The 72,089-nt window shown below is 47.3% G+C and overlaps 6 protein-coding genes and 1 pseudogene across 7 annotated transcripts; 1 reads left to right on the top strand and 6 right to left on the bottom strand.

Annotated features, from left to right (window-relative positions):
- Positions 1-29,203: 29,203 nt before the first annotated feature.
- Positions 29,204-34,728, bottom strand: tspan34b (tetraspanin 34b; the record flags this gene model as incomplete). Its single annotated transcript, XM_079233857.1, has 7 exons — positions 29,204-29,672; positions 30,709-30,801; positions 30,945-31,082; positions 31,161-31,268; positions 31,361-31,435; positions 32,454-32,669; positions 34,672-34,728. The coding sequence occupies 7 exons, from the start codon at positions 34,726-34,728 to the stop codon at positions 29,613-29,615; spliced, it is 747 nt and encodes a 248-aa protein (XP_079089983.1). The 3' UTR covers positions 29,204-29,612.
- LOC306749763 lies at positions 33,409-33,785 on the bottom strand (annotated as a pseudogene). The gene is made up of 2 exons: positions 33,593-33,785; positions 33,409-33,513 (listed from the first exon to the last, which is right to left on the bottom strand). The product of its transcript is annotated as an uncharacterized misc_RNA (transcript).
- Positions 34,729-40,816: 6,088 nt separating the features above from the next.
- Positions 40,817-46,965, bottom strand: znf653 (zinc finger protein 653; the record flags this gene model as incomplete). The annotated part of the gene is made up of 10 exons (XM_079233345.1): positions 40,817-40,994; positions 41,183-41,282; positions 41,354-41,468; positions 41,556-41,673; positions 42,480-42,564; positions 43,736-43,901; positions 44,006-44,532; positions 44,655-44,978; positions 46,432-46,472; positions 46,670-46,965. 10 exons carry the CDS (start codon positions 46,963-46,965, stop codon positions 40,817-40,819), a joined length of 1,950 nt encoding a protein of 649 aa, XP_079089471.1.
- A 387-nt stretch (positions 46,966-47,352) lies between these two features.
- Positions 47,353-50,703, top strand: swsap1 (SWIM-type zinc finger 7 associated protein 1; the record flags this gene model as incomplete). Its single annotated transcript, XM_079232747.1, has 2 exons — positions 47,353-47,619; positions 48,373-50,703. 2 exons carry the CDS (start codon positions 47,353-47,355, stop codon positions 48,892-48,894), a joined length of 789 nt encoding a protein of 262 aa, XP_079088873.1. The 3' UTR covers positions 48,895-50,703.
- Positions 50,704-51,082: 379 nt separating this feature from the next.
- On the bottom strand, positions 51,083-54,726 carry epor (erythropoietin receptor; the record flags this gene model as incomplete). Its single annotated transcript, XM_079233350.1, has 7 exons — positions 51,083-51,907; positions 52,046-52,133; positions 52,283-52,370; positions 52,483-52,788; positions 53,687-53,853; positions 54,309-54,444; positions 54,624-54,726. The coding sequence occupies 7 exons, from the start codon at positions 54,724-54,726 to the stop codon at positions 51,173-51,175; spliced, it is 1,623 nt and encodes a 540-aa protein (XP_079089476.1). The 3' UTR covers positions 51,083-51,172.
- A 1,376-nt stretch (positions 54,727-56,102) lies between these two features.
- rab3db (RAB3D, member RAS oncogene family, b) lies at positions 56,103-62,908 on the bottom strand (the record flags this gene model as incomplete). Its single annotated transcript, XM_079233808.1, has 4 exons — positions 56,103-57,585; positions 57,685-57,809; positions 58,031-58,149; positions 62,672-62,908. 4 exons carry the CDS (start codon positions 62,906-62,908, stop codon positions 57,398-57,400), a joined length of 669 nt encoding a protein of 222 aa, XP_079089934.1. The 3' UTR covers positions 56,103-57,397.
- Positions 62,909-68,458: 5,550 nt separating this feature from the next.
- tmem205 (transmembrane protein 205) lies at positions 68,459-69,507 on the bottom strand (the record flags this gene model as incomplete). The annotated part of the gene is made up of 3 exons (XM_079233354.1): positions 68,459-68,761; positions 68,854-69,017; positions 69,408-69,507. The coding sequence occupies 3 exons, from the start codon at positions 69,505-69,507 to the stop codon at positions 68,459-68,461; spliced, it is 567 nt and encodes a 188-aa protein (XP_079089480.1).
- Positions 69,508-72,089: the final 2,582 nt, after the last annotated feature.

Genomic DNA, 72,089 nt, shown 5'->3' with positions numbered 1-72,089 from the left:
CGATGCAGAGACCAGGCAGACGGAGGACGCTGCGGTGAGGCTTCTCCAGCACACGGACGCAGAGACCCGGCAGACGGAGGACGCTGCTGCGATGCGGCTTCTCGAGCACAAAGTGGCACACAAGCTCAGAGAACCGGCAGACGGAGGACGCTGCTGCGATGCGGCTTCTCGAGCACACGGTGGCAACGGACGCAGAGACCAGGCCGACGGAGGTCTCTGAGCTTGATGCAGACGGTGCAGAGACGGAGGATGCTGCGATGAGGCTTCTCGAGCACATGGTGGCACACCAGGCAGACGGAGGACGCTGCTACCATGAGGCCTCTTGAGCACAAAGTGGCACACGGACGCAGAGACCCGGCAGACAGAGGACGCTGCGATGAGGCTTCTCCAGCACACAGATGCAGAGACCCGGAGGACGGTGCTGCGATGAGGCTTCTCGAGCACACGGTGGCACACCGACGCAGAGACCTGGCAGACAGAGAACGCTGCTACGATGAGGCTTCTTGAGCACACCATGCCACACGGACGCAGAGACCCGGCAGACGGAGGACGCTGCTGCGATGAGGCTTCTTGAGCACACCATGCCACACGGACGCAGAGACCAGGCAGACGGAGGACGCTGCGATGAGGCTTCTCCAGCACACGGACGCAGAGACCAGGCCGACGGAGGACGGTGCTGCGATGAGGCTTCTCGAGCACACGGTGGCACACAGGCTCAGAGACCAGGCAGACGGAGGTCTTTGAGCTTGATGCAGACGGTGCAGAGACGGAGGACGCTGAGGTTTCTCGAGCACACGGTGGCACACCGACGCAGAGACCTGGCAGACAGAGGACGCTGCTACGATGAGGCTTCTTGAGCACACCATGCCACACGGACGCAGAGACCAGGCAGACGGAGGACGCTGCGATGAGGCTTCTCCAGCACACGGACGCAGAGACAAGGCCGACGGAGGACGGTGCTGCGATGAGGCTTCTCGAGCGCACGGTGGCACACGGGCTCAGAGACCAGGCAGATGGAGGACGCTGCGATGAGGCTTCTCCAGCACACGGTGCACATGGTAGCACACAGACTCAGAGACCAGGCCGATGGAGGACATACGCTGGGCCAGGTCTCTGAGCTTGATGCAGACGGTGCAGAGACGGAGGACGCTGAGGTTTCTCGAGCACACGGTGCACATGGTGGCACATTAGGCAGACGGAGGACGCTGCTACCATGAGGCCTCTTGAGCACAAAGTGGCACACGGACGCAGAGACCCGGCAGACGGAGGACGCTGCTGAAAGACGGAGGACATACGCTGCGCCAGGTCTCTGAGCTTGATGCAGGCGGTGCAGAGACGGAGGACGCTGAGGCTTCTCGAGCACACCGATGCAGAGACCAGGCAGACGGAGGACGCTGCGGTGAGGCTTCTCCAGCACACGGACGCAGAGACCCGGCAGACGGAGGATGCTGCTGCGATGCGGCTTCTCGAGCACAAAGTGGCACACAAGCTCAGAGACCCGGCAGACGGAGGACGCTGCTGCGATGCGGCTTCTCGAGCACACGGTGGCAACGGACGCAGAGACCAGGCCGACGGAGGTCTCTGAGCTTGATGCAGACGGTGCAGAGACGGAGGATGCTGCGATGAGGCTTCTCGAGCACATGGTGGCACACCAGGCAGACGGAGGACGCTGCTACCATGAGGCCTCTTGAGCACAAAGTGGCACACGGACGCAGAGACCCGGCAGACAGAGGACGCTGCGATGAGGCTTCTCCAGCACACAGATGCAGAGACCCGGAGGACGGTGCTGCCATGAGGCTTCTCGAGCACACGGTGGCACGCCGACGCAGAGACCTGGCAGACAGAGAACGCTGCTACGATGAGGCTTCTTGAGCACACCATGCCACACGGACGCAGAGACCCGGCAGACGGAGGACGCTGCTGCGATGAGGCTTCTTGAGCACACCATGCCACACGGACGCAGAGACCAGGCAGACGGAGGACGCTGCGATGAGGCTTCTCCAGCACACGGATGCAGAGACCAGGCCGACGGAGGACGGTGCTGCGATGAGGCTTCTCGAGCACACGGTGGCACACAGGCTCAGAGACCAGGCAGACGGAGGTCTTTGAGCTTGATGCAGACGGTGCAGAGACGGAGGACGCTGAGGTTTCTCGAGCACACGGTGGCACACCGACGCAGAGACCTGGCAGACAGAGGACGCTGCTACGATGAGGCTTCTTGAGCACACCATGCCACACGGACGCAGAGACCAGGCAGACGGAGGACGCTGCGATGAGGCTTCTCCAGCACACGGACGCAGAGACAAGGCCGACGGAGGACGGTGCTGCGATGAGGCTTCTCGAGCGCACGGTGGCACACGGGCTCAGAGACCAGGCAGATGGAGGACGCTGCGATGAGGCTTCTCCAGCACACGGTGCACATGGTAGCACACAGACTCAGAGACCAGGCCGATGGAGGACATACGCTGGGCCAGGTCTCTGAGCTTGATGCAGACGGTGCAGAGACGGAGGACGCTGAGGTTTCTCGAGCACACGGTGCACATGGTGGCACATTAGGCAGACGGAGGACGCTGCTACCATGAGGCCTCTTGAGCACAAAGTGGCACACGGACGCAGAGACCCGGCAGACGGAGGACGCTGCTGAAAGACGGAGGACATACGCTGCGCCAGGTCTCTGAGCTTGATGCAGGCGGTGCAGAGACGGAGGACGCTGAGGCTTCTCGAGCACACCGATGCAGAGACCAGACACCCCACAACCTCAACACCAGACATATGATGCTGCTGCCTTTAATGTTTGTAGGATCCATTTTTTGAGCAACATGAATGATCTGAATATACAAAATGGAGTCTATGTTGTTGTCTTTTGAGCATCGTGTTGGGGATTCTCATTTGTTTTAGGTGTTATCATTTGCAAAGCTGGGAAAAACATATATGGTGTTGCTATAAGCAGCAAAACAATCATTTGTCTCGTGATCGTTGCTGTGCTCCAGCACACACTGAGACTTCTTCATGCTCTCGTTTCTCGGTATGAATTCAGACTGCGATCTGAAGAGCCTCATGGTCTCGTTCTTGTCCTTCTCCGTGACGGAGAGAGGCTGGCTAAACTCTTCGTCTCTCGCCTGCTGAATGGAAACCCCCATGACTCAGCTGTGTAGTGACGTCTACTCGTGCTTCCTCGTATCAAGCCAGGTTATTTGCACTCACATGTGAAGAAGGACTGCCTCCTCTCCGCCCTTCTCCTGGTGGCTGATGTTCTCTATTTGTATTACTGCTGTGTTTCTCTCTCCGTCGTGTCACATCCCGTACTTACCTGTGAAGGTGAATCCGCCTCCGCGTCTTTGGAACAAGATTCAACATGAAACCTGATCAACAACTGGAACATACAGACACAAAGTGTGTAAAAGAATCCGCTTGATGTCGAATGAATCGTTCGGTACACTTCAAATCTCTGTACAGTCGACCTCAGACACTGAAGACATGATTTCACCTCCTCGTCACCAAAAGAGAGCGAGGAGGAAGCCGAAGCGCTCCACAAAGCCACACAAGGCCACACATGCACCGATGCACCTTTGATATACGATGTAACGATTTCTCTGCTCTCGATGATGAATAAACATTGTGAAACATTTGTTTACTTTGTGTCATTATTTTATTCATCATTTAAGTTATTACAAGTCAGAAGTGGTCCAGTACTGCAGAGCAAAAGACGTCTTTTGCAATAAACTTATGAATTCCTGGGGACACAAACTAAAAAGTCAAACATGTACTTCACCCTGCCGAATATGAAAGCAATGGACGAAACAAAGCCCAGAAACTAAGATGTCTGATTGCTGAGTATTATTCCACGGATCACGTACAGAGCGGAAGCTGTCAATGTTTGGTGGGGAATCTTGGTCTGAAGACACAGAGGTGGACTGTACACACTATTGTTCATTATTAGTTCACTCTCTGTTGGCCTACTTCTCTTCAGACACGCGCCTAAACGTGCACTCCTCCCACCTCTCACGCTGCTCTTCTTGAGACTGACAGCACCAGACTGCAAGTTATACAAGCAGGCAGAGACTCATCGCTGTGATGCAGCCTTGAGCTGGAGAGCACACAAAGCCTCACATACGTTCATGTGGGATTTAATAACTACCACACAATGAAGCAATGAGTCTAATGATGTGGTTACCATAATAATCATGAATGTGGTGTAACATACAGACAGAGGCTTCGTTGTGGGTTTGGTGTCATTTTAATGTTTTTATGCAGTCATGATGAAATAAAGTACATTGTGAGATCTTGACATCGCGATATAAATTGGTATCAGCCAAACATTTATATGTTACAACGCAGTCATCATAAACATCATGTTCAACTTGTTAGATCTTACAAGTGAACAGTGTTGGGGAGTAACTGGTTACATGAACCAGAGTTGGGGAATTAAGTTACAAAATAAATGTAATTGTTATTAGTTATTGAGAAAAAATATGTAATTTCAGTTATTTAACAAAATATTGGCGGTCTGAATATATTGTGTATGTATGTATTACATTTCAAAAGAAACTTTTCCAACCCTGCAAGGGAACTACATGCACATTTTTGGCAAAGCTTTAGAAACGTTTATGTTTAGACGACCTACAAAAATACAATATTTAAAATGTAATTGGTAAATCATTTATTTATTAAATTGTTCTGTCATATTTATGTAGTCTGTCTGCCCTCTAGTGAGCAATAGGAAGAATTAAAACAAATTGAATCATGATCTGTTCAGCACTAATGCAGAAATGTGAACGTTTCTTGTTGTAGTCTTCCTGCTGTTAAATCTTCTTGTTCCTCAGTACATTTTTGTATCTTCAATGTACAATATTTCTTTCAATAAGATACATATTGCGTGGAAAAAGTGAAATTACTCCACTCACAAACTTATACCTAAAACACTCAACAAACACGTTAGACAGTTTTTATGGAACTGTACAATCCCAAGGGTGTCAATGGAAAAACTAACATGGGATTATAGTCTAGGAGGCTTTCGACTGCCCAATTTAAAAAAAAAAATATATATATATATATACTTATATATATATATATATATATATATATATATATATATATATATATATATATATATATATATATATATATATATATATATTATTTAGCGGGCCAGATGCGATATATTTCGTCACTTTTTGAGGTGATGCTGTCCCCGCTTGGATACAAATTGCACTTCATCCTCTGAAAGAAGAAACGTCCAGTGATTTTATTTATAAATGGAACTCCAAAAACATTTCAAAAATACACTACTTTTGGTATGAAAACAGAGCACCAGTATCTAATTTACAACAATAAAGATTTTAAAGAATGAACCATTTTGATGGACACTACTTATGGATATTATTAGGATGCAAATACAGGTAAAATAATACACACCAGGCTGTGACAGTCGCCCCTGTGGACAGATGAGCTGCTACTGTGTGGGTGACTGTGTTGTGTGAGACTGTGTTGTGTTTGTCTAATGTATGGACCACCCTCCAAGACAAATTCTTTGTATGTGTAACATACCTAGCAAATAAATGGTCTGATTCTGATTGATTCTGATTCTGAATACACAAACTACTGTTAGTGAAGCCAGAAAGTATCTTTACTTCACCTGCTTCTCTCAGCCAAATCCAATGAAACAGACTGTTTCTTACATTATTATATAAAGAATATACTTCATTCATACACATGTGCTTATGTTGGAATGGGTTAATATTCAGTAGCCAGTCATCAAGATTGAACCTGAGGCAACATGCCACTAAAACACACTTTAAACACACTTCAAACATATGCCATCAGGTGTTCGTAACACAGCAGTTTCACATGTATGTTTGTTCTTACATAAAGGAAAAGGAGCATAAGGCAAAGACTGATACGTACCTTCACCACAGCTGGGATCAAGTCATAGTCACGAGGACGAGAGGTAGAACACCAGAACACACGCATGACCAGAACATGTCAACATGAGACGGGACGATGAAGTCATGCTTCATGTGGGAGAAGAGCTCATGGTCCAGTTGAGTCGGTCGACAGCAGCACGGTGTTTCTTCACATGAAGATGCAGAGTCATCCTCCTGCTGTCCCACATCTCTGAAGAGTGAAGAGTCTCATCAAGAAACGCCTTCTGACATCCCAAACAGACATGGCATATGATTTTACTATGTAATAAACAACTGTATCACATTCTGGTGTTCTCTGATTTAACAGTGATGGAGAAATACTTCAGTAAAATCTCATTAAATTATATTAATACCACCACATGGTGTAAATACTCTTTAACAAGAACAAGTCCTGCAGTCAAATTAAATGACTCAAGTAAAGTATTAAAGCTTAGCATCAAAACAAACCTTAAGTATAATTACTCATACTCGTTTTAATATGCTGCATGTAGTTTAATATATAATAACACACCATCAGTTATTAGGTAGGTATATGTTGTATGATAACCTTATTCTGGTATGAACTAATACTACTATAAACTACTACATGAACCTTGAAGTAACGTTACTCAGCACGTGCACGTGTATGCACGTTCACGTGATTCAAATGAAGATTAAACAACACTGAAGAAACACGACTAACTTTACAGCTTTCAAGTGAACAAGAACATGTCAACACTAATTCTCACTACGTTTCAGGTCATTGTTATTCATTTGAAGGACTGACTGGTTGACGTAGCGTCCACACACCGAAGAGCTGCAGAAAATACGTGTTGTTTACACTCGTTTCCGGGTTGTGAGTGAAGCAGGAAGAGAGGGGAGAGGAGCGAGAGGAGGGGGAGAAACTCAAAACGGCTCCACTGTTGCCGACCCCTGTCTAACCAAACAGACACAGCTCCTCTCTTGGGCTCAAGTTATCTTGGTGCATCTCTGGTCTCTCGTTGTTCCTCCTGCATCGCTCCTTTCCGTAATTTAATGGAGTTTCTTCTTGTTGTGATAGTGGGCGAGCTGTAACCAGCATGCATTTCGGTCATTTTATAAATGTACAATTATTCGTGTTTCAAATTGTTTATGTGTCACAAACTGTTGTCGTGGTGTTTTACCCTCTTAAATAGTGTTAGTTATGGGTTATTAATTGTTGTTATAAACTATGAATAAAAAATGTTGACCATGACACAGACTTACTGCTGCCCATGCACATACTTATAACACCTGCCAACTGAACCACAAAGGATAGGCGCTGGAGACTACGCGCACCACGATGAAGCTTTTCGAGCCCGCGCGATGTTCACACACAAGGCCCCCCCCACCCCCCCAAAAAAATGAGGCAGACGCAAGACTCCCCCGGCATCCGAGCCCGCTGAGGACACGATGGCAACGGGCTCAGAGACAAGGCGGAGGACGCCGCGATGAGGTGCCCCGAGCACGACGAGGCCGGTGCGAAGCCCGCCCGAGCCCTGTGCCTCAGAGAAGTGCTCAGAAGTGTCCCCGAGCTGAACAGCCAACTGCTCCCCGGCCGCCCTACAGGGCAGCCCACTGCTCCCCAACCAACGATGGGTCATATAATAAAAAAGATTGCCGAACCACTTGTATGCAGCCTGGGATTGTCAGGCTGCAACGGGCTCTGCAGCGGAGGACGCCTCTACGATGAGGATTCTCAAACACACTTGTGAGCTTGTGAGAAAACATAATATTAACACTGGTCGACTTTCTAAGTCTAAGGGTGATAGACCAGGCCTGACAATCCCAGGCTGCATACAACTAACAAGTGGATTCTTAAACACACTTGTGAGCTTCTTGAGAAAACATAATACTAACACTGGTTGACTTTCTAAGTCTAAGGGTGATAGACCAGGCCTGACAATCCCAGGCTGCATACAACTAACAAGTGGTTGATCTCTCACCATGACAGCCAAGGACAACTTCCAGGTCGTTGTAGGAGGCCGGATCTCCTCCGCCTGCTCTGACTACGAGGTGATGGATCTCCTGGGGTCTGGCAGCTATGGAGAAGTCACCCGATGCCAGAAATTAGCCACCGATGAAACGGTGGCTGTAAAAATCATCCGCGGTTTTCAGGGCATTGAGGAGGCAAAGAAAGAGGTATAGATATTCTGTCTATTGTCATTCCTCTTTTATGGTAATTCAAAAACCCATTGCATTCGCATCTAATCTTGTTCTAACATGGCATACAACAGGCGGAGATCCTCAAACTGATGAAAGCGCTCAACTCCGACAAGTATAACATTGTCGTTTGGAACGACTCCTTTACCTACAAGGGCCGTTATTGTCTGGAGTTCGAGAAGCTGGACATAAATCTGCACCAGCTCCTGCAGATGCGCCGACCTCTGTCCCTGGAGTTGAAGGAGATCCGCCCCATACTGCAACAGGTTGGCTTTTGTAATACAAAAGTTGTAAAACAAATTGCATTGTCTAAAACAATGGATAAAAGCTGTGATTTGTCTCTGAAATACATATATTCCCAGATGCAATTTCTATTAAAATACATCTTTAAGTTAAATCCCTAAAACAACAAATAAAGATAGTGTCTCTTCTTGGTCAATAACACATGTTTTATCATAGTTTTGTTGATGAAATTAACAATGCAGTACTGACAATATCTATTGTTGTTCATGATTTCAGTTGGCCACTGCTCTGAAGTTCCTCAAGAGGACAGGGATTGTTCATGCGGACTTAAAGCCTGACAATATAATGATGGTGGACCATTTACGGCAGCCTTTAAGGGTCAAAGTCATCGACTTTGGCTTAGCATTTCAAAATCCAGAGAAGTGGACGGGTAGGAAGCTTCAGACCCGGTGGTACAGGTAAAGAACTGACAGCACATCCGAAGCGATATCAAATACATAAAATCCTGCCTGCTGACATGTCAAGTTCTCAGTCAGGCTGACTTTTTACTGAGTCTTTATGACCACAGTGACGTGTTTGTGTTTCTCCTGCTTGTCTAAAGGTCTCCAGAGGTCCTGCTGGGAGCTCCCTTCGACGAGGCGATCGACGTGTGGTCTCTTGGCTGCGTCGCTGCAGAGATGTTAACGGGCATCCCTTTGTTCCCCGGCACCGACGAGCATGATATGGTCAGTGTTACACTTAAAACCCACACGGCAATGTCAACTTCAGCCATACTGTCTTTGTATTTGTTTATGGAAGTCGCACATTGTTTCAGCAATTCTCTTGAGCAACCATAAAAAATGTACCATGAAGTATGACTCAACATTGTGTTGTGCCCACAGGTCAGGCACATTTCATACACGGTCGGGAAACCACCAGACCGTCTTCTCGATGCCGGAATGCGTACAGCACAGTATTTCAGTGCAACACGCACCGGACTGGGAACCCAGCTGTGGCAATTGACGGTAACATTATATTTACATAGCCGAGTTTATACATTTATGTGTCAATGCATTCAGAAGAAGCTAGCTAACTCAAACATTTCTTCTCTTTAGTTTGCAGTTGAAGTAAGAAAACTGACCGGCAGACCTCGCACGATTACCAGCCTGAAGGATCTGGCGAAGGTAGGATGTCTCTTTTGGAAAAGAGGCTTTTATGATTATAATGTCAGAAGGCATGAACAAGTTCTGACTGTTTTGTTTTATCCTGATCCTCCACAAGGGATCTCATAAATTATCCGGAGAAGATGCCGAGGCTGATAGTCCTAACCGAGCCAATTTTGTGGATTGCCTCACAAGGATGCTGCTGGTGGATCCGGCTCAAAGAACAACACCAAGCCAAATTCTGGAGCATCCCTACTTGAAAATGAGTCACCTTGACGCTCAGTAAGTGTGTGTTTGGATGCTGTGTGTATTATCTCCGCGCTGATTTGGGTAGTTAAAGTTGTTTGACTCTTCGATTGGTTGTTTTTCAGTGGAAAATCGTGCACAGAGCTGATGGCAATCTGCCAGATCCGGAGCTCTAAGGATGGCGAGGATGTGGCTCAGAGGACCTCCAACCACCCTGAAGAGGAGACAACACTGAAACGAAAGAGGGCTGATGAGGAAGAGGTCCCAAATAAGAGGAGGAGGGTCGGTGAAGAGACCTTCACAAGGAAAAGAAAGAGGGCTGATGAGGAAGAGGTTCCAAATAAGAGGAGGAGGGTCGATGAAGAGACCTTCACAAGGAAAAGAAAGAGGGCTGATGAGGAAGAGGTCCCAAATAAGAGGAGGAGGCGGGGTGATAAACCTTGATGGTCTGGTTAGGTTTACCTGTCATCTGACATGTTTTGATATAACCAGACACATCCCTCCTCGTTTTTATGCAGTGATGATGAAACAAAGTCGGGACAACATTGTGAGATCTTGACATGTATCACACCCCGTACTTACCTGTGAAGGTGAATCTGACTCTGCGTCTTTGGAACAAGATTCCCCATGAAACACGATCAACTACTCAAACATACAGACACAAATTGTGCAAAAGAATCCGCTTGATGTTGAATGAACCGATGCACCTTTGACATACGATGTAACGATTTCTCTGCTCTTGATGATGAATAAACATTATGAAACATTTGATTACTTTGTGTCATTATTTTATTCATCATTTAAGTTATTACAAGTCAGAAGTGGTCCAGTACTGCAGAGCAAAAGACGCCTTTTGCAATAAACTTGAAACTGAAATCTTAAGTAAACAAACTAAAAAGTAAAACATGGACTTCACCCTGCCGAATATGAAAGCAACGGACGGAAGAAAACCCAGACATCATTTTAATGTTTTTATGCCGTCATGATGAAAGAAAGTCGGGACGTCATTGTGAGATCTTGACATTGCAATATAAATTAGTATAAGCCAAATAATACTTTGAAAACAGTTGTCCATCACATTTACATGAAAGTCCAACAAACCCTGAATGGAGGTGAAGTGTTCTGTGTTTCAGTAGACTTGGTGTCTCTGTGAAAATGTCCCAGACTGAAGAACTCCATTCTAGTGCAGAATCCACCTCGGCTTCTTCTGAACAAGATTCACAACCAAATGTCAACAGCAACACTACAGCACAGATACAGTGAGTGTACACAAGCAGTCAGAATATTCCACCGTAAACTCCAAGTCAGGAACGGTAACGTGATTTGCACTGAAACATACATTATTATATAAAGAATATACTTCATTCATACACATGTGTTTATGTTAAAATGGGTTAACAGTCATTAAGATTGAACCTCAGCAGGAGAAGCAACATGACACTAAAACACACTTCAAACATATGCCATCAGGTGTTAGTAACAAAGCAGTTTCACATGTATGTTTGTTTTTCAAAGACTGATACGCACCTTCACCACAGCTGGGCTCAAGTCATAGTCACGAGGACGAGAGGTAGAACACCAGAACACACGCATGACCAGAACATGTCAACATGAGACGGGACGATGAAGTCATGCTTCATGTGGGAGAAGAGCTCATGGTCCAGTTGAGTCGGTCGACAGCAGCACGGTGTTTCTTCACATGAAGATGCAGAGTCATCCTCCTGCTGTCCCACATCTCTGAAGAGTGAAGAGTCTCATCAAGAAACGCCTTCTGACATCCCAAACAGACATGGCATATGATTTTACTATGTAATAAACAACTGTATCACATTCTGGTGTTCTCTGATTTAACAGTGATGGAGAAATACTTCAGTAAAATCTCATTAAATTATATTAATACCACCACATGGTGTAAATACTCTTTAACAAGAACAAGTCCTGCAGTCAAATTAAATGACTCAAGTAAAGTATTAAAGCTTAGCATCAAAACAAACCTTAAGTATAATTACTCATACTCGTTTTAATATGCTGCATGTAGTTTAATATATAATAACACACCATCAGTTATTAGGTAGGTATATGTTGTATGATAACCTTATTCTGGTATGAACTAATACTACTATAAACTACTACATGAACCTTGAAGTAACGTTACTCAGCACGTGCACGTGTATGCACGTTCACGTGATTCAAATGAAGATTAAACAACACTGAAGAAACACGACTAACTTTACAGCTTTCAAGTGAACAAGAACATGTCAACACTAATTCTCACTACGTTTCAGGTCATTGTTATTCATTTGAAGGACTGACTGGTTGACGTAGCGTCCACACACCGAAGAGCTGCAGAAAATACGTGTTGTTTACACTCGTTTCCGGGTTGTGAGTGAAGCAGGAAGAGAGGGGAGAGGAGCGAGAGGAGGGGGAGAAACTCAAAACGGCTCCACTGTTGCCGACCCCTGTCTAACCAAACAGACACAGCTCCTCTCTTGGGCTCAAGTTATCTTAGTGCATCTCTGGTCTCTCGTTGTTCCTCCTGCATCGCTCCTTTCCGTAATTTAATGGAGAGCCGGAGTTTCTTCGTGTTGTGAGAGTGGGCGAGCTGTACCCAGCATGCATTTCGGTAATTTTATAAATGTCCAATTATTAGTAATACAAAATGTTTATGTGTCACAAACTGTTGTGTCGTGGTGTTTAACCCTGATAACGAGTGTTAGTTATGGGCTATTCATTGTTGTTATAAACCATGAAGAAAAAAAATGGATACCATGACACAGGGCTACTGCTGCCGAGTATAAGACCTGTCGACTTAATCGCAGAGGACTCGCGCTGGAGACTATGCGCAAGATGAAGCTGTTCGAACCCGAGGTGTTCACACACACGAGGCTCCTCGAGACAGGCAGACCGAGGACGTTGCGATGAGGCTTCTCCAGCACACGGAGGACGCTGAGGACCCTGCGATGAGGACCCAAGCTCAGAGACCAGGCAGACCAGGCAGACCAGGCAGACGGAGAACGCTGCTGCGATGAGGCTTCTCGAGGACATACGCTGCGCCAGGTCTCTGAGCTTGGTGCAGGCGGTGCAGAGACAGAGGACGCTGAGGTTTCTCGAGCACACCGATGCAGAGACCAGGCCGACGGAGGGCGCTACGATGAGGCTTCTCCAGCACAAAGTGGCACACAGGCTCAGAGACCAGGCAGACCGAGGACGCTGCTGCGATGAGGCTTCTTGAGCACACCATGCCACATGGACGCAGAGACCAGGCAGACCGAGGACGCTGCGATGAGGCCTCCCGTGCACACAATGTCACACGGAAGCAGAGACCAGGCAGACGGGGGACGGTGCTGCGATGAGGCTTCTCTAACACAAAGTGGCACACGAGCTCAGAGACCCGGCAGACGGAGGACGCTGCTGCGATGAGGCTTCTCGAGCGCACGGTGTCACACGGGCTCAGAGATCAGGCCGACGGAGGTCTCTGAGCTTGATGCAGACGGTGCAGAGACGGAGGATGCTGCGATGAGGCTTCTCGAGCACATGGTGGCACACCAGGCAGACGGAGGACGCTGCCACCATGAGGCCTCTTGAGCACAAAGTGACACACGGACGCAGAGACCCGGCAGACAGAGGACGCTGCGATGAGGCTTCTCCAGCACACTGCCTGGTCTCTGCATCGGTGTGCTCGAGAAGCCTCAGCGTCCTCCGTCTCTGCACCGCCTGCATCAAGCTCAGAGACCTGGCGCAGCGTATGTCCTCCGTCCTGCGTGTGCTGGAGAAGCCTCATCGCAGCGTCCGCTGAGGTTTCTCGAGCACACGGTGGCACACCGTTGCAGAGACCTGGCAGACAGAGGACGCTGCTACGATGAGGCTTCTTGAGCACACCATGCCACACGGACGCAGAGACCCGGCAGACGGAGGACGCTGCTGCGATGAGGCTTCTTGAGCACACCATGCCACACGGACGCAGAGACCAGGCAGACGGAGGACGCTGCGATGAGGCTTCTCCAGCACACGGACGCAGAGACCAGGCTGACGGAGGACGGTGCTGCGATGAGGCTTCTCGAGCGCACGGTGGCACACGGGCTCGGAGACCAGGCAGATAGAGGACGCTGCGATGAGGCTTCTCCAGCACACGCAGGACGGAGGACATACGCTGCGCCAGGTCTCTGAGCTTGATGCAGGCGGTGCAGAGACGGAGGACGCTGAGGCTTCTCGAGCACACCGATGCAGAGACCAGGCAGACGGAGGACGCTGCTGCGATGAGGCTTCTCGAGCACAAAGTGGCACACGAGCTCAGAGACCCGGCAGACGGAGGACGCTGCTGCGATGCGGCTTCTCGAGCACACGGTGGCAACGGACGCAGAGACAAGGCCAACGGAGGACGCTACGATGAGGCTTCTCCAGCACAAAGTGGCACACAGGCTCAGAGACCAGGCAGACCGAGGACGCTGCTGCGATGAGGCTTCTCGAGCGCACGGTGTCACACGGGCTCAGAGATCAGGCCGACGGAGGTCTCTGAGCTTGATGCAGACGGTGCAGAGACGGAGGATGCTGCGATGAGGCTTCTCGAGCACATGGTGGCACACCAGGCAGACGGAGGACGCTGCCACCATGAGGCCTCTTGAGCACAAAGTGACACACGGACGCAGAGACCCGGCAGACAGAGGACGCTGCGATGAGGCTTCTCCAGCACACGGATGCAGAGACCAGGCCGACGGAGGACGGTGCTGCGATGAGGCTTCTCGAGCACACGGTGGCACACAGGCTCAGAGACCAGGCAGACGGAGGTCTTTGAGCTTGATGCAGACGGTGCAGAGACGGAGGACGCTGAGGTTTCTCGAGCACACGGTGGCACACCGACGCAGAGACCTGGCAGACAGAGGACGCTGCTACGATGAGGCTTCTTGAGCACACCATGCCACACGGACGCAGAGACCAGGCAGACGGAGGACGCTGCGATGAGGCTTCTCCAGCACACGGACGCAGAGACAAGGCCGACGGAGGACGGTGCTGCGATGAGGCTTCTCGAGCGCACGGTGGCACACGGGCTCAGAGACCAGGCAGATGGAGGACGCTGCGATGAGGCTTCTCCAGCACACGGTGCACATGGTAGCACACAGACTCAGAGACCAGGCCGATGGAGGACATACGCTGGGCCAGGTCTCTGAGCTTGATGCAGGCGGTGCAGAGACGGAGGACGCTGAGGCTTCTCGAGCACACCGATGCAGAGACCAGGCAGACGGAGGACGCTGCGGTGAGGCTTCTCCAGCACACGGACGCAGAGACCCGGCAGACGGAGGACGCTGCTGCGATGCGGCTTCTCGAGCACAAAGTGGCACACAAGCTCAGAGACCCGGCAGACGGAGGACGCTGCTGCGATGCGGCTTCTCGAGCACACGGTGGCAACGGACGCAGAGACCAGGCCGACGGAGGTCTCTGAGCTTGATGCAGACGGTGCAGAGACGGAGGATGCTGCGATGAGGCTTCTCGAGCACATGGTGGCACACCAGGCAGACGGAGGACGCTGCTACCATGAGGCCTCTTGAGCACAAAGTGGCACACGGACGCAGAGACCCGGCAGACAGAGGACGCTGCGATGAGGCTTCTCCAGCACACGGATGCAGAGACCAGGCCGACGGAGGACGGTGCTGCGATGAGGCTTCTCGAGCACACGGTGGCACACAGGCTCAGAGACCAGGCAGACGGAGGTCTTTGAGCTTGATGCAGACGGTGCAGAGACGGAGGACGCTGAGGTTTCTCGAGCACACGGTGGCACACCGACGCAGAGACCTGGCAGACAGAGGACGCTGCTACGATGAGGCTTCTTGAGCACACCATGCCACACGGACGCAGAGACCCGGCAGACGGAGGACGCTGCTGCGATGAGGCTTCTTGAGCACACCATGCCACACGGACGCAGAGACCAGGCAGACGGAGGACGCTGCGATGAGGCTTCTCCAGCACACGGACGCAGAGACCAGGCCGACGGAGGACGGTGCTGCGATGAGGCTTCTCGAGCGCACAGTGGCACACAAGCTCAGAGACCCGGCAGACGGAGGACGCTGCTGCGATGCGGCTTCTCGAGCACACGGTGGCAACGGACGCAGAGACCAGGCCGACGGAGGTCTCTGAGCTTGATGCAGACGGTGCAGAGACGGAGGATGCTGCGATGAGGCTTCTCGAGCACATGGTGGCACACCAGGCAGACGGAGGACGCTGCTACCATGAGGCCTCTTGAGCACAAAGTGGCACACGGACACAGAGACCCGGCAGACAGAGGACGCTGCGATGAGGCTTCTCCAGCACACGGATGCAGAGACCCGGAGGACGGTGCTGCGATGAGGCTTCTCCAGCACACGGTGCACATGGTAGCACACAGACTCAGAGACCAGGCCGACGGAGGACATACGCTGGGCCAGGTCTCTGAGCTTCTCCAGCACACGGACGCAGAGACCCGGCAGACGGAGGACGCTGCGATGAGGCTTCTCCAGCACACGGATGCAGAGACCCGGAGGACGGTGCTGCGATGAGGCTTCTCGAGCACACGGTGGCACACGGACGCAGAGACAAGGCAGACAGAGGACGCTGCGATGAGGCTTCTCCAGCACACGGTGCACACGGTGGCACACAGACTCAGAGACCAGGCCGACGGAGGACGCTGCTGAAAGACGGAGGACATACGCTGGGCCAGGTCTCTGAGCCTGATGCAGACGGTGCAGAGACGGAGGACGCTGAGGTTTCTCGAGCACACGGTGGAAACGGACGCAGAGACCAGGCCGACGGAGGACACTGCTACGATGAGCCTGGTGCAGACAGTGCAGAGACGGAGGACGCGTGCTGCACCTTCTGAGCGCTTCTCTGTGATTGGGTGCAAAGTTTAGCCCCTCCCACTGGACTCCTCCCATCTCTATTTTGATTGGCTAGACTATCCATAAATATCTGCAAACAGAACTTAGTTCAGTTAGATCATCTGTATCTTTGGTGGAGCTCCAGTCGGATCCTGGAAACATTTGGAAGATCTCATCCTCTGAAACTCTCCCTCAGTCTCGATCCTTCATCCAGCGAATACGCGTAAAAGCTTGTCAATGGATGAAGTGAAGAGAGTGATCATTGCTGTGCTCCAGCACACACTGCGGTGTCTTCATGCTCACGTTTCTCGGTATGAGTTGAGGCTGCGATCTGAAGAGCCTCATGGTCTCGTTGTTGTCCTTCTCCGTGACGGAGAGAGGCTGGCTATAGTCTTCATCTCTCATCTGCTGAATGGGAACCCCCCTGACTCAGCTGTGTAGACGATGCATGATTCTGTACTCCCACATGAAGAAGGACTGCCTCCTCTCTGCCCTTCTCCTGGTGGCGGATGTTCTCTATTTGTATCGGAGTACAATGAGACCACGTCGATGCCCGTTTCAATATCTCTATCATCTACCGCCCGGGAAGTAAGAACATCAAGCCTGACGCCCTCTCTCGTCACTTTTCCTCGGATGAGGTAGACCCTGCCCTTAACACGATTGCTCCACCCGCCTGCGTCCTAGGAGTCCTTACCTGGGAGATTGAGTCTAACGGCAGCCAATCCATCCTCCTCGAGTCGTCACCTGGCCTGGATAGAGTATGCACACAACAACCATCCCTCCTTCCCTCTTCGATGCCTCCATTGGCTTCCAACCTCTGTTTGATAACCAATGATTTCCGTCCCGTCTGTCCAGAGCTCGGAGAGTCTGGAGAGAGACTCGTGCCGCTCTACCTCGGTCTTCCGAACAGAACAAGCGTCTGGCTGACCGACATCGCACACCTGCCCCAACCTATCTCCCCGGCCAACGGGTCTGCACCCGGACCTTGTTGTTTTTTACTGTTCTCATCCTTTCAATAAAATGCTTGTTTAAGAAATAACTCTACTCTCCTGTAGCTGCATCTGGGTCCGTGAATGCACCACATCATAACACTACTGCAGCAACGCACCTTTCCGACTACGACCGGCGCTTTCTCGATACTTAATGAATAAAAAAATACTTGTTTTCTTTGTGTCATTATTTGTGTGAAAGTTCACATCCTTGGAAACTCTCCCTCAGTCCTGATCCTTCATGCAGCGAATACGTTCATGAGGCTTCTCGAGCGCACGGTGTCACACGGGCTCAGAGATCAGGCCGACGGAGGTCTCTGAGCTTGATGCAGACGGTGCAGAGACGGAGGATGCTGCGATGAGGCTTCTCGAGCACATGGTGGCACACCAGGCAGACGGAGGACGCTGCCACCATGAGGCCTCTTGAGCACAAAGTGACACACGGACGCAGAGACCCGGCAGACAGAGGACGCTGCGATGAGGCTTCTCCAGCACACGGATGCAGAGACCAGGCCGACGGAGGACGGTGCTGCGATGAGGCTTCTCGAGCACACGGTGGCACACAGGCTCAGAGACCAGGCAGACGGAGGTCTTTGAGCTTGATGCAGACGGTGCAGAGACGGAGGACGCTGAGGTTTCTCGAGCACACGGTGGCACACCGACGCAGAGACCTGGCAGACAGAGGACGCTGCTACGATGAGGCTTCTTGAGCACACCATGCCACACGGACGCAGAGACCAGGCAGACGGAGGACGCTGCGATGAGGCTTCTCCAGCACACGGACGCAGAGACAAGGCCGACGGAGGACGGTGCTGCGATGAGGCTTCTCGAGCGCACGGTGGCACACGGGCTCAGAGACCAGGCAGATGGAGGACGCTGCGATGAGGCTTCTCCAGCACACGGTGCACATGGTAGCACACAGACTCAGAGACCAGGCCGATGGAGGACATACGCTGGGCCAGGTCTCTGAGCTTGATGCAGACGGTGCAGAGACGGAGGACGCTGAGGTTTCTCGAGCACACGGTGCACATGGTGGCACATTAGGCAGACGGAGGACGCTGCTACCATGAGGCCTCTTGAGCACAAAGTGGCACACGGACGCAGAGACCCGGCAGACGGAGGACGCTGCTGAAAGACGGAGGACATACGCTGCGCCAGGTCTCTGAGCTTGATGCAGGCGGTGCAGAGACGGAGGACGCTGAGGCTTCTCGAGCACACCGATGCAGAGACCAGGCAGACGGAGGACGCTGCGGTGAGGCTTCTCCAGCACACGGACGCAGAGACCCGGCAGACGGAGGACGCTGCTGCGATGCGGCTTCTCGAGCACAAAGTGGCACACAAGCTCAGAGACCCGGCAGACGGAGGACGCTGCTGCGATGCGGCTTCTCGAGCACACGGTGGCAACGGACGCAGAGACCAGGCCGACGGAGGTCTCTGAGCTTGATGCAGACGGTGCAGAGACGGAGGATGCTGCGATGAGGCTTCTCGAGCACATGGTGGCACACCAGGCAGACGGAGGACGCTGCTACCATGAGGCCTCTTGAGCACAAAGTGGCACACGGACGCAGAGACCCGGCAGACAGAGGACGCTGCGATGAGGCTTCTCCAGCACACGGATGCAGAGACCAGGCCGACGGAGGACGGTGCTGCGATGAGGCTTCTCGAGCACACGGTGGCACACAGGCTCAGAGACCAGGCAGACGGAGGTCTTTGAGCTTGATGCAGACGGTGCAGAGACGGAAGACGCTGAGGTTTCTCGAGCACACGGTGGCACACCGACGCAGAGACCTGGCAGACAGAGGACGCTGCTACGATGAGGCTTCTTGAGCACACCATGCCACACGGACGCAGAGACCCGGCAGACGGAGGACGCTGCTGCGATGAGGCTTCTCGAGCACACGGTGGCACACAGGCTCAGAGACCAGGCAGACGGAGGTCTTTGAGCTTGATGCAGACGGTGCAGAGACGGAGGACGCTGAGGTTTCTCGAGCACACGGTGGCACACCGACGCAGAGACCTGGCAGACAGAGGACGCTGCTACGATGAGGCTTCTTGAGCACACCATGCCACACGGACGCAGAGACCCGGCAGACGGAGGACGCTGCTGCGATGAGGCTTCTTGAGCACACCATGCCACACGGACGCAGAGACCAGGCAGACGGAGGACGCTGCGATGAGGCTTCTCCAGCACACGGACGCAGAGACCAGGCCGACGGAGGACGGTGCTGCGATGAGGCTTCTCGAGCGCACAGTGGCACACAAGCTCAGAGACCCGGCAGACGGAGGACGCTGCTGCGATGCGGCTTCTCGAGCACACGGTGGCAACGGACGCAGAGACCAGGCCGACGGAGGTCTCTGAGCTTGATGCAGACGGTGCAGAGACGGAGGATGCTGCGATGAGGCTTCTCGAGCACATGGTGGCACACCAGGCAGACGGAGGACGCTGCTACCATGAGGCCTCTTGAGCACAAAGTGGCACACGGACGCAGAGACCCGGCAGACAGAGGACGCTGCGATGAGGCTTCTCCAGCACACAGATGCAGAGACCCGGAGGACGGTGCTGCGATGAGGCTTCTCGAGCACACGGTGGCACACCGACGCAGAGACCTGGCAGACAGAGAACGCTGCTACGATGAGGCTTCTTGAGCACACCATGCCACACGGACGCAGAGACCCGGCAGACGGAGGACGCTGCTGCGATGAGGCTTCTTGAGCACACCATGCCACACGGACGCAGAGACCAGGCAGACGGAGGACGCTGCGATGAGGCTTCTCCAGCACACGGACGCAGAGACCAGGCCGACGGAGGACGGTGCTGCGATGAGGCTTCTCGAGCGCACGGTGGCACACGGGCTCAGAGACCAGGCAGATGGAGGACGCTGCGATGAGGCTTCTCCAGCACACGGTGCACATGGTAGCACACAGACTCAGAGACCAGGCCGACGGAGGACATACGCTGGGCCAGGTCTCTGAGCTTCTCCAGCACACGGACGCAGAGACCCGGCAGACGGAGGACGCTGCTGCGATGCGGCTTCTCGAGCACACGGTGGCAACGGACGCAGAGACCAGGCCGACAGAGGTCTCTGAGCTTGATGCAGACGGTGCAGAGACGGAGGATGCTGCGATGAGGCTTCTCGAGCACATGGTGGCACACCAGGCAGACGGAGGACGCTGCTACCATGAGGCCTCTTGAGCACAAAGTGGCACACGGACACAGAGACCCGGCAGACAGAGGACGCTGCGATGAGGCTTCTCCAGCACACGGATGCAGAGACCCGGAGGACGGTGCTGCGATGAGGCTTCTCCAGCACACGGTGCACATGGTAGCACACAGACTCAGAGACCAGGCCGACGGAGGACATACGCTGGGCCAGGTCTCTGAGCTTCTCCAGCACACGGACGCAGAGACCCGGCAGACGGAGGACGCTGCGATGAGGCTTCTCCAGCACACGGATGCAGAGACCCGGAGGACGGTGCTGCGATGAGGCTTCTCGAGCACACGGTGGCACACGGACGCAGAGACAAGGCAGACAGAGGACGCTGCGATGAGGCTTCTCCAGCACACGGTGCACACGGTGGCACACAGACTCAGAGACCAGGCCGACGGAGGACGCTGCTGAAAGACGGAGGACATACGCTGGGCCAGGTCTCTGAGCCTGATGCAGACGGTGCAGAGACGGAGGACGCTGAGGTTTCTCGAGCACACGGTGGAAACGGACGCAGAGACCAGGCCGACGGAGGACACTGCTACGATGAGCCTGGTGCAGACAGTGCAGAGACGGAGGACGCGTGCTGCACCTTCTGAGCGCTTCTCTGTGATTGGGTGCAAAGTTTAGCCCCTCCCACTGGACTCCTCCCATCTCTATTTTGATTGGCTAGACTATCCATAAATATCTGCAAACAGAACTTAGTTCAGTTAGATCATCTGTATCTTTGGTGGAGCTCCAGTCGGATCCTGGAAACATTTGGAAGATCTCATCCTCTGAAACTCTCCCTCAGTCTCGATCCTTCATCCAGCGAATACGCGTAAAAGCTTGTCAATGGATGAAGTGAAGAGAGTGATCATTGCTGTGCTCCAGCACACACTGCGGTGTCTTCATGCTCACGTTTCTCGGTATGAGTTGAGGCTGCGATCTGAAGAGCCTCATGGTCTCGTTGTTGTCCTTCTCCGTGACGGAGAGAGGCTGGCTATAGTCTTCATCTCTCATCTGCTGAATGGGAACCCCCCTGACTCAGCTGTGTAGACGACGCATGATTCTGTACTCCCACATGAAGAAGGACTGCCTCCTCTCTGCCCTTCTCCTGGTGGCGGATGTTCTCTATTTGTATCGGAGTACAATGAGACCACGTCGATGCCCGTTTCAATATCTCTATCATCTACCGCCCGGGAAGTAAGAACATCAAGCCTGACGCCCTCTCTCGTCACTTTTCCTCGGATGAGGTAGACCCTGCCCTTAACACGATTGCTCCACCCGCCTGCGTCCTAGGAGTCCTTACCTGGGAGATTGAGTCTAACGGCAGCCAATCCATCCTCCTCGAGTCGTCACCTGGCCTGGATAGAGTATGCACACAACAACCATCCCTCCACGCCAACGGGCCTTTCACCCTTCGATGCCTCCATTGGCTTCCAACCTCTGTTTGATAACCAATGATTTCCGTCCCGTCTGTCCAGAGCTCGGAGAGTCTGGAGAGAGACTCGTGCCGCTCTACCTCGGTCTTCCGAACAGAACAAGCGTCTGGCTGACCGACATCGCACACCTGCCCCAACCTATCTCCCCGGCCAACGGGTCTGCACCCGGACCTTGTTGTTTTTTACTGTTCTCATCCTTTCAATAAAATGCTTGTTTAAGAAATAACTCTACTCTCCTGTAGCTGCATCTGGGTCCGTGAATGCACCACATCATAACACTACTGCAGCAACGCACCTTTCCGACTACGACCGGCGCTTTCTCGATACTTAATGAATAAAAAAATACTTGTTTTCTTTGTGTCATTATTTGTGTGAAAGTTCACATCCTTGGAAACTCTCCCTCAGTCCTGATCCTTCATGCAGCGAATACGTTCATCAATGGATGTCCGCAACTGGAACTTGGTGCGTAACAGGAGACGCTTGATGTTGAATGAAGGGACCATACGCTTCAAGTCTCTGTTCTGTCTCTACAGACTCAGATGATCTCACTTCCTCGTTGTTGAAAGAGCGCACGGAGGAAGTCAAAGCACTCCCCAAAGCCACGAAAGCGCCGCTATACTGCAGCAACGCACGTTTCCGACTACGACCGTCTCTTTCTCGACATTTAATTATTGAATAAAGAAATACTTGTAGACACATGATTGTTGAGAGTTATTGCACGGATCACGTATAGAGAGCTGTCAATGTTTGGTGGTGAATCTTTGTCTGAAGATACATTCATGTTCCCCAGGAGTGAACTCTCTGCTGGCTACTTCAAGCTCCTAAACGTGCACTCCTCCACCTCTCACGCCCAGTCTACAAGTTACAAGTAGCCAGAACTTCGTCGCTGTGATGCAGCCTTGAGCTAGAGAGCACACACACTCACACACGTTCATGTGCTCAGACCACACTGGCGCTATGGGCGGGCCTTGGGGGGCCGGGCCCGCCCTCGGACTCGCCCTGGACAGACAAGCCTGTCAGTCACTTATCACACGTAAAAAAAAAAAAAAGCGCAACTCTGGCCGTTTCTCAATACCCAAGTATACAAGTACGGACTTGTGAACTTTTGGAGTCTGTCTTTGAGAGTCTGGAAGACAGGAGAACGCAGGACGGTCTTTCTGCAATTGGAACAGCAGCTGACTTGATGACGTCACCACCTCAGCTGTTGTTGTCATGAGTTACTCTGATTCTTCACTGTAAAGTATTTTTACAGTCAAACAAAATATGACGGAGGATCCTGTCCGGGAGGTCTTCAACTCCCACCTCCGGAAGAACTTCTCACAAATCCCGAGGGAGGCTGGGGACATGGAACCCGAGTGGACCATGTTCAAAGCCTCTATTGTGGACGCGGCTGCTCGGAGCTGTGGCCGGAAGGTCATCGGTGCCTGTCGTGGCGGCAACCCGAGAACCCGGTGGTGGACACCGGGGTTGAGGGAAGCCGTCAAACTGAAGAAGGAGGCCTTTCGGGCCTGGCTGGCCCAGGGGTCTCCTGAAGCAGCTGACGGGTACCGGCAGGCCAGAAGGGCTGCAGCTGCGATGGTCGCGGATGCTAAAACTCGGGCATGAGAGGAGTTCGGGGAGGCCATGGAGAAGGACTTTCGGTTGGCCTCAAGGAAGTTCTGGCAAACCATCCGACGGCTCAGGAAGGGAAAGCAGGGCCTACCCCAGGCTGTTCTCAGCAGGGGGGGGGGGACTGCTGACCCGGACTGGGGACATCATCGGGCGGTGGAAAGAGCACTTTGAGGAACTCCTAAACCCGGCCAACATGTCCCCCGGAGTCTTTGGGGTGGTTTCTCCCATATCCCTGGCAGAGGTCGCTAAGGTAGTCAAAAAGCTCCTTGGTGGCAAGGCGCAAGGGGTGGATGAGATCCGCCCTGAGATGCTGAAAGCGCTGGACATTGTTGGGCTGTCTTGGTTGACACGCCTTTTCAGTGTCGCATGGGGGTCGGGAACAGTGCCCATGGACTGGCAGACCGGGGTGGTGGTTCCCATCTTCAAGAAGGGGGACCGGAGAGTGTGCTCAAACTATCGTGGCATCACACTGCTCAGCCTCCCGGGAAAAGCTTATGCCAGGGTGCTGGAAAGGAGGCTCCGACCGCTTGTCGAACCTCAGATTCAAGACGAGCAGTGCGGATTCCGTCCCGGTCGTGGAACAGTGGACCAGCTCTTTACCCTTGCAAGACTACTGGAGGGGTCCTGGGAGTTTGCCCAACCAGTCTACATGTGCTTTGTGGACTTGGGGAAGGCTTTCGACCGGGTCCCTCGGGGGTTTTTGTGGGGGGTGCTGCGGGAGTATGGGGTGCCGGACCCGTTGGCACGGGCTATCCGGTCTTTGTACGCCTGCAGTAGGAGCTGTGTTCGTATCCTCGGTAATAAGTCAGACACGTTCCCGGGTGTTGGCCTCCGCCAGGGCTGCCCTTTATCACCGGTCCTGTTCGTGACCTTCATGGACAGGATATCTAGGCGCAGCCAGGGGGCGGAGAGGATCCGGTTCGGGAGTCTCGGGATCACCTCTCTGCTGTTTGCGGATGATGTGGTCCTGTTTGCCTCCTCGGACTGTGACCTCCAGCATTCACTGGGGCGTTTTGCAGCCGAGTGTGAAGCGGCAGGGATGAGAGTTAGCACCTCCAAATCTGAGGCCGTGGTGCTCTGCCGGAAACCGGTGGATTGCTCCCTCCAGGTGGGGACAAACTGCCTACCCCAAGCGAAGGAGTTCAAGTATCTCGGGGTCTTGTTCACGAGTGAGGGTAAGGTGGAGCGGGAGATCGACAGACGGATCGGTGCGGCTGCAGCAATAAAACAGGCGCTGTATCGGTCCGTCCTGGTGAAGAGGGAGCTGAGCCGAAAGGCGAAGCTCTCCATTTACTGGTCGGTCTATGTTCCAACCCTCACCTATGGTCACAAACTCTGGGTCGTGAGCGAAAGAACGAGATCTCGAATACAAGCGGCCGAAATGAGCTTCCTCCGCAGGGTGGCCGGGCTCACCCTTAGATATAGGGTAAGGAGCTCGGACATCAGGAGGGAGCTTGGAGTCGAGTCGCTGCTCCTTTGTGTCGAAAGGAGTCAGCTGAGGTGGTTCGGGCATCTAGCCTCCCATTAGAGGTTTTCCAGGCACGTCCAACTGGTAGGAGACCCCGGGGAAGACCGAGGACACGCTGGAGGGATTATATCTCCCGGCTGGCCTTGGAACGCCTCGGGATCCCCCAGAATGAGCTGGAAAGTGTTGCGGGTGAGAGGGAAGCCTGGGTCGGCCTGCTGAACCTGCTGCCACCGCGAACCCGACCCCGGATAAGCGGCTGATAATGGATGGATGGATGGACAAAATATGACAACCCTGCTTTTTTTGTACTGGTTTCACAGACATACACATGTCATTGTATATATATATATATATATATATATATATATATATATATATATATATATATATATATATATATATATATATATTATTGTGTTTATAAATATATATACACACAGATACACATCTCATTGTATATATATATATATATTGTGTTTATAAATGTGTATTTTATATAAATACTTATATAGATACACATAGAAATGTAGATATAATGTTTATAAATGTGTTTTATATATACTGATATATTTATATAGATACACATATAATTTTTAAAATTAATTAATTATATAAATTAAAATTAAAAAGTTATAAACCTTAACCTTTCCCTCCGTCAAACTGATTTAATGTGACAGTGAATAAATAATAATGATTGCTTGTTAAATCCTCAAAACCGAATGATAACTCATGTTTTATCGATACGGAGACATCGGAGCCAGCGGATCATTTCAAAAAGTCCAGCCGAGATCAGGCTGCTGTCGGCGGGCAGCAGAGCGCTGACGGCCCGGTGCTGCGGGGCTCACCGGTCCCGCGAGCAGGACCTCAAACCGTCGGCGTATCTTTTTAAGTAGGCCGATTCTTGAGAAAGCGACCACAGATTTGATGCTTAAAAAACTACCTTCTCGCCTGAAAACATCCTAAAATGGAAAAAAATGGAGAAAAAAAATGGAAAAATGGAAGAGAGCAGGGCAGAGCAGCAGCAGAGAGCAGGGAAGAGAGTTTGACTGGCTTTTCACTGCCTTTTGAGTGGTGTTTGTATATGTTGCGGTTGTAAACAATAGTATTAGTATAGTTTCTGAGAGTTCTGCCACTTGCTGGCCCACCTAAACTCCTCACTAAAGACCACTTTTCTGTCCACACAAACACAAAGAAGGACAGTGGGAAAAGGACAGGCAGAAAGTCATTTTGGGGAGGAAACAGTGTACTAGCTGCCTGTAAAAGCCTGTCTGGATGTGTGAGGAGGGCAATAATGGGTTCTGTCTTCAGCTGGACCGGAACTGCCGGAACTGATAAACAAATCTCTGAAACGCCTGGAAACGGACACATATAAAAGCCTATAACATGGACATTGAATGCTCTATGCAAACAAAACTGTTTGAGAATATGTAAAATAGGTTAAATTTCATTTCTGTAATCTCAAAAGCTTTGGTCATGTTAATTTTCAATTGTTTAGTAGAGAAATATGATACAAATTCAAATACATTTCTTAACTTTTTACACAGGTTAAGCCTTTATAACATATAATAATGACAAATACTTGCCAGATTTTTACATTTCTCCTGAAAAAAGGAGCAAAATCATGTTGATCACAGACAGTCGATGCTCCACAAATGAAAGGCCAACCTGATTATGCTTTGGAGAAGGACTTAACAAAGAAGTTCAGGAGTGAATGGAGGGACACTGTCCTACGCAGATTTCACTTGGCCGCCAACCGTCGTCTCCCGCTCTACTAATGGTGAGTTATCTGGTTTCATCCAGCCTGCTGGCCCTATGGACGAGGCTAAATGATTGGTCATTGGATGATGTGTTTGTTCTTTCTTGGAAAAACAAACAAACAAACATGTTCTGCAAACCAATGTCTTCTTAATTTCTGTTGTAGGCTAGCTGTTGGTTGGCCCTTTTCGTCGTTGCTGCGCTACGCTCTGTTTCGGACAAACACCGGACAGTGTGTTGTGTTGAGTGTGTTGTTATTGTTATTGTTGATGTTAATGTTGTTGCTGGATGTGTTAGCCTAATCATTTTAGACCTTTTTAGGCCTATTTTTTTAAATGTCTTGTTGTGGCTGAATCTGCTATCTGCTGATCTGTGAATACAATATATTGTGGGACTTATGTGTCGCTTGATTGCTGTGTTGATTGATTGCCATAGGCCTACAGTTCATGTCTAATTCCATTGGGTAGGCTGCCTGCTCAGCTGGCCTATTTATTAGCTTGTGAGATTCTAAATAATACCGTCTGTCACCTTTTTGTGCCGGAGTTCGATTATAGGTGAAAAGTTGAACTACTATGCTACCATAGGCTGTAAAAAAAAGCAACATAAGCCCCCCGCAAATCATTGCCTGGCGCCAGGCCTGCACGTGCTGGAGAAGCTGAAGGAGGAGAGTTTTGTCTCTGCAGCTTTTTACTCTGCTGCCACAGTGTGTTTCAGCTTGAATACGGACAGCAAGTATCAATCACCATTATTTCACTATTGACACAAACATGTGGAATAAAATAACTAACACACAGTGGAGCTCGACAGGAGTCTAACGATGTGGTTTCCATAATAATGATTAATGTGGTATAATATAGACAGAGGCTTCATTGTGCTTTTGGTGACATTTTTAATATTTTATGCACTCATGATGAAAGAAACATTGTGAGATTCTGATATCGAGATCTTTATCACTCCCGATGTCTGTTAGGTTTTGGATAAACAAGCCCCGTTCCCATAAACAACATTCCTTAGTCATTCAGTTGAACAACCTCCAAAGTTCACACAACATTCCTCAGTTTTGGTTTGCAGATGTGCAAGCTGATCGAGGCGGGAGGACAGTGTGTTATTGTAGAGGTTGAACAGGTCTGTGGGGGAGGGGCTAAACGAGGGCCGGAGGGATGGACTTGATATTCCAGAAGGTCACAGTGCGCGTCGGTTTGGGTTCTGGGATGGAGATGTCAATGTCCATGATGATGGATAAGTGGTCGGAGATGGTGAGGTCACGTGATGGCTGTTGAACGGAGCAATTTTCAAGGAGTGTGTTGTGATTGGTCGAGAGGATTTGGGGAGGGTCAGTGTGGAGGGCTGCGTCTGTGGGTTAATGACAGCTCAGGACAGTAGGGGGAGCTGTCGCGGGAAACTGTGCTTTGGGGCGGCAGCATAGAAGAATAGGAGAGTGTGTGTGTGTGTGTGTGTGTGTGTGTGTTTGAGTATATAGTCAGGCTTGTGGACAGGAGGGCTCAGTCTGTTTCGTATTAAACTAGATGCACTCCAAAGATCACAAGCGTCTCCTCAGCACGAGGAAGTCTCTTTCCAGACTGGAGAGCAGCAAATGAAGCAAGAGTCCAAAGTGATTCACACCTAAATCATGTTTTTTTGAGTCACAGCTTCCTCAATGGTGGCTGCTCCTTTTGTAGATGCGTGTTGCAAATCCCAAAAGCCGGCCTAGCTAAAAGAAAGGGTACACGGTATTTGCTCCACGTTACATATTAACATCTGCCATTGTACTTTTTTTTTAATCAAGCTAAATAAACCAAAACAATTGGCTCAATTCCAATTCAGATAAATAGTACAAGCGGTCAATGTTATCTTGTCTAAACAAAAGCCTGAATAAGATCAGAGCTCATGTTTCCACGGTTTCCATAGTTTCAAGTGACACCTAGTGGCACTAATATGGAACCCACTTATAATTTAAACTCTGGCTGAAAATGCAAAAAAACATACTTGTTCTAAATAAAAGAGGAATGTTTGCTGGCTGCTGTTTAGCAGGTCCTCAGCGTTCCTCAACCAATGCAACACGCACACACAACTGAAACACCACCACGTTCTAGAAATACTTTATTTAAAAAATTGATCACCATAAAGCATACATAGAAATAGTGCGTCACATCTGTTGCTGCTTTACATGCATGCGGCATGGCGTCAACATTAACAACAGTGGTTCCCGTGCTCGACATGCCAGCCTATATGTTTCATTATCACAGTAACACAGGTGTTATGTGATTCCTCATTGACCGGCCATGCGTTCCAGGTGGTAGCAGATTTAAAACGGTCTCTGTGAAGTAGGCAGTGTGTGGAGGCCGTTCGACAAAGTATAGTGTGATCATTTACATTCATATGCGGCATCTGTTAGATAGATTTAAACGTAGTAAAAATACATTTATTATGTCATTCAGTAAGTTTGATTGCCCGAGAAATTACATTAACTGCCTTTAATTAAGAGGTTTTTTTAATTTTATTTTGCAGAATAAAGGCATGTTCCTTCGCTCTTCTGGAGGCGACAGGAAGTAGAAAGACCCGAGTGATTAAAATGATCCTTCCGAGGCCTCCACTGCAGTTAGTCCCCCCTGGATTTGATTGTGCAGTATAGGATCATGGAAACAGTCATGGCACATACCTGGGGAGAATATATATATATATATATATATATATATATATATATATATATATATATATATATATATATAGATATATATTAGTAAGACACGCAATAAAAAGTAAAGTAGGAAAATGTGTGAAAAAAGGTGTATATTTAAGGAATGTTCAAAAAAAATGGGTCCATATAGCAACAAACACAAATACAACAACAATATATAAAATACAATATGAGGACACAGGTATAATCATTGCAGTTAAAAAGTCACTCGTGGTTAAAAACATACAGACACTTGTTCCAATATTTCCAGAAACAAGAAGAATACCTTGTATCACTCTGTGTTGACTCAGTTAAGACTTATAATTACATGTCATTTAATCGACATCTAAATTTGTATATACAATTCCTCAACACAGCATGGAAAGTGGGAACATTACGAGTCACAAACATATGACTTGCACTTGTCCATCTGTGACGCTTGAGCAAGATTCTGCACCAAAACTGCACCACGGGTGGGCTGGATAGAGGAGTACAGTATATATATATATATATATATATATATATATATATATATATATATATATATATATATATATATGCATCACAGGTGGACTGTATAGAGGAGTACAGTATATATGTATACATATGTATGTATACATATATATGTATACATATATATGTATACATACATATGTATACATATATACTGTACATATATATATATATATATATATATATATATATATATATATATATATATATATGCATCACAGGTGGACTGTATAGAGGAGTACAGTATATATGTTTACATATGTATGTATACATATATATGCATCACAGGTGGGCTTGTATAGAGAGGAGTACAGCAGGAAAGAGAGCAGTTTTAACATCTTCTGTACACATATGACATTTACGTGTCAGCATATTAGCTTGTGCATAAAGTTTGCAACACTGCCGCTGCACATCGTCATCATAGCTAATCAAGTGTTGATTTTAACTTGAGTATAAGTATATATCCTCGGCCTAATCTAAAGTGGGATGAGAGATAAGGTCGTACCTCCAGCGCTGCAATTCCCAGGGCCACTGCCGCAATGACCACGGTGTTGTCATCGATCAGCTCCTTGATCTTTGGGAAGCACCCAGTAATTTTCTGAGGGAAGAAAAAAATGAAGAAAAAAAAAATGGGGGTAAAAGAGGTAGAAAAACACGTTATGAAATTAAAACGTGTTTTTGGATCATGCACATGGATGTTGTTGTTTTGTGGTTTCTACTGCTTCCAAAGCCCAGACATACCGTGGCACCTTCAGCCACCGATTGGTTACAGGGGCTCTTCATGCCCGGGCAGCACTGGGGGGGGTATTGATTGTCGTGGTCCAAATAATACGGCGAGTCCAAGAAGTCGGAGGAGTTGTAGAATCCACAACATTTTAACTAATGCGGGGACAAAAGAGAACGCGTCACACGGAGCATCAGCAGAAACGACCGCGCTTCCGCTCAGCAGGTACCCACCGTGCTCATCGTGGTGTTCCACAGTCCCGTGGCGTCGGGGTTTTTCCCGTAGTCCTTCTTGATGTTCTTAACGGCAGCTGTGCCTAACTTGGTAAACAACTCGTCGGCCTAGGATGGAAGCATACAGGAGCGTTTTTGTCCAGGCACCTTGAAGGCAGCGCCGGTCATGATGATGGGGAAATGTTCCTCCGTTGACTTACCAAGGAACTGAACACCAAGACCACCACCGCTCCTACAACCTCCGCGATGAAGACCACCAGGACTATGATGAAAAACTAGTGGGGAAAAAAAAAGAATGTGACATATTTTATTGGAATGGGGTTTTTTAAAATCAACATTTCCACAACCCTGAAGTCAGAAAAACATCTTGACATCGTACGCTTTAAAAAAAAATGAAAAAAGGTTTAACGATTGGATTAGGCAACTGAACTACTTGGTCAAGGTTAGAACCAAACCTTGTGTTTTTTTTTGTTAAAATAATAACATATCGTGACGAAACAATAGGGTGAATAAATAACAGCTGCCCCTCAGCACACTCTCACTCAAAAATGCGGAAGAAACGTAACAACTGTTGTGTAAAGCGTAAAGTCTGCGATTATTTTTTGCTTTCGCCAGCGGTTTCCTGGGTGAAAGTCCTGTGTTTGTTTCACCCATCCACAAACACCCAGTGGACTTCCTCACTGTGTGTTTACTTAACCACGTAACTTTCAATAACGGTCACTCAATATACTAAGTGACTTGAGTGAATGCAAAGATGTCCACATTCAACTTATCACAGGTTTGTAGAAATGTAGAATTCAAAAAAGAAAATTCATGGAAACCTTTCATGGCATTTCCAAAAAGGGAAAAGGTGTTTCCATTCATTTCACTTCATGAATTCCTCATCAGCCTAAAGCAAGCCACATTAAGTGTGTTTCCTTTTCCTTACAGAGTGTTTTCAGAGTGTGAATGTGAGAAAAACTGTGACGCAATGGAACCAGACTTAACTCACACAGTGACATACATGAAACTTGACTTAAACGTCTCTGGAGACACACCAAAAAATAACGGCACCAAAAACATCAGACCTGTTAGGACGGTAACGTTCCTCAAATACATGAAACGCATAAATATCATATTCCCGTCATGTTCTCCATTGGCTTTCTATAGTTTGAGCTTCAACACATGATGTCACGGCACCCTCTTCTGCTCCAGTGTCCTAACGGCAACCAACTGGGCAAATATAGCCGTGATTATAAAGAGAGTTTAGTTCAATAAAGACTCTTCCTTTCACAGAGCAGTCGGCAGGCCTACCAGCAGCAGCATGCACTTGCTCTCTTTGACGGCGCCGCAGCAGCCCAGGAAGCCGATGACGAGCAGCAGCAGCCCGATGGCGACCAGCAGGTAGCCCACGTTGAGCACCTGGCGCAGCTCCGCCGGCGCACCTTCAATGTTCCCGAGGAAGCTGAGGATGGAGCCGCTGTCCACCTTCACCCAGATCCCCACGCCCAGGATGGCAGCACCCGCCAGCTGGGGGGGAGAAGAAGAAGGGGGGGAAGAAGAGGGAGAAGGAGAGGGAGGGGAGAAGAAGAGGGAGAAGAAGAGGGAGAAGGAGAGGGAGGGGAGAAGAAGAGGGAGAAGGAGAGGGAGGGGAGAAGAAGAGGGAGAAGGAGAGGGAGAAGAAGATGGAGGGGGAGAAAGAGAAGAAGAGGGAGAGGAAGAAGGAGAGGGAGGGAGAAGAAGAGGGAGAAGGAGAGGGAGGGGAGAAGAAGAGGGAGAAGGAGAGGGAGAAGAAGATGGAGGGGGAGAAAGAGAAGAAGAGGGAGAAGGAGAAGGAGAGGGAGGGGAGAAGAAGAGGGAGAAGTAGAAGGAGAGGGAGAAGGAGGGGGAGAAGGAGAAGAAGAGGGAAGAGGGAGAAGGAGAGAGAGAAGAAGAGGGAGAAGGAGAGAGAGAAGGAGAAGAAGAGGGAGAAAGAGAAGAAGAAGGAGAGGGAGGGGAGAAGGAGAGGGAGGGGGAGAAGGAGGGAGAAGAAGAGGGAGAAGGAGAAGGAGAGGGAGAGGGAGAAGGAGATGGAGGAGGGAGAAGGAGAGAGAGAAGAAGAGGGAGAAGGAGGGGGAGAAGGAGAGGGAGGGAAGAAGGAGAAGAAGAGGGAGGAGGGAGAAGGAGAAGAAGAGGGAGGAGGGAGAAGGAGGGGAGAAGGAGGGGGAGAAGGAGAAGGAAGAGGGAGAAGGAGAGGCAGAAGGAGAGGGAGAAGAAGAGGGAGGGGAGAAGGAGAAGAAGAGGGAGAAGGAGAGGCAGAAGGAGAGGCAGAAGGAGAGGGAGGGGGAGAGGGAGAAGGAGAGGGAGAAGGAGAGGGAGAAGAAGAGGGAGAAGGAGATGGAGGGGAGAAGAAGAAAGAGAAGGAGAGGAAGGAGGGGGGAAGGAGAAGAAGAGGCAGAAGAAGAGGCAGAAGAAGAGGGAGAAAAAGAGGGAGAAGGAGAAGGAGAGGGAGAAGGAGAAGGAGAAGAAGAGGGAGAAGGAGAGGGTGGGGAGAAGGAGGGGGAGAAGGAGAGGGAGGGGGAGAAGGAGAAGAAGAGGGAGAAGGAGAGGGAGAAGGAGAGGGAGGGGAGAAGGAGAGGCAGAAGGAGAGGGAGAAGGAGAGGGAGAAGGGAGAAGGAGGGGGAGAAGGAGGGGGAGGGAAGAAGGAGAGGGAGAGAGAAGAAGAGGGAGAAGGAGAGGGAGAAGAAGATGGAGAGGGAGAAGGAGAAGAAGAGGGAGAAGGAGAGGGAGAAGGAGAAGAAGAGGGAGGAGGGGGAGGGGAGAAGGAGGGGAGAAGGAGAAGAAGAGGGAGAAGGAGAGGCAGAAGGAGAGGGAGAAGAAGAGGGAGGGGAGAAGGAGAAGAAGAGGGAGGGGGAGAGGGAGAGGGAGAAGGAGAAGAATAGGCAGAAGAAGAGGGAGAAGGAGAGGAAGGGGGAGAAGGAGAAGGCGAAGAAGAGGGAGGAGAGGGAGAAGAAGAGGGAGAAGAATAAGGAGAAGGAGAAGGAGAAGAAGAAGGAGAAGGCGAAGAAGAGGGAGAAGAATAAGGAGAAGAAGAGGGAGGGGAGAGATGTGCTGTAAAGTTATAGTACTACTCATCCTGCAAAAACAGAAGCAGGGAGGCTTTAATGAAAGATGAGATGCATTGTGGGACTTGTAGGAGCTAGAAGTGGTCTAGTCAGGATATATTGGCCTCTGCTGATAGAAATTAGAGCATTTATTATTTTAGTCCAACAACTTCATGGCCGCATGCACTATTACAATTGCTTTTAAATAATGTCTTTCATAACTGATGTGCTTCTGACCAGTAAGAAGGGAACAACAGTCTTTACATTTTGAACATTATCTTACTTCAAATCCAATTTGGTCTTTCAAAATGATTAATTTCTTCGCCATTTGTTCGCACGCTCTGCCACATCTTTCACAGAGCAGCCGACTATTGATTCACACAGAGGTCAAATGTCAAACTGGCAAAGTTCTTTTTCGAGGTACTTCTAAAGATAACATTCAAACTTACAAAGATGATGCCATTGAAGACAAACATCATGCCTTTGAGGAATCCAAAGCATCCCATTTTTGCTGCGGATTGTTCTCCCTATAGATGGAGGGAGAAAAAAGAAGAGAAAAGACACCGGTCCATCAATACTGTCCAGCATGCTGACGTCTCTTCCAGTTACGTTTTGTCTCGTGACAGATTTGATGTGACGTTTGTTCATTCGTCATGACACCATCATGCATGCGTGCGTGTGTGTGTGTGTGTGTGCACACACACACGTCAGTCACAAGTGTCACTGTGTACTGCCAGTTCGGTGACACATTAACAGTGGGACTGTGACGTGAGAGGGAGGAGGGGGAGGAAGAGGAGGAAGGGTGGAGGAGGGGGAAACACCTGCCACTTTCCCAACTCCTCACCTTTGACCCTTTTGTGAGCTTAATAACTTATCTTTCTCAAACACTCCGAGCCCTTCGTCCCCACTCCGAGGACGTTCGCTGCACATATCGCCTTACAGGTGTGAAAGGCTTTGTTTGGTTTAGAATTAATAGCACAGAGGGAACGTTTCAGGAAGTAGACTCCACTGTATTCTCTGGAAAGCCTTTCACATGGAGCCGGTTTGCACACGAGAAAAGAAATCGCACTCATGGAAATGTTCCATCCCCTCTGTGACTTTACCATTTTACGCCCCCGCCTCTCCATTTGCATTCAAATCGAGAATGTTTTGCCCTGACGCTCTCGAGCGTCATAAACCCATCGACTTCACGATCGACACACACGCTGTGTATGGACAGACACACAGCGTGTGTGAGCGTGTATTTGCATGGGGAAACTGTGTGGTTTCGTCGCTCGCCTCCATGGAGGCCGATACTCGTGACGTTCGAACCAATGGAGGTGCACAACATCAAATACCTCCACACCCGCTGACACGTGAACGCACCACGCTGCCTTCAGGGCCTTCACACAGACACTCCACACCGTATCCTGTCTCCATCATCTCGTCTCCATCCCGTCTCCAAATCTTCTTCCTCCCACTCCCCCTTTTACAATCTCCACTGTTCTCACTTCCAGATTGACACTTTCCAAAATGAATATGTGTGTTTGTGTGAGTGTGTGTGAGTGTGTGTGACCTCCCAGTTGGGAAACAGTGCCCTTTGTTTGTCGTGACAAAGTGTTATCCCCAACGACAATGACTGAGCAGAACCCGACTGTCTAGCAACCAGCTGCTTTCTAAAGGAATATCCCTCAAGGCCTCTTCCCACGACTTGATCTCCACCTTGTTGTCCAACTAACCGCTTATTTTAATTCCCTCAAAATATACAGTAAATGTCCCCTCAGACAAAACATTGTGGAATAAAAAAAAAATATATATCTTCTTCTTTGTTTTAAGTGTCTAACTGTCACAGGGAAGCTGGTCTCCATCAAGTTAATGATACATTCTGATGCCAGAGCGGAAGCATAGAGCTGTTGCCTTGACTCCCCCAAAAGTCCCTCTCTCACCTCTGAGCCTTCCTTCACTTCCTTGTGGTCAGCGAAATACTGTGTGTGTGTGTGTGTGTGTGTGTGTGTGTGTGTGTGTGTGTGTGTGTGTGTGTGTGTGTGTGTGTGTGTGTGTGTGTGTGTGGTGATGTATTAACAAGCCAGAGTTACGTGCAAAATACATAAAACAACAAATAAAAGTCACTAAGGAGAAGATCACAGTAACGCAGCACCGTGTGCGCGTGCACAACGGCGGGAGGTGCGCTTATTTGGATCAACAACAACAACAACCCCAAAAAACTCTCGTCTCTGACTGAGAAGCTTCTATCAAACACACACACACACGCACACGCACACACACACACGCACACACACGCACGCATGCACACAAAGCTCAAAGGACGCCATTGAGCGGAATAATTGCAGCAGGTCTCCGGGGACAAAGGATCCTTGTTGGATGGATCCTTCCCTTCCTGTGGTGGCACTTTGTAAACGAACCCAAAAAGAACCCCAAAAGAACCTGCACCCCAAGGTGCTCTGCGTTCAGTCCACTCCTCTCCTTACCTTTTTTATTTATTTGTTTCCCAAGGACGCGGTGGTGCCGGGCACCGGGAGACTCCCTCCAGCTGCTGATGGAGCGGAGGAGCGGACAGAGAGTCACGGGCTGCTCTTCTGGAGGAATGACCCTCGCTGCTTCCTGTCGCTCCCTGAGCGCCTCTGAGCGACTTTTAATGTCGGTTTGTCTCCAGCTTTCTGCTTTAATGTTACGGCTGTCCGCCGGTTATAAGGGAGGGAGCAGGTGGGCGTGGCCAAAGCAGCTGAGCGGTAACCACCACTCATCACCATGGTGAGGGAGAGAGGGGGGGGGGGGGGGGGGGGGGGGGGGGGGAGAGGGAGGGAGAGAGAGAGGGGGAGAGAGAGGGAGAGAGAGAGAGTAATGGAGGGAGTGGAGGGGGGAGAGAGAGCTTTATTACCGTTAGCTTTATCAAAGTAAACTATTACCTTGACATGAGACTAGATTGTTCTTTAAAATAGTAACAGGAAACTAATTCATTAAATAAGGTTCAATCAAAACGAACCACTCAGAAATTAATAGAAAAAGAGAGAGTGTGTGTGTGTGTGTGTGTGTGTGTGTGTGTGTGTGTGTGTGTGTGTGTGTGTGCCTGGACGTGAAAACCACTACGGTCTGTGAACAACAACAGTCCAACGACATGCTTTCCATATGCTGAGGCCTGTAATGTGTTGAAGCACAGCTCACGTCATCAGTTCATGACACAAAGCCAAAGAGGCATTTAGAATGTTTTGCTTTTAATAAGTGACGGCTTTAAACACAACTAGGCTGCTGATGAGAACAACCTTTTGAAATATATCCTGACAATAGTGGGAACCTGAGAAACGCTGCAAGAAGAAAGACACACACTTGTCTCTTTGAGCTTTTTATTTTTCTTTATTTTGTAGTCCTTGGCACTGACACTCTCCAATATGTGTAATTTGCCCATATGGGATATTTATTAATGCCTACCAACATTAAATGTTGTGTAATATAGTCCATAATTATTCCAGTAATCACGACGCTATAATAAAATGGGTTACAAACGAGGGTTAATTAGGAAACGAGACCCGGCATCAGCAGCAGTAATCCATGACTCAAGCAGCTTTACTTCATTAGTTTGTGTCTTAAACTCTACAAGCTCATGCACATTTGGGGAGTATTAAGTTTACAGCTGTTGCTCTGCTTCATATCCGCCACCTTGTAGCATGCAAGCTGGTTTCAGTCACCGCCCTATGTTTATCATCTCTACTTTTCATCTTGCAGTTCGGATGAATTTTACTGTATTTGACTTCTGTATTTTTGCATATGCAAACAAAAATTCTTGTTTCGTGTTGACATGAAAACAAATGCATTTTACTCACTTTACACATTTTGCTTTACCTTAAGAAAAAAATACTTTATTTTCAGGTGTCTGTATGAAACTTTCACCTTTGAACAACTTTGTACCTAAACATTTTAATTATTATTATTTTGAAAGATCAGGCTTATTACCACTTTCACTAAACTGTGTTCTCGTAAACTGCATTGTTTTTCCATAGCAGTGCACGATAAAAGAAGTTTACCTTGAAAGAGTAGAAAGCTTTTCTTTTCTTCTTTTAAATTGGACTAGCCCAGCAGATCGCTACAGCTTCACTTCACTGACCTGTAGGAAAAAGTATTCTACCTTTACTTTTTCAATTCTTGAATGGTTTGGCTGGTTTGTGTCTGGATGTGGACTCTCTGAAAGTATTTTCTTTTATTGCCATTTCTCATATTGTGTATATTCCCTTCTTTCACATGTATGCAGTTCAGGGCCGAACAACGTTAAACAAAGTGGTGACCTGAGTTTCCACACAGAAGTAGAACTTGAGATATTCAGGAGATTAGGACGGAGCTGTGTGCTTAGAGAGAAACGGTCCTTTGATATACGTCGACTAGAAGACAAAAAACTGGAGTTGTGCTTCAGGAAAGGAACTTCTTTTTGTAGCAGATTTTTATTGGCCTGGGAGAATATTTTGTGGAAGAATGTAATTTTGTAATGAAATGTGTCACCAATGCAGCTGCATCTTGCCTTATGGACCCATAAGAGCATGACACAAAATATAGCAGAAATCAGTCAACCAAAAAAGTGTCATTTTATATATAATTATAATGCTTTGCCTGAAACACAGCTGTCAGGCGGCGTCTCCACCTCCAGCAATGAAGACCCCTCAGACTTCGGCCTCGTCTTAATGACACAGCTCAGTGTGACATTTACTTCATATGAATCACTTTTAAACCAAAAAAACAACACAAAAGAGATGAAAGGAGGCAATTACTAACTCAACTGCCAAAGAAGAGAGAAGGATGAATGATTTACAGAAAAACACTGATGACAGTCACAGCTTGTTATTGGCAACACGGCATGACCGAGTGCAAAGAATATGAAGGGAACTAATGGAAAATAATACATGCTCACACTGAAATATCTCAAGATCCATTTTATACCAATAAACTGTGAATAAAATGTCCCTACACTCGGCTGACTGAAAGAATCTGTCATTTTATGACCAAGTGTTGTGATTACTTGTGCTTTTCGTGCCATTTCTTGCTATTCATGCACACCCACACAAACACACACACACACACACACACACACACTCTGAGTGCGTTACGCAAGAACCAACGCTGCATATTATTAACCACTTGTGTGAAACCAATGTCTTTCAGAAAGAAGATACAATACAAACACAACTCGTACTCACATATCAGGAGAGATTCTTCAGTTAACAAAAAAAAGTGCATTTGCTTAGAAACTAAAAGGAGGAGGGGGGAGGGGCTCCTGAGAAACTGTCACTCTTAACTCACAGGATTTCTCACCGGAGTCTGTGAGTCAGGACTTTGGGGAAACAGATGAAGGAAATGTAGGATGACCGCTGACGGACACGCTCGATCTTCTGAATGACCGAAACGGAAGAAGCTCCACTTGCAGCGCTAAAACCTCACTGGTGCCGATTTCACACACATAATTTCAAGTATATTTCCATGTGGTTAATATTTATCCACCACAGTGTCAGTAATATTTTTTCCCGATGGTGTATTAATAAACCAAGCCATCATATTTGGGTCATATTTCATTATAAATGAACTGTATCAGTGTTTTGCATTTTTTAACCGATTTAATATCAAATTATACAAAAAAAGTTTCCTTTATAGAAAATATTTTCTATCAAAGTTTTAATTGACTGTTTAAGGCCACCCTTAAATGTTTTTGTGCCTCTCATGTGCAGCCAACAACCGTCGACATAGAAGATGTGGAAATAAAGTAACATCAATAACTTGTTATTCATAGTATTTTAAGTATGATAAGGAAACATGTACATTAAAGACCGTTAGCTTGTTCCAACGTAATCCTGCTAAACGTTAGCTGCTAATCCAGCACACTGCGTTTGCATTGATCATTTGAGGAAAGGCCAATGTGTTTGTTTCGCTACCTCGGAAAACAAGTTTAGGTCGAGTTGCTGGAATATGAACTTTCCTGCTAACGTTAGCTTAACGCTGATATAGCATCCTGGACTAGCCGCCCACGTTAATACACAGCTGGTCGTGGACAGGGCTTTGTTTTCTTAATGTAACTTCTAACACCATAACATAATGTAGTGAAACACAGCTGCCATTGGAGGAAATAACTAATAATAATAATAATAATAATAATAATTACTATTGCAGGTCGTGAGCTAGTTAGCTGGACATGCTAACGTTGAAATCCATTCCTTACTCTCATGATTTGGGTTGCTTTGTGTAAACTCTTCATACATGGAGTACCTCTCTTACTTCCATCCACACCGCTTCAAACTTGGGAGAAATCCAAAGTTTGGGGGTCAGGAGTTTAGCAAACGGTGTACTGAACATCATTAATCAACAGTGGATTAATCCGTTTCCTCACCCGGTCAACATGCGTCCAAAACCGACACTCGTGGCCCTGTACTCTGAAACGGCTTGTGTCCGGCACAGCGGTCAGACTACTGGTGTGTTCACAGGCGACGTCTCCATCCTCCTGGACATGCGAGGCCAGACGAGCACGGCGAAGGAGAGTCTGTCTCTTCACCGGACGTCTTCCTTCGGTTTTCCCGGCGGCCGACCCGCCCGCGTTCATCTCCCATCTACCGTCCGGCCCCCTCAGGTGGCGTGCTTGTCCGGGTGGCTCTTGAGCTTGTGGAACTTAACACTGTCCAGCTTCTCGAACCGCTTCTCGCAGAACTCGCAGGGGAAGTTGTAGTGGGCCTCCGACGTGTGCTTCTTCATATGCCAGTTCAGAGACGCCCGCTGGCGACACTGGTAGCCACAGATCTCACATCTGACAAGTGACGCAGGGGGAGAAAGACAAGGAAGGAGGGAAGGAGGGAAGGAGGGAAGGAGTGACGATCATGTAGATGATTATGGGTGGTGTTGTATTTATGAACTTTCTTTCTTGTCCTGGCTCCAAATATTAAGGTCACAGACTGTCACTAAACAATATGATCGTTCTCAGCTTTGGTAACTTACTGGAGTGGCGTTTCCCCCGTGTGGGTCCGCCGGTGGACCTCCAGGTGATTCTTCCGCTTGAACGATTTTCCACACGTCTCGCAGATGAAATCTCTGACCCCTGTGAAAAGACCGGTGTTACGTTTTGGAGGTTTAACGAAGATGAGAGCGCGTGTCTCACGAGCGCCTCACCTGAGTGGATGATCATGTGGCGATGCAGGTGGTTGGACAGGTAGAACTTCTTCCCGCAGCCCGGATGCGGGCAGACCTTGGTCCTCCCTTTCCTGTGAACCAGGTTGACGTGATTCTACGGAGAGGAGGACGAGGTTTGTCTCAATCGTCAGCTGAACAAACTGAAGGTGGCGTGTAAAGAGTGACTGGAGAGAGGCCTCACCTGAAAGCTGCTTATAGCTACGTAGACCTGACTGCAGCCCTCGTACGGACAGTGGAACATCTTGAGCATCCCATCCGCCTCGATGACCGGGCCACGCCTGTTTCTCTTTGACCGGACACTGCAGGCGAAAAACAGACACTGATGTTTTAGGCCCGAATCTCCACACTCATGAGTGCTTGAGGGCTCCTTCCCAGACATTTTGATCCCTTCATGAACACTTATTGTAAGTTTCTATTTTCCAGAATAGGTTACTTATCATCTCATACTGCAAAAGCCTGGAAGACATTCAAATCCGGCAGTAAAATCCAGGTAACTTGATAAATACACATTTTGACCAGTGGATTTCCATGACTTTAAACCAAATTTCCATGACCAAACATTTTGTGAAATCTGGGTGTAAACATGAAAAAGTGAGAAAATGTAGTATTTAAACTAACAATGAGAATACAAAGCATACAGTAAACCTTAAATGACACAAATGAATGAGACAGTAGTTTGATTAAAAGAATAAACATTTATATATAGAGCGTATGCCTGCTGATATTTTGAGCGTCTTTCTTTTAAAAGCATATTAAATTTCAAACTCAGCGTAAATGAACGACATGAACACATGAATATAACATCTCCATGACTTTTCCAAAACTTTTGGGATTTTATTCTTTTCAAGGACTATTCCAGGCCTGGAAATAACCATCTTAAAATTCCATGACTTTTCCAGGTTTTCCATGACCGTAAGAACCCTGTGATGTGTGTATTCAGACCATTTCAGGCGCGCACACTCAACCAATTCTGTGCCTTGTGTCGTGGGACTGTTGCGTCTAACGTCTACAACAAAGAAGCCCTGTGTACTCACCTGAATGCCGCCTGCGCTGGGATTCAGATGTAAAGATATGTAAAGATATGTAAAGATATGTGGCCACTGACCCGCTCAGACTCCGCTGCAGCTCTCGGTCGCTACTCAGCTCCAGAGCGTCATCGGTGGGATGCAGCAGCTGTTTGTCGCTCAAACCTGCAGAGAGAGAACGTGCAAACGCCGATTAGAAAACGCCTCGTGTGAGAGCTGGCTGGAATCAAAATGTCATACTGGTCAAGAGGTGCAGGGGAGGGAAGCACCGGAGAACACATGACACGACATCATCATGATGCTCAAGCCACAATACCATGGAATTGGAATGACATCGGTTTTATTTAATTTATTTTGTATGGGGGGAGGGTTGTGAAGCGGAGAGACTGTCATAAAAAGGTTTATTCCAAGCCCACTGACTTTACCAGTAACCGCACCAAGAATAAATACACAGCACCATCTAGTGGACTGAAAAAGCAATTGTTACCAAAAGGTTTCATTTGTATTCACATACTGACAGTCTATTTCATACTGTTGTAATAACTATGTTATTAGGGCTGTCATTTCTATTGCATTATATTTTATTTTCTCGTGGGCATCGGTCTTAAGTTAGAACATTGTGATTGTTCACTTTGAGTTTTTTTTTCTGCTTTATTTGTTGTTTTCTCAGTACACACTTGTTCTGTCCTATTTGTCGGTACTCTGTAAAGCTCATTGACTAACCTGTATGAAATGAGCTATACAAATAAAGATCGATTGATTTTGAACTTTGATTTAATTTGATTACCCCTCCGATCAGCCCTCCCTTTCCAAGCGTGTTGGAGAACTTCAATACCATTTCAGGCGCGCACACTCAACCAATTCTGTGCCTTGTGTCGTGGGACTGTTGCGTCTAACGTTTACAACAAAGAAGCCCTGTGTACTCACCTGAATGCCGCCTGCGCTGGGATTCAGATGTAAAGATATGTATGTATGTATGTATGTATGTATGTATGTATGTATGTATGTATGTATGTATGTATGTATGGCCATTGTTATTATCATCTCTTTGGTCGTTTCAAATGCGTAATAATCCAAATGTTAAAAATACGTTTTTTTCTACAGGAAATGAATGAAATGCACCTCAGGTATATATATATATATATATATATATATATATATATATATATATATATATATATATATATATATATTTTTTTTTTTTTTAAGTTTAAGACCTTAAAATTGGCCTTGCAAACCCTAGTGGGGGTCGAGCCCCCGGTTGGGAACCAGTTCCTCTTGTCGACCACCGAGTTACAACCCACAACATTCTGTGCCAGCTCTGAAGGCAGCGCACCTGTCATGGAGTCCTCGTCCTCGTCGAGCTTCGACTCAGACACCTGGTTGTAGGTGACGCCCCCGATGATGGTGCAGGTGACTTCCTCCATGTTTGTGCCGCCCATGTTGAGCTGGATGCCCTCTGATGCCAGGGCCTCGTAGCTGGGCCCCGTGATGATAATTAACTAAGATGAAAAAACAACAATTGTAGCTTTTGGGAAAGCAGTAAACTCCTTGATGTGCACCACATGCTTCTACCTCCTTTAAACATCACTGCGAGGTCCCCTACCTGTGAGCCTTCCAACGTGGTCCTCTGGTCGGGGATCTCGCAGCTGGTCACCACTGTCTGCAGGGTGTGAGGGTCAAACAGGTCGCTCTGCTCCTCCACCTGCATGGGCGGCGTGACGGGCGACTCCGGCTGAGCTCCCAGTCCGGCTGAGCCGCTCAAGCTCTGCGACAGGACCGAGTCCTTGTGCGCCTTCCCCAGTCTATCAGCGAGCGATGCCGCCACGGTAACACACTCGCATCCAGGCGCCGCGGCCCCGATCTCTTCTTCTTCATCTATGTCTCGCTGCAGATCCTCAGGCTCCTCCTCCTCTTCCTCCCCTTCTTCCTCCTCCGAGGGGATGGAGTGAAAGGCTGGGGAGCCTTGCTGTCGCTCTATGACCATCTCCATCTCCCAGACGGGCCGTCCCGTCAGTGGCGCGTCCAGGGAGGAGGCCTCCATACCGGCATGGAGGGCTAGAGCTGCAGCCTGTTCTACCGGACTCACGGTTGCACGTTGCACCTCAGAAACGTCTGCATTTTCGCCCACATCTGATGAAAAGCAGAACAAAAAGCATTTTGTTCAAGACCTAACAGCTACTGATCAGCATTTAACCTCACATTATACCAACAATTGAAGTGAAACCGCCCTGAAAGAGTATGTAATTCTGCACCTCTGAAGTGTCTGTGAGACTCCTTTCTCCTCCTCCCGCTGCTGACCACACTTTTGACCACGGGCGCGTCCGTTTCTGCCGCACTCTCGTCGTCATCGTCCTCTCCATTCACTGCCTCCTCGTGCTCGGAGTCACTATCCTCCCTCAGCGGCGAGAAAAGGTACTGCACGAACGAGTGGTCCGAGTCGCATCGCCAGACCGCTGCGGTGGACGCGTTGGGCCGGGGCTGCAGGGCGCGGAGCTGCGGCTCGAGAGGGCAGGAGCGGGAGTGCTCCTGGTACCAGCTCACCAGGCTCTGGAGGCTGGACATGCGCTCCTTCCTGCCTGGGAGGCAACAGAAGTCCAATTTTTAAAAGCCTGGAGGTTCTCTCCCAAACTGAAGATATTCTATTCATTGCCACGTAAGATTTCAGGCAAAACCTTCTGTTTTAGGTTGGAACTCGAAAATGTTGGTCAATTTTCAAAATTGCTCGTTCATCCTGTCAAAGGTTTCTGGTGGACTGACGGTCGTATTTATTTTGACACCGTTTACGTGACCTCAAACCTGGATACTGATGCTTCTCCAATATTCTAATATCGGCCATTATATCTACCTCGATTTTATCAGTTGACATGCTATCACAGGATTTAAATTTGGAAAATATTAAGAGTTTTTATGTTTTTACATTCCTCAAATTTAAACTTCTTCACTCTCATTTTCAAGAATTCTGCAGGATGCGTCAGTCTTTGTGAAACGTAAACAAGCTTTGAATGCGTGTCATTCGTGCATGAAAAACGACCAAAACAAATTAGCAATTATCCAAACAGTTGAGGATAGATTTGTCAACCAATTACACAAAAGTAGGCGTACTTAGTCATACTTTTGAGACATGAAGTCAAAAGCAGTTACAAACATAGACTTCCGAGCTAAAAAACTCAAAAGAGCGTTATATAATTAATTATACTTTCCTCTTAGGGCGGTCGTCAACCAAATTAAACTAATCAATTAGTTGATTTAAAGCGACAGATCTGTAAAACTGTGTTCCTCCGCAAAGAATCACACAAAAAGCTCCACTTTTAATCTCGAGTTTCCCGGTGAGGAACTCGGAAATAAATCGTTCAAAATGAAAGAAAAAGCTTTTTTTTTAAACTAAAGAAATCTTAGTAGACTAGACCAAAGCGACCAAATAGTCTACAAACCAACTACGTACTTCTTCTACGATTTCAAAATATAAACTTATTTACTTTTATCAATAAGCATCAGTTTACAGCTTTGGTTGAGAAATTGTAAAGGTGACACTGTTTCTAAGTTAACTCAAACCTATTGTAGACACTGTTATATCTGCAATAAGTAAATTAGTCGAGCTCTGCTTATTATATCAAACGGAGATGTAAATACTTTGTATCTTAAGATTATGAATTGTGAGAATGTAGGATTTCACATCATGAGTCTTTATATTTTGTCATTTCTCAAATTTCATGGATTACGTCTTTCTTTTGTGGCTTCTGATGCAGCAAGAAGTATGGATGAGCAGAACTAGCAGTTGGTCTTTTCTTCACTAACACTGACATTGTAAGCCTCATGACTAAAAGGGAAGTAATGCGTAAAACCCACATGAAACAAGTTATTAAAAAACAGCAGCGAACAGATTTCAGGCTAAATAAATTAATAAATTCAATGACTGATTTATTTGACTTTGACAACACAGCTTTTTTAAACGTTTCCCCACCGACGCCTCCCTAAACTTATGCCCCACTAATTAACGATATGCCCACCTGTCATGGTGGCAGCACTCACCTTTTTGCTCTTTGGCCAAGACTTCTGGAGCAGTCTTCTTCCTGCAATGCAGTAAAATGAGACAATGACTGGCCATGTTGAGCAGAATACAACTCCCAATGAAGCTCAAATAAATTGGCAATAAAAACATTTAAAAAAAAAGGCTGATAGAAGTATAAGGAATATAGGCCTAGCTAATAACATTGCGGCAGAGCATTTGGATAAAACCCATGGAAACCAATTGCTCTGTGCTGCTCACCCGCAGTGCTTGTGCTGGTATTTCTCTCCATACGTGGTGTTGAGCAGGATCAGGTACTCTGCCAGTCCGGCATCACTCAGACTGGTCCTCCTGCGGAGCTCACTCCACAGCTTGTGCGACTCTCCCAGGTACACCCTCCTCACGTCGTACTTCTTTCGGGATTCAAGGCGCCTCTGTGCTCGGTCGGAGTCCGTGAGCCGGGGTCGTCCCCTGCAGCGCCTCAGCCCACCTTTCTCCTGGTCCCTGGCGTGGTCAGCGTCCAGGGGAACGTCCAACTCCGCCAGGCTGTGCGCCATCTTGACAGCTGAAAGCTGTGATTGCCGGCATCCCGGAAGTTGGTCCGACCCAACCGGAAGCGCTGATAAAGACGCCTGTTTGCGGTCGTCTCCCAACGCCGCGGGCTCGTTAACGTAGTAGCCCTAGTGATGAACACAGTAGTTCGCAACATGAGTACATGTCGGTGAAAAAATGCTCAGATAAATACCCTCTTTGTTGGCTGAGAACCGAAGCGGAACGCCACAGGAGAACGCGTTTGTTTCCACACGGACCGCAACAACGCGAACACCGGCGTGCAACACGTAAACAGACGCGGGAAACTTCAGCGTTGAACCCGCAGTCTATCGCGTGAAGGTCTTTATTAGACGAACAAAGATACGGGGGGAGTGTAGGGAAGAGTGTGGGTCATGACAGACATCTTATCACTCGTGTTCAGGACTTTCACGTCACAAACGGGTGGAAGGAAGGAGCTCCCAGTCTCCCCTCCGCCACCGACCTGCAGCGCGCTGGTGGTCGGGGACGCCGCCATCAGCCGCTCCGTGCTGCTGCTGGCGGCGGTGACGGCGGCGTCCGAGCTGGGGGTGAGGGTGGTGTTCTTCACGCATGCGCAGATCCAGAGCCTCCCGCTGTGTCTGCAGAAGCGCGTCCCCAGCCTGAGCCCCGAGAGTCTGAAGGTACGAACCACGGCCCTCCCGGAAATAAACTTCTATGACTTAGCGGTTATTGTAGACTTGAAAAAGTTTAGAAAAACTCATGAACATGAATTACATCACTTTAAAAGTTAAAACATTACAATTTATGCTCAGTAAATAATTTATGAATCAATAATAAAGCCATTATGGTTCCGTGTATATTAATTAAACGCATGTCAATAACACATTTGTTTGTGTTTCATAAAGTATTTTATTTTTATTTGTTTGGGCTTTTTGCTTGATAAATAATTGTAAATAACTAATACGTTGACTAAAAAAAACTAAAATGTCAGAACTTCCTTGATCACAATATGTCTAATTAAACAGAAAACAGTGTGGGAACAGTTAATCTATTAATTGTGTCAGTCATTTTGCAAGCAGAAATGTCAAATATTCCTTGGTTGCTGCTTTTTCTGATAGTCGGATAAAACAGGATGTGAAGACATCACGGTTGGGCTCTGAGTTATTATGATGGCAGTGTTTTGCTATTGTTTTATATACTATTGTAGCCGAGGGTTTCTCTTGCGCCTATATATACAATAATATTAAAACAACACGATGCTCCTTTAGTTTGCACAAGACTGCAACCACTTTTATTCTTCTCTCTCTCTTCACTTGAACCTTTCCTCCTCTTCTCTCTTTCCTTTTTCCCCTTCACAATAAAACCCCCAAAAACATACACCAGAACACTGCTTCCTAGAGAACTGTTTAAATACACAATACAATAGCTTACAGTACACTGTCTTCTTTTTCTTTTTTAAGAAGATCAAGTTTTCCTATCCGCGGACAGTGGAGGAGCTGCTGCAGCAGGTGGCCAGCCTCCACGAGCCCGCCAACACGTCTCCCTCACCTCCGTCCCTCATCGTGGTCGACGGGCTGGATGGCTACCTGCGCAGCGGCGGCGGCCTCGGTGGCTTTGACCCGGGCGAGCGGTCCCGCGCCGCGCAGCTGTCCGCGCTGCTGTGCGACAGCGCGGCCTTCCTCACGCAACTCCTGCGGCCCTCGCGCTCGGACCCCTGCTGCGTCATCGCGTCCTTCCGGTCGGCGGTGGACGCCTCCGCCCCAGAGGATCCCGCCCTCGACGTTCTGGACCGCTACTTCCAGGCGCGCTGCACTCTGGACCGAGCGGCCGGCCTGCAGGAGGTGTGGCACGTTTACCTCTCCGGGATCAGAGACCGAGAGGACAGGCCGACGGCCACGCAGGAGTGGAAGCTGTTGATCTCCCCAGATGGGTTCATGGAGTTTAAGGTGGTTTGACACCGTTTTGCATCAAAGACTGCAGCAGCAGTGAAGGAGAAAGTGGAAGTCGGTTTGTTCAACTTGGGAGTTTTTGTTCAGAGAAAATACTGAAGCACTTCCATGCTTTTCCAATTGTTCAAAAGAGTTATTGCCAGATATGTAAGCTCACAGGACCACAGTTGTTGCACATGTACAACATTTAATGAGATGAAGCTTTGTCAAACACATGAAGAAAGTCTTACACAATGAAAACCTTTACATGGACATTAAAGTATTTTTGGTGGTTACCAACCTTTTTTGCCGCAGGACCCTTAAAGGTTGTCCCTCAGGTTGAGAACCACTGATCTACAACATCAGAGGGATCGGCGTGTGTGAGACATCGGACCGAAGTGGCTGATATCTCAAATCAAAAAAATACGTAACTTTTGAAAAATAAACAATAGAATGTCATACAGAAAATTATGTTGAATGTTTCTGAAAGAGAAAAAATACGGAACAAAATATTACCCCACTTCTAAATAAACTACAAATTTCTCTTCAAATATATGTTGCAGAATATGTAAAAAGTAATATGTGTAAAGCGATGGGCACTAAAAAGTGTAATTTAAACTTTGCTAAGCCTAAACATGTTTGCCCAAAGTAGAAGTCAACAACAAACTGATATGTTTTTACATACTTTAGAGTTGCAAAAGCACACGCACTAAAAACAAGTTTGATTTGAACACTGACATACTGTACACGTCTCTGCCCTCTAGGTGGCAGCAGTGAGTTAACACCCACACCTTCAACATGACAAGAAAGACACTGACTAACATCTACAGTTACATGAGAATGAATATGGCCTACAGTAGTACTAATTATTATACTTCGTTTGATCAAAAAAAAACACAATCATCATAATACTATTTACAAATACAGCGAGTTTCTTCCGATTTGGAAAATGACATTGACGTAATTTCTGTATATGTTTAAGTGTGAGCTGTTTGATTAAAATGTTATGGGTATTTTAAAGTCTAAGGGTGGCAGTATTCTAGTTTCAGGACTGCAAAAAATGTATAAATACTTGAACAATTACTTGGAACGTGGTCATTTTTGCATGAAAAACTACTTGTGAATACGCAACTTTCAAAATAGTTGCAGATGTATCTTCTGCAGATCAATTAACTCCTTAAATCGACGAGGAGTTTGAGCTCCAGTAACTATGAGCTGAGTCAGCGTTTTGACTTTTGAGTCAAAAGTGTGAGCTGTGAGGTCAGAGCTTTGAGACCTTCACAAGCAGTTAAAATATAGACCTATGATTTGCAACTTTATTTATTTACTTCTTCCATCTCAACATTTGACATGGGTTAAAAAAAAAATTACATTGTTCGTCAAACACAAAAAGAAAACAAGTTTGATGTGATATGTCAGCCAATCTACACTTAAAAAAAAATAGAAACAGACAATCTGGATTAGCTGTTTAAAAAAATTGTGACCAAGATACATACACCGAGTGACATTTAACACTGATGGTGAAACTGTGTCTAAATGTCATCGAACCCATTGACTGGGGCAGTTTATCAGTCCGGGTCTTCTTATTACGTCAAAGTCGTGAAGAAAAAAATCATACTTTTGACTTCCTATCTCAGAACTTTGACACAGTGTCTTATAATTTAGTTTTCAAACATGTAAACTTCATTTGGATTTATCATAATTATCTTTACGTGGCCCACTGGTTCTCACTGAAGACGTAAATCTCTCAAAACTGCTCAAACATATATTGTTTCCTGTATTCAAATAATACTCATTAATTTCCTAAAACTGCTGGCCATTGTAGTTTTTAACAAATGTGAGTCCAACAGGAATAAATGGTACTATTTTCAACAGTGGATTAATACACACGTGTACGCCTTCTGTAATTTAACCCAATAGCCATTCTGTCATTTAGGCTTTAAAAATACACTTGAATAAACCACGATGGAACTCAATTTATATCGTATTTTATATATATATATATATATATATATATATATATATATATATATATATATATATATATATATATATAGTTTAAAATCTGCTCTGATCTCCAGGATAGGATACCTACAGATCAGCATGCAGACTTTTTTTCCACTGAATATCAGTATTTGGATAAAGTAGAAACGATGTACTGTATGCACATCCGGCGGACTCTTCCTCCCGAGTCCTTTAACTTACACTTCGGCGTCAGTCGGTTCCCAGATCCTTGGTCCACCTTTCTTAACAGTTGTCGAGAGGCTATGTAACTTTGGGTGGATATCCAAAACCCTTTGGAGTCTCAGTCCATGTTCAGCCCGACTGGTTGCTGCCTCGGCAGGAAGGGTCCTGTAAGACCCGGGATCTCGTTCTTGTACTCATTGGCATAGATGACCACGTTTCCAATGTCGTCTCCTCGACTCATGGGGCTGTAATCCATGGAGACCCCGGAGTCCGCCACCGCCATGTAGGTGTACCCTTTGGGGATCCATGCGTGGTGGTTCGGGTACTCAGAGCTGCACTGTGACGAAAGGCGACCTGACCTGGAGCTGTGGGGCGCGGATCCCAGGTCGGAGTGAGATTGGCACGACTCCGTCTTGCTGGAGGCGAACAGCACCTCGAGCGGCGAGGCCTCCTCGAGAGCCTCGTCCGGGTGGCCCTCCTCCCCGCGGTTGTTGTCACTGAGGGTGACGTAGGCGTCTTGGGACTCCAGCAGAGAGGACTTCTGGTTCTGGTTCTGGTGGAGCGCCCTTAAGCGGTCCATCAGCCAGTGGTCGTGCGGTGTGGCTCTCCACCGCTCTGCCAGGGCCGGATCACCCCTCTCCGACGGCTCGCTCTCGTCCAGCCCTCTCGTTGCCGCCTTGTCCTCCTTTCTGCCTGCGGTCGGAGCCCTGACGGCCTTGGGGGGCAGAGGTGGGAAAGGCAGGGAGAGGCAAGGGCTGAGCTCCGACAGGACCTCCAGAGGAGAAGGGTATTCTTCTGAGTAGAAGTACTCTGGAGTCAACCATACGCCTCCGTCGGTCTGACCTAACCACTCCTGTGAAAGACACAACACAGGATGTTGAAAACTCCTTGAGGCCTCGGACATTCCGAGACGAAGGCGGTACTCTTCAGTTCAAGGTTTCAGTTTGTTCGGACTAAAGAGCGCCATTGTCCCTGTGCGTTTGGTTCTTACCTTAAAGTCCCCGCCGTAAACGGTGAAGAGGCCTTGGAACTTGCTGTCAGGAGTCGGAATAACCGGCCAAATCTTCTTTATGACAAACCTAAAAAAAGCGCAGATGCTGAAAATATAATTCTACATTTGTTCTATCCCATCAGTACTTTAATGTTCTGACAGAGGCAACCATTTAGTTTTTGTGTTGTCGTCATTTTTGTGGCAAGTAAATCAGCTCTGCGTTGCTGGTTATCTGACCTCCGTTGGGACAGGAGTATGATGAGAGACAGCGCAATGAGGATGAAAGAGATGATGAGGGTCAGGCCCACGATGAGTAGGTCGAGTTCTGGAGGACGAACAGAAGGATCCAAATCAGTCGTTGCATTGGGAACAAACTTGGATCTCTCCACGTGCATAAAAAAAAATTGAGACTACATATTTCTGGGGGCAGTGCTCACCTGCCGGCAGCATTTCCATGAACACCGGGTCACTCCAGGCACTCCAGTAGCCGTTGTAGCTAAGCCCGTCCATCTTCACGCGGACCCGCACCTTGTACTTGGTGCTCGGATGCAGGCCTCTCAGGATCAACTCTGAGCCCGTGTAAGTAAGTACCTTCCCCGCGTGGCCGTCCGCCGCGGCGTAGCTGACCTCGAACGCCATGCTGTCGTCCATGTACTTGAGAGGAGGAACCACCCAGCTGACGTTCAGCTGCCCTTTCTGGTCCATGGTGCTCACCGTCACGTTAGCCGGAGGGTCCAGAAGAACTGGCACGCCGATAGAAAGACAAGCGCGTTAGGGAGGACTTTTGTAGGAAGTCGGGGGAAAGATCATTCCTCACCAGAAGTCCGTCACACCATAAAACATTGCTCTGTAGTTTAAACACAACCCTGACATATACCTTTTAAGTATAAGCAGTGGCGGGCCGTGCATTTTATACCTAGGCCTGCTGTCTGATATCGTATACATAAATACGCACCATGACGGGATGCTGTTCGACGCACAAAATTAAAATATAAAATAGCTATAACTTTGTGATTCTGTTTAGGCCAGCAGAGAAGGCTTAGCTGGCCATGACGGCCCGCCACTGAGTATAAGATATGATGAACTTGGCACTTACTGAATTGTTAATCTAACTTGTGAGCAGCATTGGCATTTATTTGTCACGTGTATGCCCACCTGATGGATGTGCGTCCATAAGTCTCCTTTTAGCTCTGTTTTTGGGCTCCACCAACTCCTGAGGGAAATATGTGGCTCTTTTGTCTGTGAAATGCTCCACTATGTTAAACGGGCTAGCTGCTAACATTAACGTGTCTCCAGTGTTGGTGCTGTACAGGTTTTTAGAGGTTTTCTCTCTCGAATAAAACAACAACACTGATGAGAGCTGCGAGTAAACCGAAAGACATTAAAACACTGTGGAGCTGAGGGGACCTGCAGATATGGGTGACGATTATGTTTTGTCACTAAAGGTCCTCGCTTTCATACACAAGTGTGTGATCAACTTTTTGATACATGAAACAAATTCATTCCAGCAGCTTTCAAAAGTATTGGGAGTTTTAGAGTCAATGAAAATGAACGTAATCCACCATTCTCACACAAACCGATCCTCCGACTGCCGTTTAGCGACACAGTTTGCAGTAAAAAACATTAAATTAAACAACTCACAGAAGAGCTCGATGAAAAGGCTGCGGTTGTGGATCAGCGCTCCCTCTCGGTGAACTCTCACGTCCATCTCTCCAAACATCTGGGGTCGGTCCAGGTGGCAGATGAACAGCCTCTTCCCGCCCGCTGCAGGGCGGGTGCTCAGCGGGCAGCTGTTGCCGTTTCCCTTCCTGCTCGGCACAGAGGAAGACAGAAAGCACTCCAGGTTCAGAGAGAGATGAGCTGTTTCTGCTTGAGTCTCATTCACTTAGAACTCAGACGTATCAGAATCAGCTTTATTGGCCATGTGTGTTTACACATACATGGAATTTGACTCTGGTTTCACTTAGCCACAATAAACAAGATAAATATAAAAAAAAGACATTTAAAGACAACAGAGACAAAAAGACAACAGTAGTCAGAGTAGTGCAAGTAGTCGAATGTTGCAACTGTTGTATGTCTCTAGACTGATGTATGGACCTTTTATTCACTATCTAAAAAGTCTGTAAAGACGTTTTTAATAGTTTCATTCATAACGTGTTGCATGCAATAAAAAAAAAGAGACAAATTTAAACTGAAAGTATGAGAACACCAGCTTTGAACCATACTGGGCCCCACAGCCCGTTAGACCCTTAATGTGACTTACTGGTATGCGTATGTGAAAGAGTACTGGTCCACGGAGCCGGCCCGCTCCTCATCTTCCTCCCAGAAGCAGGTCAAGTCTTTCCTGCAATCGACGAAGCACTTTGGGTTTTCTGGCTCCTCTTTCAGCATTATAGACACTGAGGAGGGGAAGGGGGGGACAACAACAACAACAACAACAACAACAACAGCTTGTTATTGTGAGCTTGTTACTGTTATCATAGATTTTAAATCCAATCACCTTTACAGGTAGAATACACGTGGTGTATCCAAAACAATTTATCTACAGCTAACAATTAATACATAAATCTTCTCTTACCCTTTTTTTCGAAATCTCGTGACCACTGGACCCCGGAGGCGTCCCGCGTGGCGCAGAATATCCCGCAGAGCGCCAACAAGCGGCTCAGGTGAAAGCGTGTCATCCTTTTTGTGTTCTCTGTGCGCAGACACACTCTGGCCCTCTGTCTTCCGCCGGCATCACTGTAGAAAACAACCTGTTCCTCACGGCTTGTTTCTGGTGTGTTTGAGATGCCATGGATAGCGCGCGCGGTTTACGCGCCTGCTCGCGAGTGATAAGCCGCGGAGAGAGCAGAGCTGTTTACGGTGAAGGAGGGGCGGGGCGGCACGTGCACTCTTACAAAACTCTGTACGCTCCCGTCGGTGGGCGGAGGGGGTGAGAGAATCACGCGCTCATTGATGTTTACCACTTGTTTTTGTTTTTTTGCTACTGTAAGGAGAGCGGAACAGAGCCTCGTGCGTAAAAGCGCGCAGAGCGAGATGGATGGATGGGCAGACAGAGGAGGAATAGGAATCATAATAACAAACTAATGATAACAATAATAATCATAATACAAGTAACGTAAATTATTATATATTTGAGGAGGTGGCCAACAATGCCTGCATGTGCGGAGTAACGGAGACCGCCGCGTACTCACACACACACACACACACACACACACACACACACACACACTCGGACCCAAACGGTTTCTTATCTACTTGCTGCACCCGCGTGTTTTCTTTCGTTTTACCCGCTTTATCGGCGCTGCAGACAACCTGTTTCTACACCGCGATAAGTGACCCCGGGGAGGGGTGGATGAACTCAGAGCCTCTTTTAGGTCACGTGACGGGGGACGTAAAGGGCCTGATTCCAGTGAAGCGGATGGCTGATGTAAAACACGCTGCATTTCACTCACGTGACGGCATCCGGCTACGGATGACGACACAGTTGAACTTTTTTCTTCTTTTTCCCAGCTTTTACGTATTTTGTTATATATATATGTGTATTGCCAGATGCAGGCTTTATAGGGTTAATTCAGTTACTGTTTGATGGACACATAGAACAGCCAATTAGAGGTGCTGAAGTTGACATGTGACCATAGAGTTTTACTTTTGGATAGAGTTCCACTGAAACTGAAGTGATGCACCACGTTGTCTTATTCCTGCATTATTATATTCGGGCTAACACTGAGTACACATCCACATCTGCTAACAGCCCAAGGGATGAGGACGTATGTAGTGTGAGGGACGCTCTGGGTCTACAGTGGTGTCGGGGGTCAGGAGGTCATACATTGTTGTCATTCATCTTGTAAAAAGGAATTAAAGACAATAAACTGCAATTACACTCTCCCCTTCGTAATGAATATATTCTTTATTTTTCTTATACACATTTCAACATACTCAATTTATTCTTGTTTATAGAATGCATTCTTTTCTTTTTTACACATTCAGAATCTTAAATAAAAAAGGGATCCAACGACATGATCTCCCCTCTTTAAAAAAAAAAAAAAAAGCGACCAATCGGGAACGGGACACATGAAACCAAATGATTCATAAACAGAAGAGAGAAAGAAACCAGACGGACCAACAGCTCTCCGGCTGCTGCACGGACTCATTCGTACAAAGGCGTCGGTAGTTTTTATCATATGGCAGAAACCGGACGAAGAGGTTAAATATTCAAACATCATTAGCACATCCAATGCACTCGAGCAGCAGCCGCCCTTGTGAGCTCATTCCCCCTGCAGGCCGGTTGAACTCCTGCACAGCACGCTAACGTTGAAATACTCAATGTAGTGTTCTGCAGACTCCTCGTGTTGGAGAGACGTCTGATGTGTAGAGGTTGTGGTGTAGAGGTTGTGGCGGTACATCGACTGACGGGTCAGTAGTCGGCACATTGGGACAATGGCACTTAAAAGATAATTAACAGAAAACAGCACAACAAACAATAAAAGCATTCCTTTTTTTCAAAACCGATCTTTGCAATCCAAAGACTTTGACATTTAAATAACTTCAATCAGGACACAGTTTTCAGGTGTGTGTGTGTGTGTGTGTTTAGGGGGCCGTTGACCGTTCAATACTGACATGGAACAAAAACAGAATAAAACCGGCAATTGCAGGTACAGTTTAACTGATGGCACAAAGCAAAATGATGGTGAAACCTCATTGTGTTCACTTCAGATGAAGATATTACAGTAATAACATAATTCAGTGACAATGGCTCCTTTTAAAAGATGGCCGGCTATGTCAACAAAGCACAGAGAAGCTCGGCTTAAAACACACACAGACACACACACACCTATCTCCACATAAGTCATGTATGTCAGAAAAACAGCGAATGGCCCGAAGCACAGACACCTACTGTCACTATTTGGCATCCCTAGCTGTCAAGCAATATCTGCACAAATATTTGTCTTAGTAAAATGAAAGCCACAAAACAAATGGTTCGGATAAGGTGGCAGCAGTTGTCGAGGGGCGGTTGAGGTGGGCGGAGCCAAGGAGCAGAGCTGGTGGACTATCAGCTCACCGCAGAGCTGACGGGCTAAAACACAGGGACAGAAAGTGGGCCCCTTAAAGGTCAAAGACTGAAACACTGGGCTGAGGAGGAGGAGGAGGAGTCTGACAACGGCGATGAAGATTATTTCAGTGAGCGGTCCTTTTGGTTCGTGGGACGAGAGAGGAAGAGTTGCGGCACTTTACGTGGTTGAGGCACAGAGAGGGAAGGGTTTCGTGTGTGTGTGTGTGTGTGTGTGTGTGTGTGTGTGTGTGTGTGTGTGTGTGTGTGTGTGTGTGTGTGCTGGTAAGAGGGCGGGTGGTCTAGCAAGCGCAGCCCCCATGGCTCTCCGACGGCGAGTCTTTAAGGGCCTGGTTCCTGTGGTTGGACACGAGGTTCATGTCGCCCTCCATGCTCTCGTTCATCTTGTCGCAGATGACGTCCACGAGGCACTCAAACACCTGCTTCACATTGATGTTGTCCTTGGCGCTGGCCTCGAAGAACTGGAAACCTGAGTTCAGCGACACAGAGGTTGAGACACAGAGGTTGAGACATGCATGAATCCAATATCTGTCGGCAGAAGCGAGCAGGTGGGAGTCCGAGTGCGTACCTAGGTCCTCTGCCAGCCTCTGGCCGTCCTCCGTGGGCACGAGCCGGTCGTCCTCCAGGTCACACTTGTTGCCGACCAGGATCACCTGAGCGTTGTCCCACGAGTACGTCTTGATCTGCGTCGCCCTGTCGGACAGACGGAACATCGACGGGATTAAAAGCGGCGGAAAAAAAAAACGTAGAAAGCAAAACATTCGCAACTGCACAATGCAAGAATATGGCGCTGAATATTTAGCGCGAGGTCATTCATAAAGGTTTTATAGCACATTTAGTGACGAGCAGGGTGAAAAAAAAACAATCTCCTGGAGTATTAACAGAGTAAAATGTTTTTGACACGTCGGACTCACCAGTCCTGGACTGCGGTGAAGGAGTCCTGGTTGGTGATGTCGTACATGAGCAGGAAGCCCATGGCTCCTCTGTAGTAGGCCGTGGTGATGGTGCGGTAGCGCTCCTGCCCCGCTGTGTCCTGCATGTGAACACACACACACACAAATGTATTTATACACTATGCTTCACACACACTTTACATTAATCAAAGTTGATAAAAAGTCAACTAAAAGAAACATGGCCTGCCTGTGATCATTCAATACATGATTTGACACCACAAGGGGGCAGTATCGTCCAAACTGTGGTCCACAAAGCTCATCTCTACTGATACTGTGTGTGTGTGTGTGTGTGTGTGTGTGTGTGTGTGTGTGTGTGTGTGTGTGTGTGTGTGTGTGTGTGTGTGTGTGTGTGTGTGTGTGTGTGTGTGTGTGTGTGTGTGTGTGTGTGTTCCAACGGTCAGCTTTGAGAGGGCGTGGCCTCCTCATATATTATTTTCATTCAGGATGCAGATGCATGTTATTTCGGGACATTTTCCCAACGTTTTCATCCCAGAATACAACAACAACACCAACACCCATCATATTCTCAACATGTTTCACCTTGTTTTAAACTGGATGTTATTTAACAATATTCATTATATGAAAGTGGATTGGTGCAATATTATTTGTCACGGTTTGGATTCATACTACCTCTTTTAAAACATTTACTCTATAGAGTTAAAAATCCTTTAAACGCAACTTTAATCTAAACGTTGAGAAGTTGATGCTCGCGAGTCAAAGGAATTACGTCCCATGTTGTTTCCTAACCACTTTTTCTTGTCACAAGGTCAAGGAAACATATGAAGGAATTCATGAGGACTTAGGAAGAGAATCTGACTGCTCTCCACACGGCGGATGCTAGAGACGTGGGTCCGCCGCAAGGAATCATGGGACGGCATTATCTCCACTCCTTTACCAAAGGAGGGTCCCGTGTTCCCTATATGCTGAAGGAGATGAGAAAGGAAGCACTGGACCTTAAAAACTTGAGCCACTCTATAATCTGGCAGCGGCCTCTGGTTGGGAATCACCGGCCTAGTAAATCATTGGCGACAGAGAGAGTTATTAAAAGGCATTTTCTAAATTGAAGTCAGGTCAAGTTTCATTATTAGAAGGGAAGGAGAAGAAAAAAGACGTTAAAAAGATATTCATGGGTCCTGTGTGGAATATAAAAGCCAAGGAATGACGACACTGCGAAACCTTCATGCGTCTCCCTCTCTCTCTCCCCCTCTCCTCCACCAGGGATGACCGTTCAGATCGGAGCCGCCACGACCGCCTCTCCTCACCAGGACGTCTGGCTCGCATCACCAGCCGGTGGGAAGAAACGCGCAGAAGACGACGTGAGGCGAGAGCGCCTCGCGGCCACAGCGAGTTTAATCAGAGGCGCCGCCTGACTGAGCGTATGACGTCCAGCAGGTCAGGACGAGGGATCAAACCGGGCCGACTCCTCCACTCTCACGGTTACCTGGTAACCCGTCTGAGCCCCTCATTTGCATCTGGGGCCTGAGTGTGTGTGTGTGTGTGTGTGTGTGTGTGTTTCCTCACAGTGAGGAGGAGGAGTGGGTTGCCCAGGTAACCAGAGAGGCCATTGAGGGTTATGAATGTTTCATTACAGCCGGACTGATCGCCATTAAATGACCCCTCTCACAAAACGGTCATTCATTCATATATATATATATATATATATATATATATATATATATATATATATATATATATATATATATATATATATATATATATATATATATATATATATATATATATATATATATATATATATATATACATACATATATACACATATATATATATATATATATATATATATATATACATATATACATACATATATATATATAGAGTCGGAGACTTCACCTGAGTTTTGGATCAGCCTTGACACAAAGTGGCGTCCCCTGGGAAACCTCGCACAACACGGCGAGTGTGCGAAAGGTGTGTGTGCGTTTGCTTAAAGATCAGAGATATATTTCCATGACACCAAAAGGAAGAAAAAAAAAAAGGATGTAAACAATGTGTGCACACAGTGGGACCATACGCTTGAGCTCGGCGTATTCACTGTGTGTGTGTGTGTATGTGTGTGTGTGTGTGAGGGCCATGTGGTGTGTTATCAGGCGAGCCCGTTTCCATGACACACGGAGTGGAGGGCCAGCAGCTGTGCAGCGGGATCATCAACAAACACTCCGTGTGTGTCGGGTGAAGTCTCTCGCGGACGGCGCTCTAACACGAGTTTAGCGGCCCGGGTATTTCAGAGTTGATCATTAACGCTGCCGCGTACGGGAGGACTTGGTCCCACGCCCTTTTTAAACACAGCGCTCCACGGCGCTGCAATGCATCTCCATTGTTTCCGCGTCAGATGCTGATAGGGAGCTTCCTCCGCTTCCTGCTGCACTCAGGAAATACCAAGTCTCTTTGTGGCGGCCCTGCGGCGCCGGGCGCCACGTCGAGGGGCAACGATGCCGCCTTCCCAAAGCCCGGCTGATCACATGACCACCCGAACACACACACACACACACACAGTCCTCAGCTGCTGGGAAGTCACACACACCACTAAAACTGTGTGTCATTTAAAAAGAGACATGTTTGGGTCAGGTAGGCGAGTGTGTGAGTGAGAGTCTGTGAGTGTGGGGGTGTGTGTGTGTGTGTGTGTTTTGGTGTGGGCTCCTCTGCTGCTGACTCATCTTTGTCACTGCTTGAGTTTCACACAGTGGCTCACACGCTGTTGGTTCTTGTGAATCATCTGTTTGAACAGCCTGAGCCGCGTAAACCAACAGGACTCGCAGTGCATTGTGAGTAATGTGGTCCGGAGGATAAATGAAGGATACACTTTAAGGTATTACAGTAACTGCTAAGGAGTTACAGTAACTGCTGCATGACAAAATGAAATCGTGAAATGTGACTAATTTCGCATGACGTCATATGCTCAACAGGAAACACAAATTAAAAACATAACAAGCAAAGAGGAACCACCGTTATGCAGAACACAAAAACTAACTGCAACCAAATTGAAAGAACTTTTTGAAAGAAATTTACTGCAGGCTAAACGTATTGTTCCTACAAAGAGTTTTACTCACTAACTACATAATCACAATAGGTTGCCTGCAATAATTTGTGTATTTGTGTCCGTTTCCGTGAAGAAACCAAAGCCCCCAAACATGGATAGTCAAATTATTTGATCACCTGCTAATTTATTGCAACTTAAAAAACTGCATGAGCAAATTATTATCTAAATTCACAAACAGCTATAACATTATATTTTAACTGATCAAATGATGTGAATGGAGTCCCTTTTAGTGGCAAACAAACAGTGCATCTCCTCTTCGTCTCTATGGGACTGTTTGGGCGTCCCAACAGCTCGGCTGTTTTGTTTTATGGTTTGTGGAACGCTCCACTGTAGCGGCCCAACAAACGGCAGAAACACACAGCGATGGACCGGATACCGTTGAAAACAGAGGAACATTTAGCCGCTAAAGAGCCCGGTATTTTTCGCCTCAGGGTTCATGCGGATGTTGCTCCGTATCGGCTTGATGTGTCAGCTTAGTGCATTTCAATCCGTATGAATTTAAAAAGGTGATAATGTTTGACGTGTTCACGACTCGTTTCCATTTCCTCAAAGTTGCCAAAGGATTCATATTACAAGTTGAATGAAAGGGCAAAAGACCCGCAGATCAGAGGCGAGACAGTTTCTCATCGTCTCTGACCCTCGACCTCCAGCTGGGCTTTGAGGCATCAATTCAAATGTGTAAACCGGGAAAACTTCCCCGGTTTACTTTGGCTGATCCGTCTCCTTTACACATTTAGGTGAACGCTCAACACCATTTGATGCAAGATAAGCCAGCGCGTAAGACTGTGTATGAAACCATGAGGAAGTCATGCTTTCTACATTCGCACATTTCACATGCCGAGCGACAAGGGCCAAACCCACGATTCTAGATTAAATCTCGAGCTTTAAGCAGCAGTCTGTCTCCTAGCTGCCCGACAGATACTCCTTCCTTCTTGGTGAGAACAAGGATTCCACATGGGCTTACTTTCCTTTTCCTCATCTCCCTGTCCCGGTTTTTATTTAATTACATCGAAAGCAATAAGAGCATTCATTTTCTTAACAACAACAAAATGTGCATCGTGCTCAGGTGGGTTAGATTGAGAGAGGCAAAGCACTTTACAATCAATAAGGGTTATTAGCTGGGGATGCTACGATTTATATTTTCATGGCCGATTTCCAATTATTCATTTTTTAAGTCCGACCTGCAGATTCCAATCTTCTTCCTTTCTAAGAACTATAATGAACAGCAGTTTTCTTTCATGGAAAATAGTTCATGTTCACGTTCATGATAAAACATTGACTTTTTAAATGACATATGCCCAAAAACTGCACCAAGTTACAGAACCGTCTCTCACTCAAACCAATCTCGAACCAAACATTGCTTCATGTTACTGGAGAAAATAAAATCCAACAGAAAATGAATATGATCTAATATGTTTTACTTTGAGCTGAAGGAAGATCGGCAGGGAGCTGAAAATCGCTAATGGCAAAAATGTCCAGTGAATATCACAAAAATAAATAACATTAAATTAAAAAACACACATCTTATCTTCAAAACCACTCACCCAGATCTGCAACTTGATCCTCTTGTCATTGCGGAAGACGGTCTTGACCTTGAAGTCGATGCCCACGGTGCTGACGAAGGCCGAGGTGTAGGAGTCGTCCGCGTAGCGGAACAGAAACGAGGTCTTCCCCACGCTGCTGTTGCCGATGATCAGTAGCTTGAACATGTAGTCAAAGTTCTGGTCGGCAGCATCCTTCTGGGAGGGCTGCTGCTGGAGCCGCGAGTCATTTGATGCCATCTAGAGAGGAGAGAGGGAACAAGGAGGAGAACTTGAGTCTAACGTGCAGCGTTAGGCGGAAACATGGCGGACACCAGCTAGAGCCAACTAGTACACTCTTTTATTGGCAAATGAAACCGCGTGGAGCCGAACATTTCTTTAGGGCTGACATGCTCGTTTGTATTTCTTTAAACCAATCACAATCATCTTGGGGCGGAGCTAAGCACAGGACTGTGGCCTTGCTAAACAGATAGCGCAGGTAGCGGAAGGGGAGGAGAATGCCGGCTGAAATACGCGGCCACAGTCCACACCCGAGTCAAACAGTCGTCATGTGAACTCGGTGTAGAACATTGGTCAGGTGACGTCATGTGTATGGGTTAGGACGGCTGGCGGGAGATCACGGAGGGAAATGTTGTTCACATCCAAGCCCGCACTTAAGCGTTTTAGTTTACGCCTCGTTTTCAGCCACGCAGCATGCGGCACTTTACTTTTTGACTTTAAAATGTCACCAAAACAGTGAAATATGCCCGTCACTATTTTACCAAACACCCACGCTGATGTCTTCAAATGCCTTCATCTTAGCGAAGGAATGCAGCAAAACCTTTTCTTACGGAGAACCAGCAGCTTTTTCAAAATAAACCTCCGCCTTCACAGGAAACAACTCGATTAGGGTAAAGTAGCAAAAACGACTTGGCAAGATTAAAGGGAAGGAGAATGGTTTAACAACACTCATCTCACTGGAACATTACAGAAGGTACAAAGTTACAGAAAGTTTCCATTGATCTACTGAATCAAAGCTTAGCCAGACATTTGTCAAATCCAGCCGGGATCTGTGAGATACATTTTCAGCTCCATTAAAGGGGGGTTTGCAATCAAAATGAAAAAAATTAAATAAAAAGATAACAAGATGAGAATGATTTTTTTCAATGACGGGAAGCCGTGCCATCTGCTTTGTTGCAACCCTTCATCTCAGCGTGATCCGAGGATGGAAACAGGCTTTTGGGCGTGAAAGGGAGAGCTCGCCAAGTCTGTCCCTCCGAACACACGAACACACGAACACGAACACACACACACACACACACACACACACACAGGCTCCGCCCTGCTCCTCTCCGGTGAGACCCGTCTCCGTGGAGACCAGACTAGGGACTCTCAGACCCATTAGCGGTCACAGCAGTCGGTTCACTCGGCTCTTAGCGGGCCAGATGGAGGTCTCTGGAGCGGGATAGAGATATCTATCACACTGCCGTCGAGGAGGAGGATGAGGAGGAGGCTGCTCATCGCTAATGAGAAATTGGAGAAGCCTGGCAAAATCATTTACTGTGCAAATGTTTGCTCTCACAGTAATTGCCAGGGTATAAGAGGACACGTCCATGTTCCTCTTGTGTACTGTTAGTGTTGCCTTGTATGCAGATTTAAAAGAACCGATGGCTGCATGAGTAAGGAAACACACCCTAAATAAATAAAAAAAACTAAGCCTGTTACTCATAAATTATTAAAATCCTGAGCAGCTGCGGTCGACCTCCACCTCCAGCCCGCTGAACGACTTATACACAGCCTGCATGTGCAACCTCGCCTGCCGGCTGATGTCGACACGAAGCGCCCACCGGAAAAACAATGACACAATCCTCTTTCACAACTTTACTTCTCCAGGTAGGTACATGCCCTCTGAAAAGTGCTTCTTCCTAATCTCTCCAGACGTTAGCACATGATGCCCGTGCCACATTCTTGTGTGTGCTTAAAGATCCCATAGCATGGATCCACCCATTTAATAAATACATTTATTTTTTAGCCCATCTTTGAGCTCGGCTTAACCCCAGTCACATGTCCTCCGTGTTTACCGTGGAGCTCATGATGTCTGCAGGCCAATAAGTTGAGCGCATGCAGCCAGAGAAGACATTGTATTCTCTTATTACAAACATGTCATATGGATAAAAAAGATGTACGTGATGCATAACGCACACGATTCATACGCACACGTGACTGGGATCCAACTGATGTTTGAGGGGGGAAATATTGATTAATATATCAAATTGAAGAGGAACTGAGCAGCTGAGAGGACTTTAACAAGAAGGCCCCCTACGTCAGCACCAGCTGTGACGTCAGAGGTATCTGATGTTAGGCAGACATCCTGGAGTTGGTGAGGGATAATCACCATCCACTGAGCTGCAATGAGAGCTCCTTTATGGCACACCAGAGCGTTATCTCCAGTAGAGAAAGAAACACAGGTTATTATTGGTGACCCTCATCCGGCCCTTGCTTGTTGACCCAGGAGCCCACAGGAAATGAGCAGCATTGATTAGTGGGCAGCTGTCACGCCATGTCTTCTTCTGTTGTCATGATTGGGAAGACTGAAACGCAAACACTGATGGGAGGAAAAGACGAGGACGTTAGTTTTTATTACGATAGTGGAAAATGAACTAACTTGTTCAACTTTATGCTGCATTAGCGTGACGAACAACAACGAGCCCTTACGTTGGGTATCCCTCCGCGAGCATCTAAGTTACCTGTTAGCATAAAGTACAATTTAAAGCGTAACCCTTCTGAGTGACGCTGCCGCGTTAGCACTCGCGAGAGGCAGGGAGGGACGCAACAAATAAAAACTCGGAAACTAAAACAAACTTACCTTTTTGTGGAAGAAAAGCAAACGTCCAGTTCGACTCTCGGGGTGAGCGATACTCTGTCGTCCGTCCGGCGGCGGTGATATGCCGGGTAGAGAGTAACGTTAGCCTCCGAAAGTAGAGCGAGCACCTGGAAATATCCTCTTTTTTTCTGCTCCAGCACGAGCACCCGACCTGCGCTCTCCTTCCTCAACAGGACACTTCTTTATTTATTTATTTGGAGGTTTTGGAGCCACTCCCGGTTCTCGCTCGTGCGGCGGACTCTGCTGCTGGAGCTCCGTCTGTGGCAGAGTTAACGCGGACACTGGAGCAGCCGTTGGAGCCTTATGAGTTACACTGCGCGAGGCGAGAGGGCGGTGCGCGCGCACTACACTCACGCGCACACTCGAGTGAAACAGGACAGAATAGTTTTTTATAATATCTATTATGGACTATGTGTCCAGGCTATTTAGGATTGCCATGATAATACAACTATATTATATACAGGGTTCATGTGGTCATGGACAAACCTGGAAAAGTCATGGACATTTAAAATGGTTATTTCCAGGCCTGGAATTGTTCTTGAAAAAAAAAATCCCAAAATTTTTGGAAGAGTCATGGAAATTTGTTATATTCACATGTTCATGTTGTTCATTTACGCCGAGTTTGAAATAATGAATATGCTTTGAAAAGAAAGATGCTCTATCTATAAATGTTTATTCTTTTAATATATTTATCTATCTATCTAACTATTGTCTCATTCATTTGTGTCATGTAATGTATACTGTATGCTTCGGAATTCTCATTTTTAGTTTAAATACTATATTTTCATGTTCACACCGAGATTTTGCAAAGTGTTTGGTCATGGAAATTTGGTTTAAAGTCATGGAAAAGTCATGGAAATCCATTGGTCAGAATGTGTATGAACCCTGCATATATTAATGTTATCTCTGTTTATTTTACAGGAGCCATGCACATGCAGGAAGATATGAAAAGAAAACACACAACAACAAAAAAGATCTACAATAAAAGCAAAACAGTTTGCAAAATGTATAAACAGCGTATCCCAAACAATATCACACAAAATATACATTATAGGCTACATGGTTTCACGTGCGAAAACAGTCGAGATCCCATGATGGTCCGCATGATGCTCGAGTACATGAACATGATATATGGAAGATGCTATAAAGACCCAGCAGAGATTTTCCAGGATTATTATAAAGGAATATCATAAAAAGAGAAGAAATAAATACTCTAGAGATCCACCAAGTTAGAAAAAAATATACAAAATCTAACTGATCTCATTGGGATCAGTTAAGGTAACACAAGGCTGGGTAATTCTGCGCTGATTAAAAACTGACTTGGCAGCTTTATTTGACTAAATAAATGTACCCAATAGCAAAAGCCCCTAAGGGTCTGTTCTCCAAGGCCAGTTACCAGAGTTCACAGTGTGGCAATTAGTTTGTGGCTAAGGTGGGGTGTGTGTGTGTGTGTGTGTGTGTGTGTGTGTGTGTGTGTGTGTGTGTGTGTGTCTCCATGGTTACAGTTTGTATCACACTGAGCAGCCATAGTCCTAAAATAAATGGTGCATCCTATCAGGATTTCTGTGTTTTCTGTGCCGCTTTAGGTACACATCCATCAGATCAAACAATTGCAAATTAGGTCTCCATTTCCACATCAGAGACGACTGAATAAAGCCTCTCCAGGCTCCCTCATAATTCATTCATAACACACCATAGCGCTGCAGGCCATGCTCTGCAGGTACTGGAGTTCCAAATAAACGGAAAACAAGCAGCCGTCTGCAATGGGCCTCATTCTTGCTCACTCAGTTTCCTTGTGAGGGTCATGGATGACGGAGAATGCCGGAACAAGCCCTCAACACTTCCTTTTGTTACCTCCAGCTTGCTCGTGCTTTACTTCGCACACGCAGACGAGAACAGTGCATTTTCAAATAACCGTCCCATGAAAAGGATGAGCGGATAAACTTGTTGTCCGGTTGAACAGGTTCACTTTATTTCCTGATGCCATGCAGTGGGGAAACTCGTCGGGACGGTTAAAGACTGCCTGAGTCTCAAAAATGTGCAGTTGAGACTGACTAACTTCCTTGTACATTCTTCCAACAGACACAATGCCCGCCAGGTGAAACAAGCCACTTTCAGAGCTAAGTCTACTCTAAATATTCCAGTCTGTATCTTTATAAACCAGAAAATAATGATTACTGATCGCAGAAAGAGAAAAAACATCTTTAAGAAAAGGACAAGATGAAGAGTCGTGGGAAAACCTCAACCTTTTACTTTCAGCTCCTGCTTTTTAAATGAAATGCCTCCATTATAATCCATTAGTGCTGATGTTCCTGCATCAAGGACAGAGCCTCTCATCCTGGAGCTGGCCAGCAGAGCAGTGTTCTCTGCGTCACCGGTGATTACATTAAAACCTTTCCTGTTCCAAAGCCAAGCATCCAGTGCGTTTGGGCCCGAGTCAGAGCACGACGATCATGGCAAGACAAACACGTGGGACCAAATTCGACGGCATAAAAGCAGATGCACGTGAAATGATCACACAAGTAAACAAAATATACATCATTTATTTATCATAAAAATATGTGACAAACACCACTATTTTTAAAAATATAAATGCACTAATCCATGCTGCTCTCAGCAACAAGCTCTTCTCTGAATGCACCTGCGTCTCAACAGCACCCCCTGCTGGGGGTGAAAGTGAATGGCCCACACAGTACCTAAGGTTCAGTGATTCCATTATTTGTGTGATTGAAATACATTTTGATCTTAATTGAAAGTTTAATCATATGAAAAAAAATAATCTATATATTGTTGCGACAGCAAAGTTACTGATTGACGAAATGAAAAGGGTTTTGGGTCGTTAGCAGGGAAGCAAAACTCAGTTTAATCCCATTTACATGAAGTCGCTCACACTTACGATATACACTGCATTGAAAACAACCCAGTCTCTAAATGGCGGATAAATTCAGAGCTGCGTAGATCAAATTAGTGGTGGTGCAGATGAACCCCGTCAGGTTGCAGAGGTTGGACATGCTGTGGTAGAGGCCGAACTTTAGCTTGCAGGTCTTGTACTTGGGGTCCTGCTCCCGCAGCGTGTCGTACGCCTCCTTCTGGCTGCCCAGGCCGATCTGGTCGCCCAGGCCGTGCTCCGCCTCCACCACCCTCATCTGGCACATGAACTCGGTGGCCTCCGGGCACAACCACCAGGCGTTCAGGCCCACCAGGACCAGCGCCGCGCAGTACAGGGCCATCTGCAGCACGTGGGAGATGGCGATGATGTACGCGGACATGAGATTTAAAAACAAGTATTTCAAATTAGTGTGTTTGTGTTGGGATGTCTGACCCGAGCGCTTTCTTGGCCGTCCAGCATGTCCCTGTGGTGGTACGCGGAGTAGACGGCCAGGCTGACGACGTGGCTCGCCATTAGACAGTAGAGGTACACAGGGAAGAGCTTACTCTGCACCAGGCCGAAGGTGTGTCGGCTCACCTGCCGCATCAACGCAAAACCTGCCGGACAACCAAAATAATTGCGTTAAACGATAATTTTGACGCATTACGGCCATTTTTTGCCACAGTTATAATGATAAAATATAAATGCAAGTACATCCTTTTTAGGAGCACTGAACGCTAAAGGAATATTCAAACATAAGTAAAACCACACAACCAAAACAATAATTAAAATGAAGCAAAGATGAGCAATGACGGCACAATGCCTTAATTCTAATGATGATAGAGAAAAACCTGCGGCTTATTTTGGCATCATGTGGGCAAAAACTGTTGGTTGGTTTTAACAATAATATCCATAATATAAGTCAATAACGTTAAAAATGGCCGAGGTCATGTTCATTTATGACCGAGGTTAAGCCCATGAAGCAGTTATCGTGTTTGTGCTCACACCTGCGATGAAGGAGACCCAGACCTGCATGCCCCAGGAGAAAGACAGAACCAGGAGGTGAACCACTTTGCCCAAGTTAGCGGGCTCATCTTCTTGTGTCATCGTGTTACTCTGAAAAACACACAAAACACAGTTAGCTAAAATTCATCACTTCAAAATCATGTTTTGGAGCCCAAAAAGTATATTATCCTGATAAAAACAATGCGTTTATTGTTATGGTCTGTCAACAACAGCTGACTTTAAGACTGTTTCCACTTGCAACTGACCCGCAACCCAGCTTTAGTAGCTTTAAGTGGTGTTCCTAACCTCTCTTTATTTGTTACACACACCTTACCTTGCTGTCCTTGTCCTTGTCCTTTGGGCGGAACGTTAATTAGTGAAATGAGTTGCAGGTGTGCTCCAAGGGGCCAGCTGAGCCACTTCCTCCATCATGTCGACGTGTCAACAAGTCCCGCCCCTCGAGGCGAGACGGGCCAATGGGATTCTTTGTTGAATGAATATTCAACTACTTTACGTTCCCATTCATGGATGTGTGGTTGACGTTCCCGTTCAGTCCCTCCCTCCTTTGGGTTTACTCTCTACCAAAGTATGTGACGTGCTTCACCGCACGTTGTTTGTATTGGCTTTGTTATGAGACGTTACTATATTCGTTCATTTTCGATATTTTTTAACGATAATTCAAATGTATCATTATTTGTATTATTATGAATCATCAATAACTAAGTTATTCTATCATTGTTTATAATACTAATACATTAATACAAAATGTAGAATCAGCAAGATAAAGAAATAGCCACCAATTTGTTATTGGGACACAACAACAACAACAATGACAACGGGGATAATAATTATTATTATTTGATTAAATAAAACATTATCTGAAACTCAGCGGGCTGAAAAATGATAAGTCATCACTTTATCTCAGTTGGATAATTATGGAAGCCCGTTTCCTCAACTGTGATACAAAAATCCATGATTAGTCATGATTATGAGATACTAGCTCATAATTTCGATTTAGTATCTCTATTATGAAATACTATCTCATATATGAGATACTAAATCGAAATTATGAGATACTATTATGATATACTATCTCATATATGAGATTTAGTACCTCTATTATGATATACTATCTCATATATGAGATAGTATATCATAATAGAGGTACTAAATCGAAATTATGAGATAGTTAAATCATAACTATAGTTATGACTTAACTATCTCATCATTTAGATTTAACTATCTCATCATTTCGATTTAGCATCTCATAATTATGATTTACAGGATCTTCATTTTTTAAATCACAGCGGAGAAAAACGGGCTTCCTTAGTTAATCCATAGGATATTGAAAATTATCCAGTTCAATTTAGGTTGCCAGGATAGTTTAATGGAATGTACTTTCATATATGTATCTCTACTAATCTGAAGCAAAGTGCTTGTTTGAAACTGGCTTACCAATACATCTATCTACCCATGAATCTAACCCATGAGTTCACACCAGACGCGACTTTTAAATGCGCAGCCGCTTCAAAAACGCCTTGGCAAAAACGCACCGGCCAAAAAACAAAAAACAGCCCGGTGCGCCTGTGGAGTAGGTCTGCGTGCGCAACCGGGCGATAATTAACTGCCGGGCGGTAGCCGGGTGATTTTGGCCCGGTTACCGCCTGGATCTTTCTGCCGGGCGGTAGTTAAAGATCACTAATATTAATACCTCGTTGGAGTTCATGCCAAACGAAAACAGGAAAGAAGTGGTGAAGCAATAAAGCCCGCCTCTTGCTTCATCTGATTGGCTGCCCTGGCCGAGTGTGACATTGATGAGCTGTGCGACTCCGCGCAAGGCGCTTAAAGTTGAGAATATTTCAACTTTTAAGCGCGCCGAAAACGCATCGCGCGGCATTTAAAAAGCACGCATGAAAATTCGCAACTGTTTTGGTGTGAACACGGCGTTAGGGGCCGTTCACACCAGAGCGACTCTCAAAAAGTACGATAGGAAAACAATGGTTTTGCTAGCGACGCGTTTTTGAGAGTCGCTCTGGTGTGAACGGCCCCTGACGCCGTGTTCACACCAAAACAGTTGCGAATTTTCGCAACGCCACTTCGCCTATATCGCGCCGCAGGTGAAAAATTCGCTCTGTGGTTAATCCGTTTTTTCACAACCATCGCTGGGGAAAGGGGGCGGGGCTTATCTCTGTGTCTTGAAAACATTTACTATTCCCTTCATCCACCAGGTAAAGAACCTCTAGTTCTGCTTTATACTTGTTGAGGAAGTCCCACACACGTCGGGACATCAACCGCCCCGTGTCTGGGTTCATAACATTATCCGTAGTCGCACACAGCTCCGACTCCTCCAGGACGAGTGTCTGAATGAAGCCGTTTCCAGCGCTCCTTCAGCGGACCAGCAGTTTGATTCAGTAACGGCGGTGATTCTCAACGCTGATTGGCTTTCGCAACTCCACATAATGCGAATTATTCGCTGGAGTTGAAATATTTGAACGGCGGCGAAAAAGCGAAAAAGCGGAGTTGCGAATATTCGCAACGCCGTTTCGCCTCTATCGCGACGCCCGGCGAAAAATCCGCTTTTTCGCAACCTAACGCGTCTGTGGATTGACTTAACATGTAATCTGGTCGCGCCGCAAATTCGCGCCGCGTCCGGTGTGAACACGGCATTCACACCGGACGCGGCG

The sequence above is a fragment of the Taurulus bubalis genome, assembly GCF_910589615.1.
Source record: "Taurulus bubalis genome assembly, chromosome: 17".
Lineage (NCBI taxonomy): Eukaryota > Metazoa > Chordata > Actinopteri > Perciformes > Cottidae > Taurulus > Taurulus bubalis.
Note: the sequence above shows the minus strand (reverse complement) of the source record. Positions and strands in the feature narration are given on the sequence as shown.